This window comes from Acinonyx jubatus, chromosome C1 (genome assembly GCF_027475565.1).
Source record: "Acinonyx jubatus isolate Ajub_Pintada_27869175 chromosome C1, VMU_Ajub_asm_v1.0, whole genome shotgun sequence".
NCBI lineage: Eukaryota > Metazoa > Chordata > Mammalia > Carnivora > Felidae > Acinonyx > Acinonyx jubatus.
Window position 1 is genome coordinate 128,439,443 of NC_069381.1, and position 72,089 is coordinate 128,511,531.

The following is a 72,089-nucleotide window of genomic DNA, read 5'->3' on the forward strand; positions in this document are numbered from 1 at the left end:
GTCTGTAATAACAGTGTGCTCTCCCCTGCCCTAGAGGAAGTTACTGGGCACAAAACTGTTATCAATGGCCTTTCCTGTCTCCCGTCCATATTCATCCCTATTCTCTTACAAAAGAAAGGAGGAAAATGTTGGAAAAATCTTTTATTGTTTCAGATTGTCTTTAAAAAAATTGTGAAAGGATAAACTGAATAATAAATGAAAAAATAGTCTTTGAAATGCTGAAGAGAAGTGCTGTATTTATAGAAAGTACTGTGTCATGAATTTTTTCCCCACAAAACACTTCACGCTGCCACAAAACACCCCAAGACTTTAGTGAGAGTGTTTGTTATTTCTGTACACCTCCTCAGTAATATTTTTAGATGTTTCAAGCCTCTTCTTTTTCTCTTTTTCCTCTCTCTTCATTTTCTTTCTAGTTTGCCTATTTAATTCCTCCTTTACAATTCTCATTATGAGAAATTTCTTCCCCCATTTGCAGCTTAACAACTAGGTCAATCACATGCTCTCAGGATTAGAAAAAAAAATTAGAGGTCACCAAAAGTAGAAAAAAGAGAAACAGCAATAGATGAATTCTAGAAATCAAAATTTATTGTGCAGTTATTTATTATCACACTGGAAAAAAAATTACTAAAGGGGCTAGAATCACAGAAGCAAATGCTAAGGACCTCAGTATATGTGTGTGCATATATATACTCAGTGTTTATCGTCCCTCTCTCTCATATCTATCTATCTATCTATCTATCTATCTATCTATTTAAAAGTAAAAATGGCACAAACAGCCACATTGAAATAGCTAGCGAGTTTCTAAAGTGTATGATTTTTCTCCCCTAAAGAAATTGTCTAGAAAATTTCTCTGCCCATCTTGGATTTGCTCATTTTCTGGCTCTAAAGGAAGTTGATAGTCTGAGTAGGCATGAAGAAAACGACCTCTGGGACTGAGTTGCTCATCTAATTGATGTGAACGTTGAGCTTTAAGGGGTACCATGGTGCCAGTATAGGCACTGGAAGAGGTAATTTGTTAAATGGCTCCCGGTGCTGTGTTAATTTGTCTCACACCAGGAGATTTTGCTCTCAGAACATAGCATCTAATACTCTCCTGGCTCATGAGGGCTGGGCCTGAGAAAGGTAACAAAGCATGGTGAATCGGACCGCATAGGGCATGATATTCAATAGGAGGAGCAGAAAGCAAATCAATTGTGAGGAGGAGGTTCCTGTTTGGAGTTAATTATTCTTATTTGACATTGCCTGTGAGCCGGTACACACCGAATATATGTACAACCAATATATATATATGTATATATATATATATATATATATATATATAGATACATATATATATAGATACATATATGTATATATATACATATATATATATTAAAGATATAACAAATATATTCTTATATTTTGAACTTTTAGCAAAGATTTCTTTATGTTTATAAGCCTAAGAAACCCTGTTTGACTTAGACTGAAAAATAATTTAATCAATTTATCTAATTTGTATATAAACATTATATTAAATATATAACATTATATAAAATTAAAATAACAATTCCCTTATTAGTGACAAAAATTGTAATTTCCTTTCTAGGATTTTTGAGCATTCTAGTGCTCAAATAGTAGGACATCTAAGTGTCCTATGTGAAAAAAAGTTTTTAGAATGTTGCTAATTGTCATAATTGTTATCTTTATTTTGTAGATGGAGAAACTGGGGGACACATAGCTATTTAAGGGACAGCTCTGTAAAGCCACATTCTGACCCAAATCCAGTGCTATTTTCACCTCACATATATATATTTTTGAAGTGAAAACCTATGTATTCTGTGAACAGTGATACTTAGCAATAATTGTTGAGTTGCAAGAGGGTGATAGCCGTTACTCACACATGATATCGTGCCGTGGAAGTGGGCAGTGAATTAATACTGACGTGTTTCTTCTAATTCCTTCCTCTTTCCACAGACTCTGTGGCAATGGAGAAATTACTCTGCTCCTCAGAATCTCAATTTACTTTTTCATAAAACCAGTAAAAGTTTTGGCTTATACCACCAACCACCAGCACTTTTTAGTACCTCCTGTGAGTTGGGCACTATGCTAGTTGCTAAGATTAGTAAGAGAAAAAAGGCATCGCACCACCAAATGCTTAAAATCTTATTCAAAGAGTTAGATTAGATGAATTTTTTTAAATCTTTATTTATTTTTGAGAAAGAGAGCTCGCACAGCAGAGGAGTAGCAGAGAGAGAGAGGGAGGCAGAGAATCTGAAGCAGGCTCCTCACTGTCAGTGCAAGGCTTGAGCTCACAAACTATGAGATCAGGGTCTGAGCTGCAGTCGGCTGCTTAACTGACTGAGTCACCCAGGGGCCCCAAGATTAGATGAATTCTTAATTCCCTTCAAACTTTACATTTCTAGGATCTAATAGTGTGCAAGATTTCACAATACATGCTGTTCATCATTGGTAACGCAGACAAATTTTGGGGAATCTAGAGAAAGTTTGAGCACATATTGCCACCATTGCCATATACACGAAAACCCACCTTGCGTTGGAGTCATTTCTCCTTTCTAGCAAAGCAGTTGATATAAGGGAGAAAGCTCTACACTTATTGAAAATGAGCTGTAAAATAAAATTGGAATAAATGTAAAGAAAGGAGATACTTTGGTAGAAGCAGCGAAATGACTCAGATCCAAATCCTTTTAAGTTTGTTTTCATTATGAATTTCTCTGCCACTACTTTTGTCTTTCAGTGTGGTAGTGTTTGCAGTTGGGAACAACTTTCCCTCCAGTCTCAAAACTGGGCATTTACGGGTTGCTTGGTTTATGCCCCTCCAGCCAGTTTCTACCAGAATGTTTCACAGCGCCCCCACAGGAACACAGAATGCAACACTTCGCTGCAGGGAAGGCAAAGCAGGATGTGAAGTCTGTGGAGGCTTTGTTTCAAAAAGTTAAGGAGTTAAAAGCTTTATCTATATATCTGCTTATTGTGCATTTGTGTGTGTGTGTGTGTGTGTGTGTTGCTGCAATTAAAAAAGAAAACTTTTTTTTTGTTTTGTTTTGTTGTGGGGAGGGAGGTTAGAAACAAAGAACTGTGAGAATTTATAGCTGTTCTCTGCCAAGGGAAGCCCTCTTTTGCCAGATTTGAGCTAGCTAACTCCTTTTCCCCAGGGTAAAAAATGGACTTTATAGACCACAGGATGTCCAGCATTGAAATGCACACTCACATGCTTTGGCAAAACCAAGATTGCAAAACTTCAAATGTAGACGAGACCAGTGATTCCAAAAGTCAAGAGAGAAAGGCAGTGAGAGCGTAAGCATTTTTTTTTTTAAATAAAGGACCGCTGACTTACTGTTTTTAAATATTGGAGTCATAATTTAGGACATATATTTGATTGTATTTTTCTGCAATGAGTTTATAAGAGTGTAACAGTTACGTCTGAACTATGAGATAGACACGTCGTTCTCTCTAAATACAATAAAGCACATAAGCTTGCATGAGTTTGTCATTTTCCTGTAACATATACTTGGCAGAAGATTGCGTGCACTCACCTGTTGGTGTACAGCTTCCAAAATGGGAGGCTTTGTTCTTTGTATCAGGGTGGCTGACTTATATGCCACAGAGTGGGACCAGAATATTAGAGCCTAATCAATCTGAGTGTTCTCCTTAATATGCATGTTAGAGAACTAGAACCAATGTGTAGTTAGAAAACAAGACAGAACAATAATATTGACTAAATGGAGACACACTGCCTGATAAGTCCCAAATGACAGGACATTTTGGTTTTACATATCCTATTTCAATCTTTATCTTTCTACTTTCTTGACATCAGTCTGACAAAACTTTGAACCGCACAAACAAAAAGGTAAAGACTAAGAAAAAAAAGGGAGATTTTGAAATTTTCAACTTTTAAAATTAGATTGATCAGTTAATTTAATTTCTAAATATCCATGGTCTTGCTTTGATGGGATTAGAAGGCTGATATATATGGCGATTGACCTTGGAGAAGATTATTGAATATGCTAATGGCCTGCATGGCTAAACATTTGCTTAGCTTGGGGATTACTTCTAAAATAAGACATGTATGGTGACAAGGTCCTGGAAAACATCAACAAATTCTTTCAATAAACAAAATCTATATGGAAACAGTAGCATTGAGTTAAGACTTTAAAGGCTGTCTTCCCTTTCTCTCTTTCTCAAAAATAAAGAAACAGTGAAAAAAATTAAAAAAAGAAAAAAAGGGGTGCCTGGGTGGCTCCGTTGGTTAAGTGTCTGACTTCAGCTCAGGTCATGATCTCACAGTTCATGAATATGAGCCCCAGATTTGGCTCTGTGCAGACAGCTCAGAGCCTGGAGCCTGCATTGGATTCTGTGTCTCCCTCTCTCTCTGCTCCTCCCCTGCTTATGCTCTCTGTCTCAAAAATAAATAACCATTAAAAAATTTTTTTAATTAAAAAAAAGACTTTAAAAGATGTCTTTCTTTTCGGAGTTTAGGGAGCTTATTGTGTAAAAATAAGGGCCAAAATAAAATAAGCATTATTCATTTCTAAATTACTTTTTGCTGCTTTTGAGAGTTCTACTGTGATTATATAAGATAATGCCACAAACTAAAGTATTTAGGGTTAAAGAGGCATGATTTATGATTTATGCAACTTATTTTCAAGTGAGAAAATATACAAAGGAGAGAGGAAAAGAAGAGACAGCAAGACAGAGACAGAGATAATATTTAGAGGGAGATAGAAAGAAGAAGAAAAATAAACTGATCTCAGTGAAGTATATACAAGAGTTCTCTGTACTAGTCTTGCAAGTTTTCTGTATGTTTGAAATTGATTAAAATTTAAAGAATCTTTACAAAACATATTTAGTAGTGCAGGATCTTCTTATGTGAATTTATAACAAAGTAATTTTCTGAAAATATCTGAAAGTACAAAAAGCAGACAATTGCTAAAAATATCAATCATGAACCTTCTTTGTTTTCTTCTGCTCCCTATGGCTAATGCTGATCAACGGTACCTATTCCCACCAGAATGTTCTGGAAGAAAAGTTGTACTTTTACTGGCTCTATTGTTATGAAACTCACTGACTCACTGTCGTGAAACACACAGCCTGAAAATTCTCTCTATTATATAATCTGTAGTTTATATATAGGATGTGAACTTCATACTGCATGCAAACCAGAAAAGGAAGACTTGATGCTTTCAGATGTGTGTGTGTTTGTGTGTGTGTGTGTGTGTGTGTGTGTGTGTGTGTGTGTATGCATGCACGTGTGTGCGAATGTATGTGTAAACTGCTTTTAAGAATAATTCGGATCAGGGTACAGCAGAAATAACTTTGATTTAAGCTTCAGAAGATGTGAATTTATACCTGGCTCTCTGTCAATCTAGTTGAACAATTTCAGCAAATCATTGAAGTTGAGTTTTTGTTTCTTTAATCATAATATAAGTGGGTTCATCTATGAGGTGCCTAGGTGGCTCATTTGGTTAAGTGTCCAACTTCAGCTCAGGTCATGATCCCTCATGGGTTCGAGCCCCGCATCGGGCTTCATGCTGACAGCTTGGAGCCTGAAACCTGCTTTGAATTCTGTGTCCCCCTCTCTTCCTGCTCCTCCCCCCTACTTGTCCTCTGTCTCTCCTTCTCTCTCAAAAATAAATATTTAAAAATTAAAATAAAATAAAATGAGTGGATTCATCTAGATCAGAACTGAGCAAGAGAACTATCTATGATGATGCAAATGTTCTATAATCTGTCAAGTTCAAAATGATATCAACTAGCCATGAACTTATTGAACACTTGATTATGATAAATGTTGACTAGAGAAAATGATTTTTAATTTTATTGAATTTTTATTAACATTAAATAATAACACATTGCTAGTAGCTATTAAATTGGACAGAATAGGACTATATCATTTTGCAATTATGTGATATTATCTTTTAACAGAATATTGAAACTTGTGTGAAGGACTCAACTTTGTTTCTGAATTTTGTAAAGTCTTTTGAATGCCAAGAACACTCACGTTAACTAAGTAAGGTGAAGGATATTCCTGGAGAGTGAGAACTTAAAGGATCTTAGGAAATTTAAATCTTATAGAAATCCAAAATGACAAAAAAAGGGAAAACAACTTTGTGGTCACCTGTGCATATAGGATCTTAGCCATACAGAGAGGAAAGCTGTTCCGTCATTGTTACCTAGGTTATATTATCTGCTTCAATAAAGATGGAGTGTTTGTACTTGAACTGAATTTGGATCCCTGTTTCTTAAGATGACTTGAAAAAAGATTGTTCCCTAATATAATATTAAAAGACACAAAGAAAGTGCCTGGGTAGCTTAGTCAGTTGAGTGTCCAACTCTTGATTTTGCTCAGGTCATGATCCCAGGATCGTGGGATCGAGTCCTCAATTGGATTTTGTGCTGAGCATGCAACCTACTTAAGATTCTCTCTCTCTCTCTCTCTCTCTCTCTCTCTCTCTCTCTCTCTCCCTCTCTCTCTCTCTCTCATCCCCCCCTTCCTCTCTTCCTCTCCTGCTCGTGCGCTCTCTCTCTTTCTATATATATATACAAAATAAAAGACAAAGAGTTACTGTGTTTGCAGAAGGTATCCAATTCAAGGCAAATAATAATAATATAGGTGAAAATTTCACATCTCAAGTATAAATCAAAATAAAGCAACGAATCTGTGTGTCATGAAGTCCTGACCCTGGTTACTGTTATATATTTATTAATAGTTCTAAATGGTTGTTAAGAGAAGAATTTTGAGTTTCAGGAGAAAAACGAAGCTATAAATTTAATGAAACAGTGAATTCCTTAAATCTTTGCTGTCATCTTAAGAATGATAAAGAGATAATAAAACCCATGATCTTGTACTGTAATAATCAGTTTTGCTATGTCACTATCCACTAATGCATGTGACCAAGTGTGATTCAGAAGAAGCTGTGAACTCAGACTCTTAAGTGCACAGACTGTGACCACAATGTTAAAAAATGGAAGTTTCATGTCATTGTGAACCTAGATTTATGCTCTTCTCTGCATTTAATGTGCACATATAATTGGGGTTAAAATTCAATGTTTGTTGCTTACTGACTTTTCTCCACATTTTCTTGTTTAAATTCCCAAAAAAAGGATGTGCTGACTCATGCTGAACTTTGCACTGGGCCACGCTGTGTCCCTCACCAGACTGTGGATGAACTATCTGGGCTGAATTCCCCAGCTGGTTCTATACATGTGCACTGACCAGGCAGTTAACAAATAGCAAATGAATTAATGAGTAAGTCAATAAATAGTATTTGAGGTACAGTAGGCACTGTGATTGATTTGCACAATTCACATATGTATTTCATAACTTTTATGCAGAAACTGGAATACTGATTGTATACCAATTGTAAGCTGAGTTACAAAAGGAAATGATATATTAATAGTAAATATGCAAGTCTTAACCTTATCTAATGCTCAAATGTCATAGAAATGTTCTTGGGGCGTCTGGGTGGCGCAGTTGGTTAAGCGTCCAACTTCAGCCAGGGCACGATCTCACGGTCCGTGAGTTTGAGCCCCGCGTCAGGCTCTGGGCTGATGGCTCAGAGCCTGGAGCCTGTTTCCGATTCTGTGTCTCCCTCTCTCTCTGCCCCTCCCCTGTTCATGCTCTGTCTCTCTCTGTCCCAAAAATAAATAAACGTTGAAAAAAAAAAAGAAATGTTCTTGATTGAATGATTAAACTGATATTAAGGTAGGCACTGACTTGCCTAATTCAATAATATAATTTGTTAATAGAATTAAAAGGTTAAGTTTTATGATAATTTTTGAAATAAGCTGGCATTTTAATTCAACGTTAGAAGAAATTTGGCTACAACGTTGAGTAATTTTCTAAACCTTCTAATAACTCTAGATGGAGGAGCAGCTGAAGAGAAGGGAAATAAGAAATATTGTAATGTCCTATTCTATCATTTAGGGAGTAACTTGTCCAAGTAGGTACTAGAGTACGTTAATTGTGCTCCCATGCCTCATAGAATTATTTTTATAGTCATCTGACCAGTCTGCATCTATTTGTTGTTTTTTTTGTGTTTTCTGAGTCTACCTTTTCATTTATTCTCACAGTCTACCTTGTCTCTACCACCATTCCTTTAAAGATCCTGAGACTTTCAGACACTTGTTTTGGAAAGCACACCCATCCTTTCATATTTATTCCTAGCAACAGCAGTGTCTAAGTAATAAATTTTATAATCAGTTTCACCTTGACTATAACATTGGCCTCTTAATGTGTGACCATGCACCCTTGACTCAAATCCCAATGTATCTGTGATAAGTCTGTCAGGGAGACTGACTCCACTCAAGTGTGGCAGGTGACAGAAAGTAGAAAAAGCTTAAAAGGTAAAGAGGGGGCATCTAAGAAAGTACACCCACACCCACCCACCCACCCACACACACACACACACTGTAAATAATTATATTCTGTGAAACAAGTACCTTATAAGAAAGCAGTAACTAACTCATGACATTAGTTGGGGATCCACTTAGAGTTCAGTGTAGTTGTGTTTATTGGAGGAAGTTGCAGCTAGTAAGAGATGGCTTCTTGGGGCGCCTGGGTGGCTCAGTCAGTTAAGTGTCTGACTTAGGTCAGGTCATGATCTAACCGTTCGTGGGTTCCAACCCTGCTTGGGGCTCTGTGCTGACAGCTCGGAGCCTGGAACCTGCTTCTGATTCCATCTCTCCCTCTCTCTCTGCCACTCCCCCGCTTGCAGTCTTCTTCTCTCTCTCTCAAAAATAAATAAACATTAAAAAATTTTTAAAAAGAGATGACTTCTTAATGTACCAGCACCTCCATGACTGACCAAATATATGTATAAGGCATTATGGAAGTGGCTGATATGCGTCCCAGATAAATCAGAGATTGGTAAAATATTTGGGGAATGGAATAATTTGTCTATAATTTAGTACAGATCTCTGAATCTAAGAAGAGTTCTGGTTTTTGAAAGCAAGAAGACAATGCCATTGTGAAAATCAGCTAATTAAATTCATATTTTTAAAACTCATTTTGGAAAATGCATTTGTATCCTTAAAATTAGGCATTGATTGGTTTATGAGAATAATTCAGTTAACAGTAGCTTAAAATAAAGCTCCATTAGGTTATGAATGTCTGGAAAATAAGGTATGCATATTTTAAAAAATATTATGCCTATAAAGACATATGTATGAGGCAAGAAATTAGTGTTCAAAAGAATTTGCCTTACAATCATCAGTTGAAAATCTCCCTTCTCTAGAAGTTTCTTAATGCAGAGGAATATTATGAAACTAATTGTGAAAGTGTATTTTGTATTATTGAGGAGGAAAAAAAAACATTTTTAGTATAGTCCCCTATTATAGTAATTCACTGTCTTTTGATAAATTAATGAATAAATTATTCAATTTTTTAACAAATTAAACAAATACTTACTAAACACCTACTGTTTGGCCAGGAATGTGTTAGGGTCTACAAGGGAATATAAATGAATTATGTGGAAGTGTTTTTTCTAGATAAATTTTAAATATTTGGTGGTGCCTTCATGCACAGAACAAAAGCAATTTTGCATAAAAAGAGAATCATTGGAGTGATCCAATGTGTTAGATCCAAAGTGTTAAATTGGACATTTACCGACGTCAAAATATAGAGTACGGGAAGCAGTAACTGTAAAGTCATCACCAAATGCAAAGATCAACGTAAAACATAAATATCAACTTGAATATTTGTTTCTTAGAAAGAGCATCATTCTACTGTAACTTTGTCTTTGTTCCTAAGGTTGTGATTGTCATACTTCTGACTGCTATAAATTACAAAAGTAGAAGTGTAATACTTGGGATTCCTAACTGGAATATGAAAAGATTAGTGAATTTTTATTTTATTTTATTTTATTTTATTTATTTTATTTTATTATTTTATTTAAATTCAAGTTAGTTAACATACAGTGTAGTCTTGGCTTTAAGAGTAGAACCCAGTAATTCATCTCTTACATATGACACCCAGTGCTCATTCCAAAAAGTGCCCTCCTTACTGCCCATCACCCATTTAACCCATCTCTCTACCCACCTCCCCTCCAACACCTCTCAGTTTGTTCTCTGTATTTAAGAGAGCATGAGTGGGGCAGAGGGGCAGAGGGAGAGAGAGAGAAAGAGAAAATCTTAAGCAGGCTCTGAACTTAGCATGGAGCCCAATGCTGGGCTTAACATGGGGCTCAATCCCACGACCCTGGGATCATGACCTGAGCAGAAACCAAGAGTTGGATGCTCAATCGTCTGAGCCACCCAGGTGCTCCAAGGATATTAAATATTAAAAAGGGTTCTTACTCTATCAAGTTTTGACATCATTCCCTAGGAAAAATGCAAACTTTAAAATATTCAAACAGTTTACTTGCAGAGCTGAAGCGATACTTTTCTCCTGTCATGGCCAACCTGATATTTAAAGTAGAAGAAAGCATTGCAGTAATGAAACTATAATGTATGTTTTGGAAATCAACTAGTATAGAGCAGATAAAAGCTATATTTTTTCTGATGCTACATGTATTAAGATCACTTTACTTTGTATTCAAACATGAATCTTAATGGTCTGGCAGTGGGCTATGTTTGCATTCTCCGAATTAGCAATATTGCACTCACCCACACAACTTTGAATCTTACCAACATTATTGCAAATAACATTTTTCTACCATGGGTGCTTTTATGTTACAAATGTGGATATAGAATGTGCATATTTTTGCATAATACAAATATGCAGTAAAAGAAAAGTACCTTGAAAATAGATTAGCTGCTTTACAATCTTATGTATGTTAAGCTTTGGTTTCCCAATTTTCTTTAATTACAATATTTAGTAAATAATGAAGTAAAGAAGAAAACATGCATATGATTTTGGTTTCACTGTTATCATCTAGTGAAAGTGAAAATACTCATGGACAAAAACCAAATAAACATTCTATTTATTCATTTGTTCAAGAAACATTTACTAAGTACGTTTACAACTAAATCAAAAGCCTGTCTATGATTCTCTGAATGACTATTCTTAGGCAGATGATTTTGGCTACCACAGGTGATTGGTTAGGAATCTTGTTTAGAAAAAATGGCACTGCAGTGTCAAGGTTATTGTTCCAATGTCTTTATGGATCAGCTAACATCTGTCTCTCCGGTTCTTTAACCTAAGCAATATCTCCACAGACATAGGTTTTAAGTGAAAAGAATAAAAATATTATTAATGGCTCCACAAAATCCTACCATCCCTGAAGAAACTATGGAAGAGTGCATGCATTCTGAGATTCACAGTTATTACAAATACTTTTGAAAGGTTGAAGCTGAGGGCACTTGGCAGGCTTAGTTGGTAGGACATGTGACTCTTGATCTTTGAGTCCTGAGTTCAAGCCCCACGTCGGGTGTAGAGTTTACTTAAAAAAAAAACTTGCCAAATTATAAAAGATTGAAGCTGGTAGTTGAGAAGACAAATGAGCAGATTAAGAAAATGGTGTGGCTTATAATGCTGTATATTAATTACACTTCAATAAAAAATAAATATTGAATTAGTAATGAAAATAAAAAATGGCATAGATGAAGTAGCAATTTTGCAGTATAGCCTTGAATAAAAGAATTGAGGTTAAGCATAAAACACTGAGAAGTAAAAAAAAAATCCACGCTGTTAAGGGTAGTAGGTGGGGGAGGCTGCAGGGAGTAGATGGAGTTGATATCGTGTTAGTAGGGTCAGAACATTTTCATTTCAGGTTATGGTCTGAGTCATCATATATGAAACTCAGATATCTGACCCTGGATAAGGAAAAGAATAGCAGAGCTTGACTGTGTGAAATCAAGGGTGAGGGCACCTGGTTGGCTCAGTCAGTTAAGCATCCTACTTTGACTCAAGTCATGATCTCACAGTTTGTGGGTTCAATGCCTACATTGGGCTGTCTGCTGTCAGTGTGGAGCCCGCTTTGGATCCTCTGCCCCTCTCTCTCTCTGCCCCTCCCCTGCTCACACAATCTCTCTCTCTTTCTCAAAAATAAATAAACATGAAAGAAAGAAAGAAAGAAAGAAAGAAAGAAAGAAAGAAAGAAAGAAAGAAAGAAAGTGAGTGTGATCACAGGCAGAATAGAAAGGTAAAGATGCCTTGCATTTCTACCTAGACTATCTAAATTACCTTATATTTTATGATAGAACAACAAAACTGTCTCACATAAATTCCATTCTTTCTGTTTCACAGTTAGATCCATACAGTCATGAGAGAGAGAGAGAGAGAGTAAGTGGGGAAGAGGCAGAGAGAGAAGGAGAGAGAGAGAGAGAGAGAGAGAGAGAGAGAGTGAGAATCCGAATCAGGCTCTGTACTGCCAATGCAGAGCCCAACACGGGGCTTGAACCATGAGATCAGGACCTGAACTGAAATGAAGAGACAGAGGCTTAACTGACTGAGCCATCCAGGCGCTCTATAAAAATTTCTAATAAGATAAGCTCTCTCATGTTTAGGAAGGTAAGCATATGATGTAGAAAATATGCCTTGCAAGGAAAGTGAGTTTCTTCCATGTCACAGGGAGAAGGAATTAAAGATTTCTAAAAAGAATAGGCCAAAACATACAAGTAGTCAGGGGAAGAATGCTTATGGCAATAAAACCAACAAAGATTGTTTATTTGTGGTAAAACATCAAGATTATTTAATAAGCTAGTTGTTTTTCCATTTAACAACTAAATCAACTGGCCAGTGAGTTCAGGCAGGTAATATTATTTGATTCATCTTTCCACGGAGAAACACCTACCATAATGAATTATATAAAGTAAGTATGAAGTAATTATATGCTTGTTGAAGAAGAATCAATTCTTTGAACAAATCCATTAACTGATGGTACTGACCTTGCGAAAATAGATCCCAAGTATAATGTGTTTTAAAAAGTTATTTTGTGTCCTCATTTCTAAAAGTAAGTAAATTTGGGGTGCCTAAGTGGCTTAGTCTGGTAAGCGTCTCACTCTTGGTTTCAGTTTAGATCATGATCTCAGGGTTCGTGAGTTCGAGCCTCGCATAGGATTCTCTGCTTGGGATTCTCTTGTGTCCCTCTCTCTGCCCCTCCCCGCTCATGCAAACTAGCTCTTTTTCTCTCTCTCTCTCTCAGAACAAACAAGAGCTTCAAGAGCTTGTACCCTCAAAAAGAATTTCACATGCAGATTGCTCTAGGGGATCACAATGTCAGATACCATCTGTATGTAATTTTCACTGACCATGTTCATACTAGCTTGCCTGTTGGCAGTGTATATATATATATATATATGTGTGTGTGTGTGTGTGTGTGTGTGTGTGTGTGTGTGTGTGTATAGGGGAGGGGGCCCAACAGTTACTTATGAGGAGGTTTTGATGAGTTTAAAAAGAAAACAATGACAATCTTTACTTAAACCATGTGTCAGAGATTACAAAATGACAAATGAATCTGGCTAATAGAAGCAATTAGGCTTTCCCAATGTCTAAAACAAAACAAAGAAATGAACAATCAAAAGTATAGAATTCATTGCTGACATCTGAAATCAGATTTCATCTCCACAGTTGTCCAGAGCTTTGTCACCACTGTTACCTTTAAAAAGGCATACACTCCCCTGTCCTTCTGTTTCTGTCATCCTCTGGTCTCTAGACATTTCAGTTTGTAATTCTTGATATTAGTTTTGGGAAAGATCCTAACAAATATTATTAAAGGGGTGATTTATGTGCACTTAGAAATGAAGTCAGTGATCACTATTAAGTGTAAGTCATGCCAGGCTAAACTAATTTTATCTGATGATGGAGAAGCAAGTCTGAAGGATCAGAAATAATCATTCGGCAAGCAACACTGACTTATTTGATTCTATATTCCATCAGTATGTTTTGCTGGCATGCATTGATAATCACATTTTTAATAAGGATATGTTCTCTTACTTTTAGCTCAAGAAATGGATTTGTGGAATTTTATTATACTTTTATTATATTTGTTATTGTTTTTTCTTGCCAGTCACATAAAAAGTGGTTGCATTGCTCAGTATGAAAGATACTCATTGTGATGAATAGCTTATTGAATGGCGTTTCTCCATTTTATAAAGTTTCAGAGATTGAATTTTCACAGTTTCTCATCCTTTCCCATGTTATTTTGTGAAGGAAGATGGACTTATATAACTAACATTTATTTCTATATTCAGAGATTTTGTGTATTTGTCTTAATATCTGCATTTTCCTACCACTGATTTGCTTTTAGTGACATAGTACCAAAGATATTAAACTTTGAACTGAACCTTAAGTATTTTTCTTCATTAACGAAAGTAATAAGTATAATGTAGCTGTATCAGTGCTTGGTCTAATTACATATATAATGCATTCTTTTATAAGTGAAGCTTAGAACAATTTATAGCCTCGGCTGTTATGGGCAACTTCTATATCAGGTTTCTTACAAATATGATTTACCCAGTTTTTAAAATGTCATACTTCAAGTGACATCAATAAAATAATCATTAAACTGTGATGTTCTTGAGATTGTACTAGAAGTCATCAAAGCATTGTTACTTTCTTATAATTTAGAATCATAATTTTGGGGGTTCATAAAAGATACATAAATTATCAATAATTTGTATATTGAATTTTAGTAGCTTTTCATAACAAATTGAATTCAAGGAAATTCAGAGATATTTTTCTGCTGTACCTTTACATGTCAATTATTTTTATAATAAGCATGCATGATCTTACCATTTACATTAAAATATGTTTCCATTTTCTGCAGAAAAAGGGGAGACAGAAATATTATCTGATTGTATTTGGGAGAGAGCAAGAAAATCATGGATAAAGAGTAGTACTTCAATGAACTTAAAGAAACAGACCTGGGTGAGTTTTTAAATTTGAAATTGTGAAATATAAAAGTTATGAATGTGGAGAGAAAAATGAGAAGGGAATTGAAGATGAATCCTAGAACTTGAACCTAGGCAATCAGCAAAGAGTCTATACTATCAGCATGATTGGTTATACATGATGGATAGCAAATGCACAGAGTAAATAAAGGATCTTTGTGCCCAGGCTCCCAGTTACTGAGATATGCGAAATGAACTGACCTACAGTGACAGGGACACAGAGAGCCACAGTCAGATCCTAAGTTCCAGGTGGGCACTGTTCATGCACATACTATCCATCATTTATTTACCTTGATCCCAGGGTATAAGAGTGCTCAGTAAATATTTGTTTAATGAATGAAGAACACACACACACACATACACACACACGTACACACACACACACACATCATACTACATTTATATCATACTACAGTAGAACATAATAGATAATACATTAGAAGATAGTAGTAGACATATGCACATATATTTGTGAAATAGGCAGAAGAAGGTTGGTTTCCTAATAATTCAGGAAATTCAGGTTATTAATTACTAGAAGATGATTTGAGAAAATTGTTCAAGGACTGGTTTGGTCTAAGATTGACAAATGTTAATACAGTCGTCACTCTCCTTATGTGGCTACTGAATATTTGAAATCATACTAATCAGATCTGAGATGTGCTATTAGTAACACTAAAACACACTGGAAAATCTGGACACAGTAACAAAATATATACTCTCCCACTTACAATGTTTATATTTATTGTGTTAAATAAAAACACACTTTTAAATTAGTCACCTGTTTTTACTTTTATAATGTTGCTACTAGAAAATTTCAAATTTCCAATGTAGCTCATGTTGGTGGCTGGCATTATATTTCTAATGGAAAGCACAGGCTAAGAGGACCCATCTTGAAGCTTGTCTTCTGATATTAAAAACTTCCATAAATATGAGAGAAGTTAGAAAATGTCTTTAGATTAATAGATTTATAATCCCTAGTGAGTGTATTTTTGCCTGCAAAAAATGTTTTTATTTCTATTTTATAGACATAAAGTTAAAAGAACTTTAAAAAATTAAAGTTCTTAGTGTTAGTAACTTATTTTTTTAATTTTAGGAAGATATTTCTGCTATGGCATGAAAATCTGAAGTACATTGACAACAAAATATTTAAGATAACTTTTCATTAAAATTACTAACCTTAGGATAAAGTTAAGTCAATCATTTTTAAAAATGTTTATTTATTTATTTTATATATAGAGAGAGAGAGTGTAGAAACGTGCACGCACAAGCAGGGGAGGGGAAGAGAGAGAGAGGGAGAGAGAGACCCTCAAGCAGCCTCTGCAATGACAGTGCAAGGGCTCCATCTCACAAACCATGAGACCATGACCTGGGCCAAAACTGAAAGACTCTTAACTGACTGAGCCACCCATATGCCCCAAAAGTAATCTTAAAATAATAATAATTTGGGGTTGTCTGGGTAAGAAAAAAAACGTTTTAAGGGAAGTGATTTAATTTAAAACACTATTGCTAATTCAAATTGATTGAATATTGAAAATATTTAAGATCCTTTGACAGCTTTCACCTTGAAGGGTCCAATGAATCCATTTAAATTAATTCCCCCAGAATACCTGAGCACTTTCAAGCAATAAAATAATAAACATAAAATATTATTTCATTACCGTGAACATTAATAACTAAACTTGGGTTATGTAATCTAATCACTATTCATAGCTTAATTTGCTATGACTCACAATTTCATTCCACCACATATACATTTCTGTATCCAAGTAAACCCTCGCGCCCCCACCCCCCACCTCGCCCAACGTCCCCCCTGCTGATTCTTAAGTTGTATCCTTTGCACCATCCTTGGGGGTCTAAGTGGATACATTGAAATAGCACCTGTTTGTATGCTATGCACTAGTCACCCGACTGACCCTTTGCATATTCTCTGCATAGAATACTCTTCCTTCCCAGTGTCTTCCAGTTCACTGCAACACATGCTTCAGAACTCAGCAGAAGAGTCCCTTATACTACTCTTTTGTTAGATACTCCTATTCAAAATTTCATTTGTGCAACTTAATGTAATTGAAGTTTTTAAAATTTTATTTCTGTGTGGTCTTTTATTAATGTTTGCCTTTTCCACTAGAGTGGTCCTAAGGTCAGGGATGAGGTCTGAATGATGCTCAGTGTTGCATCCACAGCATTTTGTATGGTGTCTGCTACTTAGTGGAGACTCAACAAGTAATTAGCAAAAGAGTAGAGCAGCTGTATTCATGAGCTCTAAAATACAGTACCTGAATGTCTTTTCAGGTTTTTACCTAATGGCTCCTTTTTGGTAATCAATTTTGTTTAGGCAATTAAAAGTTTAATTAATATAATTTTCTGGCCTGTATTATACATTTTTTTCTTCAAATATTATTTTATCTCTGCATGCAGGCGTGTTTATTTTGAAAGGTAATGAAAATAATTTTCTCCCCCTCAATGGGTAACTACTATAAAAATAAGTGAATTAATTCTCCAAAAATATTATAGACATGCTAGGTGCTATGGAGGCTGCAAAGGTAATCCAGATAAGTGTCTGTTTGTCAAGGAGCTATAGAAGGAGGAAAATGAAGACAAGTAATATGAATGCTGGTTAGACAACGATATTGGTATAGAAGAGGTACAGAGTTTTTCAAGTCTAGATGGTGGACAGACTATATCCAACTAGGATAACAGTCAAGAAAGACCGCATGAATGAGGAGGCATTGCATATAAGCTTTAAAGAATAAGCAGGGTTGGAACCTGCATAAGTGACTCAACAAAGAAATGCACTATATCTGAAAGAAAAAAGATGTAAGCATTGGCATGGAAGCTGGGCATTGAGGGGCATAGATGAATGGTGAATATTAGTTCACTCTTTCTCTAGAGTAACAGATGGATGATTGCAGTATGGTAAGATTGACCAAATGTAGCCTTAGGAGGCCAGTAGCAACGATTTTAAGTCTTAGCTCTGTGATCTACTGGCTATGGGGATTTCATGCAAACAATACCTCCTTTCCAAGCCTCAGTCTCTCCAACTGAGAAAAATGAGAGGAGTATGACATAAGAGTTTTGGGGGTCATTTGGAAAAGTTAATAATGTTAATTAAAAGTTTAAGATAGTAAATCCTAAATCAATTACTTAAAATGGGAGTGAATTCTGAGATGTATTTTGGGACAAAGTTATATAAGATCTTAAGTACTGGCAGCTTTGCTTTGTTGTCATTGATTCCCTGTTGCTTCCATGAGTCGTTTCAGTGTACCGGTCAAGAGCACAGACTTTGAAACCAGGCTGTTTGAATTCTGATTTGTTTGCTCCGAAGTAGATCATTATAGGCAATTTACTTATACTTTCTGTGCCTCACTTCCTTATCTATAAAATGGGAATAATAATGATTATGAAGATCAAATAGGCTAATAAATACAAAGACTATAGAACAGTACCTAGGAGTGTTATGTACGTATTTAGGAAGTATTATATAAAGGTTAGCTATTCCCATTGGTTAGTCATCAAAAACATTCTAGAAAACTGTCTGAATCAGAGATGTGCCCAAGAAGAAAACAACACATTAGCCCTGTGTGAGATAAATTGGGGTGAGAGACACAGTAGAAACAACCTTCCTAATTGGAGGAAGTGAGTGCATGAACAGGAATAGACAAAAGGGGGAATGAGAGGTGAGGGAAGATTTAACAGAAATACACCTTAGAGGAGAGAGCAATGGGAAACTCACCGGATATGGGGTAAGGGGTCAGTGAGAAGAATGTCAATACTGAGACTTTCAGGCTGTGAATTGAGAGATGTTGCTTCAGACAGAAATAAGAAATCAGATAAATGAGCAGATCTGAGATGAACATGTTTTGGACGTGCTGTGCTTGTATTGCTTTTGGTATTTCTCACTGGAGATGTCTAGAAGGTGAAAATGAAGGACTAGAGGCCAGATCATTGAAATATAGATTAATAGGTGATAGTTGAAGTTTGAGAATAATAAGGAAGAGAGGTTAGAAACATAACATAATAAGGTTGAGGGAACTTATACATGAAAAATGTACCTAGCAGGTTGGAAGAAAAGTGAACTTACAGGAGAAAGGAATAAGAAGAACTGTAAAGCCACTCTTTTTAAATTTTATTTTTCCAGCTTTATTCAGATATAATTGACATACAAAAATTATGTACATTTAAGGTGCACAATTTGGTAATTTGATACATGTATATTGTAAAATGATTACCACAATCAAGTTAATTAACACACGTGTCACCTCACAGTTACCACTTTTACGTGCGTGCGGTGAGTGCACTGTTGATCGACCTTCTGAGCAATTTGCAAGTGTATAATATAATATTGTTAACTATAGTGAAAATGCTGTACATTAGCTCCCCAAAACTTATTCATGCTATAACTGAAGGTTTGTACTCTTTGACCAAATATCCCCATGTCCCTCACCCTCAAGCCTCTGGTAAACATAGCTCTACTCTCTGGTTCTATCAATTTGACTTTTTAAGATTTCACATGTAAGTGAGATTATACAGTATTTGTCTTTCTGTGTCTGGTTTATTTCACTTAGCATGATGTTCTCTAGGTTCATTCATATTACAAATGGCATGATTTTCTCCTTTTTTTTATGGCTGACTACTCCTTAGTGTGTGTGTGTGTGTGTGTGTGTGTGTGTGTGTGTGTGCATGTGCGCATGTCACATTTTCTTTATCCATTCACCTGAAGAAGAAGAATTGGTATCGGCCAAATCTTTAGCCCTTGACATCTATGGGTACAAAGATAATGACAAGAATTGTGTAGTTTCCTGGCTTCTGTTAACTACCCTAGTGTCTTGAAGAAAAATAAGGACAAATTCAGTTCAGCCAAATGCTTACTCAGGGCACACTGTAAAAGTCTCATGGTGATATTCAGAGGTAGCCGTGTCTTCTACAGCTGGATTGCAGACTGCTGGAATAAGGCCTAGAGTTTAGTCAGAAGGCTGGCAGAGCTTGCCAAGGAGATTGAACTGTCACCTTTGACAAGTCCCACTGTACCAGAGGTAGGACTTCTAGTAAAAAAGAAGTATGCCCTTATGACCTGGGATGGAGGCATATGAATTACTGCCCCTGAGAACCTTGAACTATTCAGATACCAATGAATTTTCTGGGCTTAAAGACACAGATCCCCCACCTCCCTCCACTCACTAGATGAGATCAGCCTCCCTTGGCCTAGAGATAATAAAAGACCTCATCTGAGATGGATGTCTCTCAAGATAGTGCTTATCCTTCTTATGATCTCTCCCACTTACCTTCATTGCCTTGGTTCTCAGTGTAGCCCAAGTAGGAAACTGCTGCCTCCTGTATGAGAGGAAATACCACACTACACTTCTCGACTAAACTGTACCCACAGAACCAGGGGAACACTTGTATAAATAGTGGTATATCAGGGGCAATAAAATATAAGGCTGGATAGGACATTTTCTGTTAATAGTGTTCTCCCATAAAACAGTATTTAACATCCTGGTAAGTTACCTGAAACTGGTCTTAATATAGGGCCAGGATGAATTCCTGAAGTGTGGACACAATGATAACCTACAGAGTGTTGGAGATACCAGAACTATCTTGGCTGAGTACTGAGGAAAGCGTAGAAAGACAAACAAGTGGTAATGTTAGAATGGATTTATTATGTGAGATCAAAGAACCTATCAAGGACTCTTTTCCCAGGAGGGCCCAACTTTCCATCATTGAGTCAATAAAGAATGAACTCCTGAAGGGGTACCAATATTACTGGAAGTACTAGCAGTGATTGCTCTGTACTGGCCAGAGTTAACTTTAGAGATGTTGCTATAGACCTGTACTTCCTAGTGTCAGTGAGGTTTAGAGTATAGGATTCCTAAATAGGTGGCGGCACTCAACCATTCTAGGCAAGACAGATGTAGTCACCATAATGAGCCCTATGCTTGAGTGGCAACCACACTACCTTCTCAAACAGCTATCAGTACAAAGGCCGGCAGATGATGCTATTCCTAGGTGTGGGATAGATGGACAATTATGACACTGCTAGCTCTGTATAACCAGAAAGCAAAATCTAGATTAATTAAGTTCAAAGCTGATGTTTGTCCACGGATACAAAATTAGGGTCCTTTGCCTAATTTCTTGATCTATTCTAGTTCTCAACAGAACTCGTCAACTGAAGGGGATCTAGGTCTCCCTAAGGAGGGACTCTGCTCTACCACATTAGTGCATACAAAAATAATAGTTACTCATTTCTCAAAGGGATCTGTAGTCATTTACCACAGTAATCATATACTGAAGATAGGGGAATATATAGATTTTTCTAGTACTCTTGAATGCAGGGTATCAGATGACACTAAAACCAGAAGATTCAAAGTTCCATCATAACTCATAGATCTTATGAAATCCAGAAAATATATAGAGTTTAGTACAAATACATTTGACAGTGATTCCAATGATTACACAGCCCCACTTCATGGTAATTCCCCCCAGACTTTCAAATGTATTATTGAGATGGATGAATGTAGCAGTTGGCAAAATACTCACTTTGATTTCTTTACCTGTGGATTAAGAGCTGATATACTAAGAAGAGAAAAATGGAAAATTCTAAAAATCTCCCACACTTCCAGTCAAGATAGTAAATCAGAATCAGTAATTCAGTCCTGGGTAGAAATGTAGAGATTAGTGCTATCCTTAAATACTAAAGGACTCAGGCTGATGATTCCCATCTATCTCCCATTTAATATATCTGTATATTTTTTGCAAAAGGCAGATAGATCATGGTAGATATCAACTGACTACCCTAAACTTACTCAGGTATTGTATTCAGTACCAGATATGGTATCTTTACCACATGAATGAGAACTATTCCTTCACCACCTTTCTATGCAAAGTCAACAAAAAGGATGAGTTGTGAGTTAAAGATGAATCTTTTAGGAGCAAGTTTGCAGGCAGAGATAAAGGCTATATCAGATAAGAACAAATTATTATAAAATAGTGAGAATGTACAATCAGCTTAACAATATTCTAAAATTAGAATCGAGACATCAATGTAAATGGATTATGTTAGAATTGGAACATAGTAGGAGTGTCCTTTCTCATACCCCTAGAACAAAGGATGATATACAGACCTTCTGAGGTAGAAAGGTAGAAATGAAGAAAGTATATACTTTCTACCTTCATAGTAAAGTATAAATCTGTTCATACTTAGATAGATGACCCATTATTATTTATCATCAGTCTTACATTCTTACTTTCATTATGTTGTGTTAAGTAAAAATACTGTATGTTACCTTCTCAGTCATGTAGGCACTTGAATATACAACTCCTGTTTTATGTCATAATTAAATTTTTTTTTAATTTTATTTTTTTAATTTACATCCAAGTTAGCATGTAGTGCAACGATGTTTTCAGGGGTAGATTCCTTAGTGCCCCTTACCCATTTAGCCCATGACCCCTCCCACAACCCCTCCAGTAACCCTCTGTTTATTCTCCATATTTAAGAGTTAAGATTCTCCTATGTTTTGTCCCCCTCCCTGTTTTTATATTATTTTTGCTTCCCTTCCCTTATGTTCATCTGTTCTGTGTCTTAAAGTCCTCATATGAGTGAAGTCATATGATATTTGTCTTTCTCTGACTAATTTCGCTTAGCATAATACCCTCTAGTTCCATCCACATAGTTGCAAATGACAAGATTTCATTCTTTTTGATTACTGAGTAATACTCCATTGTGTGTGTGTGTGTATGTATATATATATATATATATATATATATATATACATTTATACATACATATACATATACATATACATATACATATACATATATACATATATATGCATATATATATGTATATGCATATATACATAAAGAAGATATACCACATCTTCTTTATCCATTCATTTGGGCTCTTTCCATACTTTGACTAGTTGATAGTGCTGCTATAAACATTGGGGTGCATGTGTCCCTTCAAAATAGCATACCTGTATCCCTTGGATAAATACCTAGTAGTGCAATTGCTGGGTCGTAGGGTAGTTCTCTTTTTAATTTTTTGAGCAACCTCCATACTGCTTTCCAGAGTGGTTGCATCAGCTTGCATTTCCACCAGCAGTGCAAAAGAGATCCTCTTTCTCTATATCCTTGCCAACATCTTTGCCTGAGTTGTTAATGTTAGCCATTCTGACAGGTGTGAGGTGGTATCTCATTGTGGTTTTGATTTGTATTTCCCTGATGATGAATGATGAGCATTTTTTCATGTGTCGGTTGGCCATCTGGATGTCTTCCTTGGAGAAGTGTCTGTTCATGTCTTTTGCCCATTTATTCACTGGTTCACTGGATTATTTGTTTTTTGGGTGTTGAGTTTGATAAGTTATTTATAGATTTTGGGTACTAACCCTTTATCTGATGTGTCATTTGCAAATATCTTCTCCCATTCTGTTGGTTGCCTTTTAGTTTTACTGATTGTTTCCTTCACTGTGCAGAAGCTTTTTATTTTGATGAGGTCCCAGTAGTTCATTTTTGCTTTTGTTTCCTTGCTTCCGGAGACATGTTGAGTAAGAAGTTGCTGCATCCAAGATCAAAAAGGTTTTTGCTTGCTTTCTCCTCTAGGATTTTAATAGCTTCCTGTCTTACATTTAGGTTTTTCATCCATTTTGAATTTATTTTTGTGTATGGTATAAGAAAGTGGTCCAGGTTGATTCTTCTGCATGTCGCTGTCCAGTTTTCCCAGCACCACTTGCTGAAGAGACTGTCTTTATTCCATTGGATATTCTTTCCTGCTTTGTCAAAGATCAGTTGTCCATACGTTTGTGGGTCCATTTCTGGGTTCTCTATTCTGTTCCACTGATCTGAGTGTCTGTTTTTGTGCCTGATGTCATAATTTTTAATAGCAATAGTTTAACCACTTTGCCATTTTCTCCTGGTGCACTTCGCTGATCAAGAGCATAAATGAAGAAAGAAAATGGTGAGGTCTCAGAGTTTCAGACTGGCAAAATAATCATAGAGGAAAACTATGTGATGAGGGCATAGGTTCAAAGAAATATCACAAAACATTACTGAAATTGTTAAAGATGGAAAAATGGCCAAGTAAAGATGCAAGTAAGGTTGGAATAGGAATTTAATAATCAAGGGCATGAAGGTACTGAGGCAGAAGAGGATGTATTGAGGTATAAATGATAGAAGTGTGGTCAATGATGATCATTTCAAAACTGAAGATTTTAGCAATAGATCATTGCTAAGGGACAAGAAGATTCAAGGTATAAAGACAAGACTGGGCAACTGACTTGAAGGAAAAACAAAGAATTGAGGAGTGATAAAATAAAGAAGACACAAGACTGCCATGATAGAAAATCTCGTGATGACGATGCAGGACTATAACCAGAGAATGAAATTATTATAACAGGATGAATGGAAGGAAATGTGTATCCAATTGTTCATAACTGACTGTTGATTCATTGAGAAATGTTTAGAAGAGAAAAAAGAGAGGACTCCAAAAGTTTTTATACCCTGCTCCCCTAAACCCAACCCCAGCCTATCTTATGGGAATTGTAAGAAATAACAATATGTTGATTTGACACCATTTCTATCTCTGTTCAGGTTATGTAGTTAGTTGTATTAATTGAGAAAGTAGAATCTCATTATTCATAAGGCTTAGGTTCTAATATCAGCATTTTGCATCTATGCGGTTTTAATTACCATCATCATGATCATTATTGTTGCTGTTATTATTAGAGTGTGAAATACATTATAAAACAAACATGAATCTAATTTTTGTGAGATCCCTAATGCATTTATGCAGTACCCAAGAGGTGAGCAGAACCTAGTTTGAACACCAATGTTGTAAAGTCTTTCACTAATCCCGTCTAAACAAATTTTATGAATGAGGTATACTTTTTTTCCATAAAAGAGAAAATTAAATCTCAGTGAGTTAAGCAACTTGCTGAAAACAATACATTGTAAGGGTAGAAAAGTTGGGACTTAAATCCAAGACTATGCCATCAAAGTTTTATAGTAGAGGTTACTGTAGGCTACTGTTTGAGTAGTACTTATTTAAGCTAGTACTGGAGTCCTCTGGATAGGCAGAAAATCATTGATTTAGTCTCTTTAATCTTTTCCCCCCCTTAAATGAAAAATACAGTGCCTATTTTATTCTCTGATCATTTGTCTATTGTGTGCCCAGCCCACTCTTGTGTTGGCATGAAGTTGTGTTTGGTGTTTACTAATCAAACTTTTGTCAGTCAAGCTCTGACTTAAAATTCTCTTCTACATGCAAGTTCTCCCTCACAGGAGTTCTGTGCTTATCACTCTCCTTTTAGAGACACCCACACATCTTTCAAGATGGAGTCTCTAAAGAGTTGCTCAGTTGAATTAAGGTGAAGGATGACATAAGATGCTAGTAGGAAACAGGCCTGCATGAGCTGCCTTATTGTAAGTCTTAGGAGGTGCAATGGCTGTAAATTCTAACCAGGATCCCGTGCTACAAAGGGAAGAAAATGAGAGGTGTGAGGAAAACAACCTCTGCCTACTTTACATTTTTGTGCCAATGTGCTAATGAATTAAATTCTGGTGTTAAAATAAGACTTGTTTCCTGCTGCTGTTTTTATACGTATTTTGTGTTTGCTTTTTCTATCTGTATCTCTCTCACCACACACAGAGTATATGCAAGGATACACAGGATGATGAGGGAGGCTAGAGAAGTGGCTGGACAAAGGCATCTTTGCAAGTGAAAAAGCAAGCAGTGGGGAATGGAAACCCCTCCCCAGATAACTTAAGATCATAATTGGGAAAGTGGAGACACATGGCAACTTGAGGAAAATATCCACCCTGAAATCCTCGTAGAATTGACATGTGTGCATGGGCTTCACAGGGAAGACAAATGAGGGACTGGGGGTCTGCATGGTGGCCTGACCCAAGGTGCCTGGAGAAAGCAGCGACTGTGGCTGATTACAACTTGTATTCTTAAGACTAGTGGCAGGAGGTAGGGTGGCTTTTCTGCTTCCCCCCAGGCTTCAGTGACCTTAGTGTGTGAAGTAGAGAGTAAAATGATTTTTTTTTTAAATGTAGACACATCTAGTTTGGGCCTTGTAGAAAAATGAAGGTGGCTTTTCTGGTGTTCTACAATAGGAGGGGAAAAAAAAGACAAAAAATTGAAAAAGCAAATAACAGAAGAAAAACCTTCAGGTGGTAAGAGGAATGGATTTTGTGGAGTAAATTTTTCACAGGATTTCTCAATATCCAAACACTTAATTAGAATTTTATTTAATCTCCTCAACAAAGGGAAGGCGTTGAAGGGCTTGCGCTTTAAAAAGATGAATGTGATTGCTGTGTCAGGGCATGGAGAAAAGAGCCACCAGAGGTGGAGGGAGCATTAGGAGGTTTTTATAGTCTTCCAGAAGAGAGGTAATAAAGACCTGGACACTTAATACAGGATATATATGTTATGTAGTATTTTCTGTTAATTAAACTTCTTAGTATAACGGTGCAGGAGAGAACTTGTTCTATATTTTATGGATTTCTAGGAGTGCTAGGAAAAGGGGAAAATACTCCACCAAGCAATAGCCCATTAAAAATTAATTTCTGCGGAAATTCATTAAAACTTGAAGGGATGAAGAGGTTATATATGTACCTTACTGAACCACTCCCTAATAAATCCCTTTGAATATATGCATCTAGGAGTCACATGTTAAAGTGGGGTAAAATATAGGTAATATTTATATGGGAACAAGTGTGGTCAGATGGTAAAATAAAGGCATTTAATGTTTAGAAATTTCAAACAGCTTTCCTCTGTAAATAAGCTACACTATAAAGCATACATATGAATTCTCCTAATGCAGTTGAGTATTAACTTCCCATGCATGAATGCACAGATTATTAAACAATTAAATTAAGTGCAATTCAGAGAGTAGGAAAGTGGGGACATCTGAAATTAATCTGTTAATTATTAGCTGCATCAGAAGAGTCTTTAGAACAAAATAAACAAAGTGGTAAATTAAATTCCACCTTGTTGGAAAGTTGAATTTGGCTGACTTAATTTGCAAGTAAAAGTATGGAAGATGTAACTGAATAGTAAAATCACCCATTTTTCTTGAGATTTTCCTGTGTAACTTTGTCAAGAAAGGAAAGAGAGGCATGATGGGAAATGATTGTAAAATAACTGTTCAGGGATTTCTGTGAAAGTTGGTGCACCATAGCAGCAATGCTCAATTGGGAACAGTGCTTAAAATCAGGAAGTGAATGATTAAACAAAATAACAGTCCCCCACCCTTTACTTTTTGCTTGAAAACTAGTACAGGTTATATTTCCAAACTTGTGTTTAGAAAGGTGAATACGTTTTTAAATTTCATTGCTGCCATTTTAAATAGAATTTATTTATAAGAGCACAAATATGGGGTTTTCATGTAAAACTGTGCCAGGATCTTACAGGTCTTATACTGGGAGAAGAAGCTATGTCTGTGGCCCCTACACTAAAGGACGTGCATTTTTGCTTCTGTGGGGACCTGAGGCAATGAAGAATCAAGTGACTTCCTTGTTTCTAGGCTTCTATGTGTTAACTTTGACTCTAGAGTTTGGGGTAGGCATTTCTACTCTATAAACTAGATCTCAAATGATTGATGCTGGAGCGGACCCTAGCAGTAGCAATCACTTATTCCTGTAGCAGTTAAAGAATAGTTTCTTTTAAAAATACTTCCTGGCCCCTTGCTTCTTTTTGTAAAATGAAGCCATTTCCATAAATGCTTGACATAATGAAGGTTTGGGTTCAACAAGCACTTTTCAAAATTATCCTTTTTATGTGGAGGGTAGTTTTTGCTCCATGTTTTTTGCCTTTTCTAAAATGGGATAAAAATATGATCCAGACTTCTTAAAGTTATGTGATTCATAGCTCCATTTATTTATTTTTTTTTTGGTTTTTTGTTTTTGTTTTTTTAACTTTATTTTTTATTTTTTAAAATTTACATCCAAATTAGTTAGCATATAGTGAAGCCATGATTTCCTTAATGCCCCTTACCCAATTTAGTCCATCCCCCCTCCCACAACCCCTCCAGCAAGCCTCAGTTTGTTCTCCATATTTATGAGTCTCTTCTGTTTTTGTCCCCCTCCCTGTTTTTGTTTCCCTTCCCTTATGTTCATCTGTTTTGTCTCTGAAAGTCCTCATGTGAGTGAAGTCATATGATTTTTGTCTTTCTCTGACTGACTAATTTCACTTAGCATAATACTCTCCAGTTCCATCCACGTAGTTGCAAATGGCAAGATTTCATTATTTTTGATTGCCAAGTAATACTCCATTGTATACATATACCACATCTTCTTTATCCATTCATCCATCAGTGGACACTCGGGGTCTTTCCATACTTTGGCTCTTGTTGATAGTGCTGCTATAAACATGACGGTGCATGTGTCCCTTCAAAACAGCACACCTGTATCCCTTGGATAAATGCCTAGTAGTGCAATTGCTGGGTCGTAGGGTAGTTCTATTTTTAGTTTTTGAGGAACCTCCGTACTGGAGAAAGAGGATCTCTTTTGCATTGTTGGTGGGAATGCAAGCTGGTGCAGCCACCATAGCTCCATTTATAACTGAATTTTAACAAATTGAAGGGTAATTAAATTAGTAGGTATTATTTTTTCAAATGTACCACAAGTCTATACTCAGTGAACCAAATTTGATAGTTTAAAGAGCAAAAATAATGGATTGTATATAATATTTACATATTGAATATCATATATTTAAAATTAATTTTTGACAGACACAAATCATATGGGATTAGGGCCCTCATTTTAACTTGGTTACCTCTGCAAAGACCCTATTTCCAAATAATATCACATTCACAGGTACCAGAGATTTGGATCTCAAAGTATTTTGAGGGAGGGAGTGATTAACAATTCCACACATGACAGGGTCTTATAGTTAATTTTTACCAGATTTTTTTTCTTTCCTGTCCTGGTTTTAAACTTCAATTCCCATGTAGGATGTGACTCTATAGGACATCAGTATAAATATATCATAAATAGTTTACAGAAAAGTGTTTTTATCTTATATTAAATTTGTTTTCCAATAAGAAACATTGACTCTTATGATCTGAGAATTGATTATACATTTCCCTAAATATCCAGCTCTAATCAGAGTCCCAGAGAAGATACTAGGGCAATAACCACTTTACTCTTCACATGTTCTTTGGTTTTTACTCTCCTATTAATATTTTCTCTCCCTACATCTGAGCTGACAGGAGAAGCAGCAAAGATTTAGGGCTACCTCAACCACAGTCAAGTTTAATTTGAGTATGTAATCATGTAGAATGTAAAGTTAAGCCAAATTAGTGTCAATTATCTTCAAAAGAAATAGCTTTCCTGAATTTAACTAGTTCCCCCTTTTTGTTCAAGGCAGCTTTAAATTTAGTAAATCTTGGCAAGACAGGGCAACATCTCACTGACTTACATGAAAATAAGCTGTAAGCAGGTCCACTTTTATTCTATAAAGGAAGAATTAGTTAAGAACTAACTCTGGAGTCAAATCGCCTAGGTATAAATCCTAGTTCTGTTACTTACTAAGATGTCAATTTCCCATCTGTAAGATAAGCATAATAATGATACAAACATCATAAGGTATTAAATAAAATCATTTAAGAAAAAAAATTTTAATTTTTTGTTTTGTTTATAACTGTTTCATAATTTTAAAAATACATATTTAATTAGCATAATTAAAAATCTTATTATAAGTGAATTGAGTGAGATGGTTGATAGTCACAATCTGAAACTATGGATTCATTCAGTAGAACAATTGGGTTTTGTTGATTAAAAATTTTTTTTCATTATAAAAGAGAGCATAGATTTTATTGTAAAAACTTTAAACTTTTTTTGCTAAAATCAAACATGGATATACAAAATTACACAAATGAAATATATATCTTAGCAAATTTTTCTGGGCAAATAACTTTGTATGCACTACCAGGGTAAAAACTAGAATGTTCGTCATTCCAGAAGCCCCTCCACATGTCCATCCCATGGTCAGTCAATCCCTGTTCTCTCTCCAAGAAGTAACCATTATCGTGATTTACAACAATTTCTTCCTTATGTTTTTTTTACCCAAATATGCATTTCTAAACACAATTGTTTAGTTTTGTCGATTTAGATTTTTGTTCCAGATGCTGCTGATTCCCTGATACTGTTTGCCATGTTTCTCAGTGTCTTGTGTATCCGGAGATTTAACAGCTGGATCAAGAGATCACATGAGACTCAGGTTTGATACCACCAGTGGTCTGTTTTTCATCAGGGGCACATAATGTCTTGGTGTCTCTCTTTTTGTATAGTTAGAAGCTGTGATAGTCAATAATCTATTTATTGGGAGTTACAACTGGTGATCATTTCTTGTTTATGTGTTAGTAAAATTAATTTTATATAGAGATACTTACCTTCCTTTACAATTTTGGTAACCCAGTAGCAAATTTCACATAAGAAAGGAAAGATAAATGCCCAACCCTTTAACTTTATTTGTTTGTTTGTTATCATCTCTGAAGGGTGCTAGTTAGTTTTCCATTTTTTAATCATTATCATGCCATTGATTTAAATATATTTGATGGGTATCAGTGAATTGTACTTACTATCTATTTTGAGGCTCAAATTATTCCCGTAACAGCCTCTTTCACTTTGCTCTCAAGTCCCTTGCACATGATACTAGTAGTCTTTGACAGTTTCCTCTTCAGCAGTTATGAGAAATTTCAAGCTCATGTTGTACATTTCTTGCTTTGGATATGGGACTAGCCATTTGCTAAAGAAGAAAATAGTATTGTTTTAAGACCATAGGATATCTGGACACTAGGGATCCTTATTGCTATTGCATTTGGTCATTGTTTGTATGCTTTTGCAATGGCTACAGCTAGAAAATCTATCCATTTATACATGCATATATACATGCATACATACATGTGCATATTTGTAGGTGTATGCATTAAACCCTCATGAGTTTATATGACTACTTCTCTATCAAAATTAAAACTATCAAGTATTTTTGTTAAATCTCTTCTGTGTTACTCTTATATCTGTTTTCTTACACGCTAAGAAAACTGCTTTTCAAGGAGACAGGATATGGGAGAATTAAACTATCCCATTAATTATTCCTTTACTTTATTCCACACATTAGCCTTACAATAACTGTTCTAATATCATTCCCATCAATATAACATTCTTACATATGCATTCTCCATTCTTTCCTTATTTTTCATACTTTTACCAGAGTCACTCTGTCTGAGCATATAGCCATTTCTTTTATACTCTTTTCTTTTTAAGCCTCATGTAGTCTTACTAATAATTATATCACCATCTATTTTCTTGCCATTTTGGTGGTATGGGATTTGATCTCTGTAAGAATCCTTAAGAAAGACTCATGGAAACATTATTCCTTGATGATGAAACATGAGTCCTTGAATGTTGATATAAGCTAGTGTTCATTATATTGAAAGTCAGTTTTGTTGAATATAAAATCAATGACTCATTTTCTTTCTTTCTTTCTTTCTTTCTTTCTTTCTTTCTTTCTTTCTTCTTTCTTTCATCTTTCTTTTTGAGTGTTTTAGTCTTGTAACTCTTTTATTCTAACAAAGTATTGCGGTTGAATAGTCTAAAGATAACTTAATTTTCTTTCCATTGTAAGTCATTCACTGTTTTTGCCAGAGAAAAGAATTTTTCTTTCCTTTTAAAAAAATCTCAAACTTTTATAGGAAATTGCCTCAGGTATGTAATGTGCTTTTCTAATATGGAGTTTCAATTTTTTTTTAATTTCAGGAATGCTTTCATAATTTTAGCTTTTGTTCTGTTCCTTTGCTTCAGTTTTCTTTAGAGACTCCTGTTTTCATGTGTTAGATTTGGTCCATTGTGTTTGTCACTTTGTCAGATCTTTTATATCTTTTTTTTAAATTTTCTGGATTAAAAAATCCTTGCATCTTGTCTTAAGGCATTATATTGTTTGCTGATTCTTCTTTTGTGCCCATAATTTAGTACTTATTTTAAAAATAATTTTTTCTTGGGGCGCTTGGGTGGCTCAGTTGGTTAAGCGACTGGCTTTGGCTCAGGTCATGATCTCATGGCTTGTGGGTTCAAGCCCCGCATCAGGCTCTGTGCTGGCAGCTCACAGCCTGGAGCCTGCTTTGGATTCTGTGTCTCCCTCTCTCTCTGCCCCTCCTCCGTATGCTCTCTCTCTCTCTCTCTCTCAAAAATAAATGAAACATTAAAAAATTAAGAACAATTTTTTCCTTGAAAAATATCATCTGACTTCACTCATATGAGGACTCTAAGATACAAAACAGATGAACAGAAGGGAAGGAAAGCAAAAATAATATAAAAACAGGGACAGGAACAAAACATAAGAGACTCTTAAATATGGAGAAGAAACAGAAGGTTGTTGGAGGGGTTGTGGGAGGGAGGATGGGCTAAATGGGTAAGGGGCATTAAGGAATCTACTCCTGAAATCATTGTTGCACTATATGCTAACTAACTTGGGTGTAAATTAAAAAATAAATTAAATTCTGATAACTCCTTTTTAACATAAAAAATAATTTTTTTCTTTTAGTTTAAATTATATTGTTTCTAGATTTTTCTAGTTTTGATTTATATTGCTCATTAATGTATTCTCTTATTAATTTCAAAAGTATTCATCTATTTATATTTTTAGTTCATTTCAACATAGGTTATAAAGATTTTAGTTTTGTTCTGCTCCTTGGGCATGTCTTTCTGGTATGGTATATGCTGGTATGGTCTGTAGGAATTTTATCATGCTCCTTGTTCTCTTTGCAATGGCAATGCTGTTCAGATTTTATTTTGATACTTTTATCTTGCTCATTTTTATGTGAAATCAGTTTTCCCACAATTTTAGAGGAAAATACGATTCAGGATAGCTTTGATCACCTCACAGAATTCTCTGTTTTGTGCAGTGTTCAAAATTACGATGGCTTGCTTTCTCAGACTTCTGGTTCTCTTCCCTGTCCCTTCTCTCTGCCTAGCCTCTTGTCTGCACATTTGTCCCATCTTCCGTCACTGTCTTTTTCCTGCTCTAATTTGATTTCACGCAGCCAGTTTCTCCTCAGGGTAGATCCTTGCTCTGGAAGAGAGCTTTGCTTGAGCAGTGTCAGGGGTCACAGGATCTAGACTTCTCACTGTCTTTAAGCCTTTAGGACCTTTGAACTCACTGGATGGAGGACTGGCTAAAACCTCTCCTAGTTTCAACTGTTATTTTCAAATTGGCCCAGTCCCTGTACCTCCCCGTTTGCTGTTTGCAGGTGCTTCTGGTCCCAGGTGTGCCACTTCCCCATTGCTGCTCCCTGCTCCTTCCTCACAGATACCACTGCAAGTCTTGTGGCTGTTACTGACACTTAACTGCCTGTGCCACCCAGGCATCCCTTCCTTCTTCTTTTTTTTTTTTTTTTTAACTCCAAAGATGTCATGTAGATATAGCCTCAATTAATTGGTTCCTTTGGTCATTATTATCTGGTTAGTCATATCTATTTCCTGCAGCCTGGCAATGGAAGTCAAGTAAAGATTTGTCTTTCAGATTATCATGAAAATATGGAATTATAGTTCGAAATACAAGAGAAAGAAAAACCTTTGATTTTCAATATGTAAGAAAATTTCAGGACCAATTTAGATCTTAGCCTAGGCGCTAATTTTATCTAAGCTGTCTTACTCTTGCACCTGCTTGAAAGTACACTTACTCTATGAAGTATCGTAGTGGAGACTGTTCTAAATTGCTGGTTAATTGTAGCTGACTGTAAGCTCAGTTCTTTCAGCTCACTTACGTCAATGCCGTGGTCTGCTGCACTTTGGTTTGTTCTGCATGTAAACTCCATCTCAAACCTGCAATAAGGATGACTGCAATAATTTCTCCCACTATCCTACAGTATAGTACACACGCAATACAAACAATAATTGATAATCAAGTACGTAGGTTTAGTTTTAAGAAATTATTCTGCACTATGAAATACATCAGGTCTGAGATGGCTCACCCATTCTCTCACCCAACCTTGTCTTCCAGAATTTGATGGAACTGATGAGGCCAGTCTTCCAAATGCCATGAGCAAAGTTTTAGAGTCATACCAGGCCACTTGGTCTTTCTCATAAAGCAACTGAGACTACATTTGAGTTTTGGGAGTCCTGTTGCTTTCTGTAGCTTCACAGGATATATTGCCTGAAGGATTCCTTATTGGGCTCCTGTTGTAGGTAGTCTACTGTGTTATCATCTTTGAAGCAGGCAATAGCCAAAAGGCACTAATATTTTTCCTATATTTTATTGCTTTTTGGGGGCTGAGTTTGGGTTTTAGTTTTTTGATCTGCATATCTTAATTAAACAAATTGTAATGTTTAATTTAATAATGTGTTGAATTAACTAGGTAATAGTACCTAGATATTTGGTCAAACACTGTTCTGGATGTTGGTGTTTCTGTGAAGCTTTTTTCTTTTTTTAATGGGATTTCCATTTAAATCAGTAGACTTTGAGTAAAGCAGATTGCTTGCCATCATATGGTGGGCCTCATCCAATCAGTTGAATGTCTTAAGAAAGATACTGACCTCCTCTAATAGAGGGGATTCTGCCAGTAGACTGCCTTTAGAGTTGAGCTGCAACTATTCCCTGTCTTCCCCACTTGTGACTTATTTGTAAGTTTGAACTTCCAGCCTCTACAACTGTGTGAGCCCATTCCTTAAAATAAATTTCTTTCCATTCCCTCCTCTCTCTCTCTCTCCCTCTCAATCTCTCTCAACACACACACATACACACACACACACACTGTATTGATTCTGTTTCTATGGAGAGCTCTCATACACAAATTATCTATACATGGTAAAAAATATTGCAGAATTCTAGCACTGATATGCACATATTCTTTTTCTATTATTCTTACCCGTATATATTTTGTTAGCTCTTCTGACAATCTGTGCTTGTAAATGATTTTGCAGATAAGACTGAAAGTTATTCTATAGTACTAATCTATACTCAGATAAGAAAGCCAAATTAGGGCAGTTCTGCTCTAGGTCTTAAGAAAGGAAATTCTACTTTTCCTTTCTGATTTACTCCCCTTGCAGATAGAATACAAAATGTGAAAGACCTACAAGGTGAGGTATAGGGAAAAAATGAGGAAGCAAAATTTTTGGCCCTTTTCCATCCTAGGCTGTAAAGAGATGACAAAAGGAGTCATTATCTTTTTGTCATTATAGGACACTTATAGCCTTGCTATGCTTATCAGGATAGGACATCAGAAAAGGATTCCCATCCAAGTTTCCTTAAAGCAAAATAGAGGATATATTTGGGAATTTATATCAATCTATATTTGTATCTATATATGAATATACAAATAAACACATATACATATATGTGCATAACATATAAGTGCATATTTACATCAGTAACTAAACTTAGGTAAGTAATTAGTCAGTAATAGACTATTTCAGAATTCTGGCTATTTTCTCCTAGAAGACAAAGTGACAGTGATAGGTTCTGGCAAAATCATTTGTGGAGTTGTAACCATTTGGTTCTTAATTGTTATTAATGATAAAAATGAAAGTATCTGTTTAGAGGCAGTCGGTGAGCTGTTCTACCTATGTGAATTAGTTTGTTTAATTGTTACAGGAATTGTTCTGGTGGAAGCATTATTGCCAGCATTTTAGAAATGAAGCAACAGACTTTCAAAGAAGTTACATAACCTGCCCAAGGTTTTGTGTGATGACATTTGTAGAATCATCTTGACATTTCTCAAAACTCCATCATTAGTTTCAACTTCTGTCTGTCTTTTTTTCTTTTCTTTTCTTTCTTCTTTCTTTTTTTTTTAAGGGCAAGGGCAAGGACAGATCTTTAAAAAAAATAAGTTTCTAATTATGCTGCCCTGATTCACCTTGGTCTATTAAGCTTGATCTCTGGTACGTATTTCTCCAAAACACGTACATGTGTTGTCATGGTTCCTGATGCTGGCCCTGATTAGGCAATTCGCCCAAGATTGCACAGGGATTTTAATGGTAGGGCCACACATTCAAATTTTCTGTTCCCCGTATCTCTTAATTTTTTGAGCTATGTTGCCTTCCAAAGACATATTATGGATAACAACGCACCTTTTGAAGTAAAAAAAACTCATGTTTCCAGTTTGGCCAGTCTACATAAGAAATGCACAGACCTCACAGGCATACCAAAGTTCTTAGGGTAATATTTTCATGATTATATTTCTTTTAAGAAATTATGTCCATTTTCACATTCTCCTTCTCCAAGTAATCAGAGGATATTAATGTTAAAGAGTGAAGAGAAGTATATTATTATGCTCTTATTCTATATTGCCTAGGGACTGTCACTTATTGCTTTGAAATTCATTTGAATTTTTGTTGAATAGAAATTGTAGCTAAAAGAAAAAAATCCCTCAGGCAAAATTAAGCAGGATATATTTTACATACACAGAAAGAAAAGGGTTAATTAAACCATCACCTTTAGAGCCACTTTTCTAGGACATTTCCTTTTACAGGATCTATTTGGGAAAATGTATGCAAATTTACATGGATTTGGTGAGCAGTAAAAGGGTATTGTAAAACTCCATTAATTATAAATTCTAGAGAAGAGATAAAATGGACTTTGAATGAAATGAGTCCATTTGTTCCATTATGTACACTTATCTGCATGTATGTGGAATTTACAGAATTGAAACTCCATTTACTGGACACCTGCTATATGTTACACAGGCTAAGTGACTTACATTTGCTATCTCACTTAACCTTTATATTTAATCTATGAGATCGTTACTGGTATCCCCTATTTTATGTGTTAGAACAGTAAGGCTCAGAATATCTTGCATAATAATGCATAAAGTAGCAAATCATGCAGCCTAACCAATTCTGACTTAATATAGTCTTTTCAACTGCTATCCTTCCCTATGCATATCCCTTCCATATACTCCTCTGTGTGTGTGTGGGGGGGGTGTGTACATACACTTAACTGTACCCATATCCAAAGTATTCATATTTTTCTGTTTGATATTCATAGAAATACCTGTTTTCATATCTTGAATAAAATGTTATTGGTCCCCATTTGCTCACTCAGTCAATATTTGTTCAAAAGAAACATGTTTTGTATCTTATAGATTCCTTTCTAAACCATCAAGATTTTTAAGAGGAATATATGATACAATTTCTTAAATATCACTGTGGCATATCTATTAAGATGAAAGTGTTTTCCTTTATTCTTAAATTTTTATGCAGTGATAAAATCAAAGGACTTCATAATGTTGAACCATTGCTGGTTATGGCATTGTATTCTTTTAATGCATTTAATAACTACAATGTCAGATTTAGTTTGCAAATATTTTACTTATGAGCTTTTGCACTTGTGCAGCTGTCACAAAAAGGACAGTGATTGACAGAATAATGCAAATGTAGGTAATTGATATAAAACAATAAGCACATCAAGATGGCTCTTAAGGTTTGAGACTTTGCCATCCTTGCCCTTTGGACAGACCAACTTCCTTTATCTTCAAATCCCATGAAAGTGACCTGCCACCTCACTGAGTGATAATCTGCTGGAGAATCACATATTCTTGGAGGAGTGTTTGTGTTCACGTGAGTGTGTGTGTGTAGGGGTAGTTATATGTATCCCTGTGGCATATTCCCAAAGGTGATCATTCTGAGGATGAGTTTTCCTGCTCATCTGGGAAGTCAAACATAAAATATCTATCAACTGAATCAGGAAATATTCATTCTTCTTCACACTTTTGAAGTTGTGATTAGTCAAGTCTGACATATGAATTCACAAATACTGGCTGGGTTCAATCAGGAATCAATGCTATAGGTTCCCCTGGTCTGACAGAATAGTCTTGAAGACTATCAATCTCATAGCATTTGTGTTCAATAGTTTATTCATTTTGGTGTGGAATTGTGAGTCTTTTTAATCAATTTTATTCTTTCTTCATGGATTTAGATATTATAACTGTTTCAAATGTGATAACTAGTGCAAAGAATAATGTAATGAACACCTGTTGTAGGAAACAAATTGTTACTGAATAATTTGAAACTTTCTTTGTATTCTGTTTCCTTATTCCCTCTTTAGAAGTAATACAAAATTCAAGGTGGTTTGCACCCTTCCCACTGAGTTTCTGTATTGTGGTAATAGCCATTTACAATATGAGTTTACTATTTTCCATTAATGAAAGGATATTATTTGTAACACTTTGCAATTTGATTTTCTTGTTTAATATGGTGTTTATAAATTCATCCCTGTTGATATATGTAGACCTAGTTTGTGTTCTTTAACTGCTGTATGAATTATGTAGAACACACAACAAGGTTTTATACATTTCACTACAGATGGACATTCCGTTGCTTCTATTTTTCTATATTTACAGCAAATGTTACAAAGACATATTTGTATATGGCTTCCTTTCTCTTATCTGAGAGTTTTGTAAACACCCAAATAGAACTGTTGATGGAAGAGTAAGCTCATAGTCAGGTTTACTATATCTTGCCAAATTGTTGTCCTATAATGAAGGTGGTCTCACTGTGTGTCAGCTGGTGTTGGGAGTCCTGTTTTATACCAAGTGAAAAATAGCAGGTTGAGCAATCGTAAGTAGCCTCTGGGGACTGGGAAAATGGTTTGAGGGCAATAAACAGGTAGGCAAATGTCACTGAAGAAAAATCTTTTTAATTTTGCAACACTGCAAGGGAAGATACACAGGCCATGATGACTATGACAAAATGGAACGGTGCACTTTCCCTCATTCTGATGGGTGCTTCTGTAACAATCTCAGTCATGAAGAAGTTTCAATTCAAAATTGTACCATCATTTCAAGAACAAAAGAATAAATTAGAACATGCCTTATTGGAAAGTGTTCCATGCAATTATTGTAAATTATTTTTCTACTGACCCTCTCTCACTTCACCCAGAGCTTCAGCTCCTAGAACAGATCCATCAAATGAGAGCCAAGAGGCTCATTGGCCCAGGCCAAATCTCTATCCAGAGGTCCTGGTAAAGTGGGCAAAACAACTTTATCTAAAGAACTCCAGAATTAAGTATGCAACCACCCATCTGTACAATACACCTCTGAGAATACAAATATGATTGTAATATATTCCAATAATAATAATAATAATAATAATAAAAGACAGAAAGTATTGACATTCAGCTGACATTCAAATTTAAGCAAATTAATTTAAAATATTTACTATTTACCACAGCATTTATTGAAATTTTGGGCTTTATATGTAAAAGGTGTGTGTGTGTGTGTGTGTGTGTGTGTGTGTGTGTAGCTGGAAAACTTGGAAAGATGAAGGAAGAATATAGACATGGGAATATTGAGTACTGTCAAAGTTAACATATAGTTATTTCACTAATCAATCAGTGGGGTTTGAGGAGAGAGATTAATATTTGCAAAGATCAAAACCAAGCAAATCATACCTATGAAGATTGTGGGCTTATCAAGTTTCTCTTCAGTCATTCTACTTATTCTACAGAGTTGTGAATGTACTTTTTAAAATTTTTTTTTTATTTTTGTCTGACTTAACCTCAGAATATTAAAAACATTTGTGGACCAATTTTTCTGTGCTGTGGGATTGTAGTTTCACTGGGTGCTTGGGAAGTTTTATATCAATAGCTGTAACCAGCTGAGCACTTATTCTGTGTCAGATATTTACATATGTTTTTTTAAAATAATCCTAAAATAACACTGTAAGATAGGAATTATTAACATTTTTCAAAATTAGATGAGGAAGTTAAAAACTGTTCAACGCCATACTATAGTAAGTAGCAGATCTGTTATTCAAAATTGAGATTGCTGATTTCAAAGTTTGTGTCTATGAATAATGAATAAATGAGTGAGTGAATGAACAAATGAACATGGTAATATAATGAAGGTATGTGCAAATACCTAAGGGCTCTCCAAGTCTTGCTGTGAAATCTTGAGAAGGCTCGACGGCAAAGGCACTTCAAACAGTGATCTGAAGGATGAGTTGTGGTTATCCTGATGAACAAGGAAGGAGAGAGATCTCCGGGCAGAATGAAAAACATAAGCAAATGGATAGAGTGACTTAAAAAAAAAGAAACACGTGATTTGTTTGTTGAGGCACAATTTAGAATTGAATAGACATAGCACTTGAAAGAAGCATGCTAGAAGGGAACCAGATTACGAGGCACCTTGGATACCATGTGTACCAATCAAGGTCTTAGCAGGGAACAGATGAGCACTTACATGGTGTACTTGAAAGTACATTAATGCAGACGCTCTCTATAGAAGTGCGAGCAAGGTTAAGAGAAACTAACAAGATAATGATGAAGCATTCCTCAGCTATCAGCATCTGTGAGCTGTTGTCACTCATAGACCTAAAGGGAAAAGGGGAGAAAGTTATTACAATACCACAGAGAGTTAATTGCAGCACTAGGAGAAGATTCCTTTTCAGTAGAGAATACAACCAACCTGCCACTTGGGAACACTAATACCCTAAACTCCTTCTTTCACTTCCAATATCCTGCCATTACCTCTTATTACCAAATCCAACCAGAAGCCAGGTGGCAAGGTGGCCAGTTGATGACGCCAGTACAGATCAGGCTCCTAGGACACACAGAGCAGGGAGAGGAAGGGTGGAGAGTAGATCTAGATGTAAACAGGGAATATCTAGTACAGGGGAATATCTAGTACACAGATGTTGGGGAACCATGGCAGAGTTTTAGGTGGAAGAGTTGGCGGATCAGATTGGAGAAAAAGAGAAGGCGGCTCTGGCAAAAGAAAAAGAATAAATGTAGAAAATTAGTGAGATAGTAGAGAAGGAATGGAATTAAGAAGGATTGAAAGGATTATAGGTCTGCTTAAAGAAATGAGTGTGGACCAGGCGAGGAAAGACCTTACATTAGAGACATTATAGTAATTTATATCACAGCTAAAGCCCTGTCAGGAATGTCTGCAGGAAGAACAATCATCAGTTTCCTGAGTTGTATATTAGCATACCATGTCTAATATGAGGAGTAATTGCTTTTTAGCTTTAAGCTAAAGACGTCGTACCTTTCATAGACAGGATACTTGCTCTAAAATTGAAGTAGTCTTGTACACTCGTGGCCAGTAATGATTTTTAGTCAAGAGAAAAGGTACCCTCTCCATCCAAAGAGTTGATTTGATTATTGAATCAAATGGGGAAAAGAATCCAAGTTTATTTAACTGCTAGCATTTTCCCTAAGGATCAAAAAAAAAATAAGAATATTAATTATTATTGTACTTTTAGCTATCTTGCTAGCTAGGTATATTAATAGATTGTGTGAATATGTGCAAAGTAATGTTATATGCCTACATCCCTTATAAAACCAAAAAAACAAGTTTTCTAAAAATTTATAGGTCAAAGACTTCTTGGAAAAAGAATTGGAAAAAAATTTAAAAATTTTTTATGCTTGGAAAAAAATTTAAAAAATAAAAATTCTAATTCATGGTTAAATTTTTTTTTTCTTAAGTTAGGCCAGACCACAAAGCCTGATTTGTGAACTGTTTGAGAGTGATGAGTTGATCTCAGTGGAGATTACTTTCATTTCCTGTGGATTGAGCACACAAATAATGTGAAAGGACACATGAAATCTCAGATACATGGTGAGACAGGAGCAAGGGATCCCCAGTGAATCTCGTATTCCTTATGGCAGGGTGTCCCAGAGTGAGAAGGTTTGGACCCCCATTTAGATAGAGAAACCTGTCAGGTGAGTGGGGTCTAAAACCACAGGGTCACCATTCTAAATACTCTATAACAAGGCATTAAAACAGGGAGGAACATTTTGGCACTCACGAGTCTGACTCATATAAGGTAAAATTCTTGCTTAATCACAGTTACACATTTCCACATTTTCGAATCCTGACTCTGCCACTAACTGCATAAACTTGGGTAAGTTATATAGAGTCACTGTGCTTCATGTGCCTCATCTATAAAATGAGATAATAATATTACCTCCTTTATAGATTTATTGGGAAGATTAGATGAGTTAATTCATGAAACATACTATATGGGCACCTTACATACAATAAACATTTAAACATGTTAACTATAGATGATATATATTTTTTTGTACTTCTAAACCCTCTAGTGATTTCAGGGGAACAGGTTTTTTTTTTAACCTTAAGTCATTTCTTTTTTTTAACCTTAACTCATTTTTTTAATATGAAATTTATTATCAAATTGGTTTCCATACAACACCCAGTGCTCATCCCAGCAGGTGCCCTCCTCATTGCCCATCACCCACCCTCCCCTCCCTCCCATCCCCCATCAACCCTCAGTTTATTCTCAGGTTTTAAGAGTCTCTTATGGTTTGTGTCCTTCCCTCTCTGTAACTTTTTTTTCCCCTTCCCCTCCCCAATGGTCTTCTGTTAAGTTTCTCAGGATCCACATAAGAGTGAAAACATATGGTATCTATCTTTCTCTGTATGACTTATTTCAGGGGAGCAGGATTTTTAATGAACCAGATAAAAAGGGTGTTCACAGTGCCTGGAGGATATTGATATTATATCTACCATCTATCTTTCTATGTATCTCTCTATCTCTCTAGCCATCTGCCATTTATCATCTATCTATCTCATAAGAAATTATTGGAAATAGGAAAAAAATTGAGGACAAATAAAAATGAATAAGAAACAAATCAGAAGAGAAGACAAAGAGCAGATTAGGCCCAAAGGAGCTGAGAAAAAGTGTTATTGAAGTAACCAGAGTCAGACATAGATAAAGGAGGAAGTTAAAGCAGAGGCATCCATGATGGAAGAGAGAAAATACTGATTCACACTCAATGTTGATGCAGCGGTATTATTATATTACAGCATATTACAGTAATTGTTTTCTCTTTATTCTACTAAACTTTATGGGGAATTTACTGTTTGTAAAGCCTTTGAGGATTTACAGACATAAGGGATTTCTGCCAGTAAGAAGTCTCATCATGGAAGAAGCTTTTATGTCCAGTGTGTTCTTCCTACAAGAATGGGAAAGTGAATACCCTACTTTGTAAACTGCTTTGTTAATTATAAAAAAAATGATTATAAAGAGATGAGGTCTGTAAATATAGCCATTTATTCTCTGTAAGCCCAGTTCTTCCTTGGGACTAAAAAATTGTCTCAGGTAAGTGCTACACTGCAGCCAGGGATGCTGAGGATAATCCCTCAGTTCTCAGTGTGGTGAACTCGGGCTAAGGGCCTCTGGTCTCAAGCACTCTCTTCTTTGTTGTGGCATGACACATATATATCACATTCTGTGCACACCAAGAGTGAGTTATTGGGAAACAAGGTTTTATTTGGGCTATTGATGGATGTATTTACCTTTTTCCTTCATTACAAAAGTTGATGATACCTATTAATTAATGAAAATATGATCCTGAATGGTCATTGTTTACAGGAATATATTCATATTTGGATTTTTTTTCAAAGTAAGGTTTTGTTGGGTAGCATCGTTAGAAGTTTGTGCCTAATGCAATTTATTAGGCACAGTTAAATCAATTCTGGGACTAATTTTTCTTGCCATCAGGGTAAGACCATTGGGGTGTCTTACAATTGTTGGAGATAGCATATGGCTTTTCCCCCATCTTCGAGGGGGAAGATCATACAAAGTTCACCAAAGAGTCATTAATTCCTCTTCCTCAGGGCTGTCAGCTCAGCAGTACATTTTCATAATTAATAATTTCCAGCAGGTTTCTTGGCAGGATCCCTGTTTCTAGCATTTGTGTTAGGAAAAGTAGAGGATTTCCCATCTACAGTTAAATGTTATTTAACCCCTGGATGACTTCATGTAGTCTTTGATCATCAGTGGCAACTATATTAGAATTTCTAAAGCTTTTGTTTTGATATTTGGGACTTTACATTATGGATAGTTTTGAAATAGGTGGAAGTCTGCAAATTAAATCCCTAAAAAGTTTGAATTTGCTAATGAGAGCTTGATAAGATACATATGCATGTAAAACTAGCCAGACTCCTTTACAAATACAGAATATTCAAAAACAAATTCAAAAATTCAAGGTGAGGAAGGGCTGAGAGGAGTGATTTAAAAAAAAAAAAAGTTCAGGGCATCCTTGATGTCCCAGTTCTGGAAAGGTAAAATTTTTAGACATGAGCCCTGTTGGTTTATATTCTCAACTCTTCCAGGGAGGTTGTTGCAACTTCCTGGGGAGAAAGACCTTATTTTACATTTTCCACCTTAATATATATTATCTTTCCTTTTTTCCACCATGTTACAGCTATTTCAATCCCTTTGAAGTTAACTCATCTGCAGACATGGACGTACTCTAAAGGTTATGAGTGACCTTACCTTAGCGGAACTGAGGACTATAATAGAGAAAATCGACTCAAAGGTATCTTAGAATCAGAGTGGCTTTACAAACTTGTCTTCCAGTTTCTAATCATTCTACAGAAGATTGTCATGTAGAAAGACTCTTGTCTTTCTCATGTAGAAAGATTTTATTAAAATATTCAAAGAGTGCTTCAGTGACTGTGTGCAGCATATTTCAGGATTCTATTTTAAACTCAAAATTCTTGAAAGTAAATATGAATTATGTATTATTATTTGACAAGGCAGTGGTCACCTTTTTATCTCTCCTGAGGTCCTTTGAATTACCTTGTATTTTTAAGATGATGGAAAGGGTATATGTGTACTGTAGAGCATCTCCCATGTAAGTGTCCTTCCAGGGGTCTGGGTGGGATTATTAGAAACTGCTTAATGTGAGCATGAGGTCTTCTTGGATAGCTGGAGCTTTGGGGGGTCGTTGTTGCTCAGTGGGCATCAGGATGTCACCAAGAAGGACAGAGGCTGTCATTTCTGTGAAAGGATAAGTACTACCCAAGGCAAACAACTACTTTGTTCTACTCACATCATTTATAAAGTTTCATTTGACCTTAACAAAGTAGAAGTGAGCATGGGTAAGGAAATTAGACTCAAAGATACTTTATTGTCAGAGCTGTTTTTCAGGATTGTTATTCCAGTTCATAATCATTTTACAGAATATCATCATCCTGAAAGACTCTAGAGATGCTATTAAAATATTCCAAGAAAGATTTTAGTGACTGTGCATGGCATATTTCAAGATTCTCTCCACTGTATAATGATGTAGAGGATATCTAGTAAATGTCTTAAAATAGGCCTTTTTTTTTCCGTTGGAAATCTAATGAATAATTTTCTTTATAATTTAAAGAGAAATTAGAAAAGGGAAATAATTTAAAGCCTGCTTAATTCACCCTCATCTCTGATAATAAGCCCTTCTCTACTGGGCCCTGCCTCTGCCCTTCCTTTTTAAAGGATATTTAGCACATGTTACTTCTTATTGGGTAGCATAATTGGAGTTGTTAGTTAAGTTATGAGAAAAAAAAATGAGGTCAAGATCCTCACATATCATTTACTTACTGATCCAGGAGATTAGAGTTGAAGGGGCTTTAAAAGACATGAAGAGATCCTGGTAATTGCCAAGATAGTTTTGATCTAGTGTCCACTTCCTCCCTCATATTATGTGAATATATCTCAAGAATGGGAAAACAAAACAAAACAAAAACCATTCCAGAGATAAAGGGCTTATGGGCATAGGCAAGGACAGGATGATCCAGGGCACTCTGTCAGAACTCTGGGACATGGCTGATATGTTCCAAAGTCTTTTGCTTTAATCTGAACACAAAGATTGCTCACCAACACTAGAAAACATAGTGGGAAGTTTCTCCTGAAGAGCTATATAGGCTGTTGAAGAAGTGACAGCTTTGAAACCCGGATGCTATGGTCTAGTCATAGAGTAAGGAGGTTTTCAGGAAGTCATACTACTATCTTTACTAAAAATCCACATACATGTGTAAGGCCAAATTTGTCCAAAACATGATATCTCCAAAAAGTATCCCAAGCAAACAAAAAAGAATCATAAATATATGTGCACTGAATGCAGATCATTATGTCAGCCTTGTGGAATTGGTGAGTCATTGGGCTGAAGTCAGGGTAGTTGGAAAAGAATTCAAAGATTTTTCATATGCATAGTATATTCCACAGAGGAGAAATCTAAGAAAAATTCTGCTACAACATGCTTCTCAAAAGTGAGTGAAGTTTGTTCAGGGCAAGCAATGCATAAGGTGAAATATGTTTGCCTTGGCAATACATAAGTCTGGAAAGACTTGAGTTCGCATGTTGATTCTAGTACCTTGTAAGTGAGAACACCTCAAACATGCTAATTAACTACTCCCAACTGTGAAATTCTTCATCTGTGAAATGAGATCAGTTAAAATTATTTCTCTGCTTGACACTAAGATTTCTCTTAAAGAATGAATGTCTTTATTTAGCAACAATCTCTAATTGGGGTAGAGATAGTGAACCTTTAAGTACATGAGTTTGTGGGAGGCAAGGGAGGAAAATGACAGTCCATCCACTCTGGTAAGTTGGCGAAAATTGCCAGGGAAGTTTACTTATACAACAGGGAAGTATAATGTTTTAGTTTTAAATCATCTTCTATATAGTCTTGCAGTGAGATGCTTGTCTTCATCACTTTCAATCTCTTCTGCATAAAAGTCTATAGCAAACTCATGATCTCCTATAAATGTCAGTTTGTAGGAGAGGAGGACATGGAATCAAGTGACAACTGGATTCTAAGGGGAATTCAATTCTGCAAGAGTTAGCAGAAATGTTGGAGAAGGCACTGGACTTCCTGTGTGAATAGGAACGGGTTTGAAGTAATTATGTGGTGATCTTGAAGGATGGTGCACTCTGCTGATATCTTCATAAAGCAGCTGATATGGTTGTGAGAATATACAATTAGATGAACTTAGATAATGTAAGCATGTTATTTCAGCAACTCAGTCACCCATACCTTTCTCGTAAATCTGTTGCTCCTTCTCTTTTCTTCACCTCCCCTGGATTTCTATGCCCTTATGTTTGATATAGCCACACAAGGCTTCACTCTACAATCCTACTTGGGTCTGAGCTTACTCAAAATGCTCTATTATGAAACTCTCTGAGCATTTAAAATGCAAATAATAATGTGTTTTTCAGAAAGTTTTGAAGATTCACTAAAATAATACAAAGGAAGGGGACAGTTTATAGAATTTAAAATGCTATAAAAATAGTTAAACAACAACTTACAATTGCTTTAATAAGAAAATAATAAAGTAAAAGAGAGAATAGAAGCTCTTCTCTAAACAAACACATCCTGCTCTGGACAAGAAAGCTGGGAGGAACCTTAAGCTCTTCTTGAAGGGTCCCTGTGTTTAACTGTATATCAGAACCAGAACTCAGTCCTCTTGACTTCCAGGCCAGGGCCCCTTGTCTTTTCTGGGAGCCTCTGTGCAGAACTTCTTGGTGACTCCAGACTCATTGTATGATAATAGACTTAGAAAGTCCTGGTATCTCAACCCCTTCATATGAAGTGTCTTTTAAACCCAACTTTTGACTGAGTAGTTAACTGTACCTAGAAATGGACGCCAGGCATTTAGAACAAGTTCTTAGATTGGCTAATCTATTTTCATTTGGTTGTCATGGTCGGACTTGAACTATTTCAGAACTTACTGAATGTGAATAATGGCTAGATTCTTATTTCTTTAAATTAAAAAATATATATATTTATTTATTTTTGAGAGTCAGAGTGAGACAGAGCATGAGCAAAGGAGGGGCAGAGAGAGAAGGAGACACAGAATCTGAAGCAGTCTCCAGGCTCTGAGCAACCGTTCAGCACAGAACCCTATGTGGGTTTCAAACCCACAAACCGTGAGAACGTGACCTGAGCCAAAGTTGTACACTTAACCGACTGAGACACCCAGGTGCCCCATAGATTCTTATTTTTTTTACATGATAATTTGGCAGCATTGATTTAGGATGGGTTGAGGTTGGGGTAGGAGGAAGGCTTGCCTTTTTCCAGATTTTTCCCCACTGCCACATTTTACTCAATTCCTCCTGATTGTGGTCAGTGGCAGCAACATGTAGTTCTGATAACCTTTTATATACATGTCGACAGGCTCTGATGTTTCCCCTCTGTATCCTGCACCCTCCAGACAGAGCACACAACAGTTCTTTAAACCTTCCCACATAGATATTTTGTGAATTCTCTACCATCCTGTGACTTCCTTCAAAGCTTCCCATCTGTCTTCCTTTGAAGAAAGCCCATATACAAAATCAAAAGGGCCGGTAGAAAAAAAGTGCAAATATATTATAAATGCTTTTCCTATCTACTTCATTTTCCTTGTTTGTTCATTAGCAGGAAGAGTTTACAAAAAGGCAATAAGCCTTCTAAATGAGTAATTGGCTCTGGTTCACATAACACTACAGTTAAGTCAAGTGCTTCTTTCTGAAAACATTACAAGTTAGATTTGGTGCCCAAGTGAAATCAATGCCTGAATACAAAAGGCAAAAAATAAAACAAAACAAAAAGTTTGCTTTAAATCCCATTAGTGAAGAATTTATTAGATTTCATATGAGATCTAATCTGGATGATTAGACATGACCAGGAATGTGAGTGACATTTCTTTAAAGACTTTCTCTTGGAAGCATACAAGATAACCCTAAACAATGCTTTGTCAAGGTTTCCCTAAGAGGCCGGATAGATTTTGAAGCCACTCAATATTTTACCTCATATTGAATCTTGTCTGCAATCTTACTTTGAGACTGAATTATGCACAATGGAAAGATTTTATTTATAAAATACACACACACACACACACACACTCATCCACATACATATACAGTAAAACCTTGGTTTGTGAGCATAATTTGATCTGGAAACGTGCTTGTCATCCAAAGTACTTGTATATCAAAGTGAATTTCAAGAACATTGGCTCAGTTGTGATCATGTGACATTCAGCATCAGGTACTACTGGTATTGCAAGACATTGCTTGCTTATCAAGTTAAAATTTATTAGAAATGTTGGCTTGTCTTGCAGAACACTCGCAGAACAAGTTACTGGCAGTTCAAGGTTTTACTGTATATCCAGTTTTATGATGTTGTTTTCTTTTTTGATTTTTATTTATTTTTAATTTTTTAATGTTTATTTTTGAGAGAGAGAGAGAAAGAGAGAGAGAGAGACAGCAGGGTAGGGGCAGTGAGAGACACACACAGGATCTGAAGCAGGCTTCATGCTCTGATCTGCCAGCACATAGCCCTATGTGGAGCTTGAACCCATGAACCATGAGATCATGACTTCAGCCGATGCTCAATTGAATGAGCCACCCAGATGCCCCTGATGTTGCTTTTTGAGGTTGATGTTGAGGTGTTGGTTATTTCTCCCATCTCTCTTCTCCTTCTTCTCCTTCTTTCTTTTCTTTTTCTGACTGGGAATACTAAATATATCTCCTATGTTCAGATATTATGTTGGTGGGATTTGTCCAATGTCAGCTTTACTAACAAAAGCAGGTAAAATATAAAATACTGGGCTTTTGACGAAGCCAGTATTTTTAATGTTTTGGTTTATCTGGATTTGGTATTTCTGTTGTTGACATTCTTCACCAGAGATTTTAGAAGCTCTTAGAATAGGAAATTTTTTTTTATCACTTATTTTTTCCAAGAGTGCATAAGGTGGCAAACAAAATCAAAGCTTTTGATTATAATTATATTTGCTAGGGTACTGTCAAGAGATGGGTTCACGTAGGGGCTCCTGGGTGGCTCAGTCGGTTGAGTGTCTGACTTTGGCTCAGGTCATGATCTCATGGCTCGGCTCGGCTCGTGAGTTGGAACCCCACATCAGACTGTGCTGACAGTCCAGAGCCTGGAGCCGGCTTTGGGTTCTGTGTCTTCCTCTCCCTCTGCTTCTCCCTTGCTTGTTCTCTGTCTCTCGAAAATAAACATTAAAAAAATAAAAAAAATAAATATGGTTTCAAGTAATTTCTAATTTAGTTTCAATCAGTATAATTTATAAGTATCTTACTTATTATATAGTATCTTATGGATTCAAAGGAAAATTAAAAATCAATTGAAAATTGATTTATAGATACAGAACTCTTTCCCTTACTCCACACCCCCTGAAAAACACAGGGAAGTAAAAACTTACTAATACACATGGTGTGCCAGGTAGCTAAGTATAAATCTAGAAAGTCCCCCTGCCCTGAATTTGGTACCAGTGAAGTTTTTAAATAATCTTTGTTAAAGTGATGTTTAATTTTATGTATCAATTTGACTGGGCCACAGGGTGCCCAGATATTTGGCTAAACATTATTTCTGGTTTGTCTGTGAGAGTGGTTCTGGATGAAGTTAACATTCAAGTTAATGAATGAGTAAAGCAGAATGCAGTCCCCAGTGTGAGTGGGCCTCATCCAATCCACGGAGGGACTGGACAGACTAAAAAGACTGATTAAGAAAGAATTCTTTCTTTCTTTGTATCTTTGTGCTAGGAGATTGGTCTTCTGCCTTTAGACTCAGATTCATATTGAAATTTACACTATAAATTCACCTGGTTCTCAGGTCAGACTTCATTTAGCACTATATCATCAGCTCTAATAGGTCTGGAATTTTCAGTGTCCATAACTGCATGATCCAGTTCCTAATAATAATTACATGTGTGTGTGTGTGTGTGTGTGTGTGTGTGTAGTATAATATATATTTAAATACATTTTATATATAAATATACATTTACATAAATATATATACTAAATTTATATATATATATATACTATGTATACACACACACACAAAAGTTGAATGTATTAGGATTCTCCAGAAAGAGAACCAAAATTCTCTGTGTGTGTATATATGTAAAATCTGAATTATATAATTATTAAAATATATTATAATATAATATAATATAATATAATATAATATAATATAACATAATATAATCTGAAGAACCCCATGTTGAGGAATGTCATCAAAAAGACATGACCACTGGTTGACCCTGAGAGCTCTACCTGGGAACCTGGAGTCTTCTCATTCCCTCCCCTGTTTTGGGAATGTGAGTTCTGGTTGCCTTTCCCACTCTCAGAAGCTGCTTTAAGGACAAGACCTAGATCTACTCATGTGGTGTTGAGAACATCTGCATACTATAGGTGACTAAACCCAGTTAACACTTCTTTACACATTTTCAAGATTTGGCGGGATTTGTGAGTGCATAGATCATTTGTCTTGCTGTAGCCCATGAGAAGCCTTCTAAGTAAGTTCCCGTTGCTTATTGAAACTGCCACCATCAGTCTCGAAGCCCTACCTCTTTCTTCAATCTCTCTCTGCTGTTGGAGTACAGGGACCAGTTTCAGATGACATCAGGATAGCCCCCTAGAGGGTTACAAACCAACTCCCTGACTAATGCATTTAACTTATTTAAGTGCTATGTGATGACAAAAATATGAGAAAGCCAATCTTGTGCTATTTTTCAATGCAATACATCATTTTTGTTACCTTTATATTTCCAAATTCTAAATGTGTAAAATGAGTCCAGCTAAAGTGAGTAATGTAGTAAGTGTAACTTTTTATATGACCTCTCCACAGCAGTTTCTGTACACCAGTGCCTGAAATTCCATTAATACAAAGGAATTACCTACTTCTTTACCATAGATGAAGTTTGAAAGATAAGTATTTTGGAAGAGGGTATATAATGGCTTCAATTTATGTGAAACCAACCCTTTGAGTGTTTCCAAAGAAAGGATGGATTGGAGAGGGAAAAATAGCTGAAAAGAGAGGTGTGTCAGAGAAGGAGAAAGAGGTGATTGTATGCTCTCAAGTCTCTTCTTGCCGATTTTACATTTGTGTAAAGGATGCCGTAGTGAGGACCATTCTCCCAAAGCAGACTGGGCACCTCTCCACTCTGCTCTGACCCACAGGAATAATGCTGGTGATATGAAGTTGCCTTCTTTTAAGATTTAATTTATTCTCTAAGTAAAACTGTGTGAAAATATAAACTACCAAACAGATGCCAGCTTGCTATCTAGGGCAGCTTGACCCACTATATAAATTCTAGGGAGAGTGAAGAGAGAAAGGATTCTTTTTTTATTTGGGCTTATTGTCAGCCTAAATACTGGAATATTCTTCCAATAACGGATAGAGTCATGTCTCAATTGTTTACTCGTCAGGATCAACTTGACTGCTTTCTGAAGATCACTGCGACACAGTAAATGTTAGAAAAGATAAGGCAAATTTTCAAAAAGAAATGGATTAAGGCCTAAGCTTTTGTCAGTCACTGAGAAGGAAAAATAAAATCCATATATCTATTTTTTATTTGTACAAAATGCCAACTTCAGTTTCATACCATATTGAGTGTCATAGGATTAAATAGTTTGGCTACTAATTTTTGACATCATAGACATAATATTTTAAAATTTAACTTTTTGGTTATCTCCAAACATTAGGCTATCACATATTAAGGTTGAACTTAACACGCTGGCTTGTCCTTATATTACCTAATCATTTCTGAAGAGTATAACTTACTTCCTTAGTCATATACCTTCTAGCGTGTATTGATAGGAATGCATTAATGATTCAATTTTCCAGTTTAAGCTTTTAGAGAAATCTTCTGATTACCCCCAAATTGGAACTCTTTGTGTTTTTTTTCTCATAATCTTTGACCTCATGTTTGCTTTATTTTACATATTTGCTCACTTATAACTGAAACATGTGTTCTAGTTATTGTGTTAGGAGCTACAGAGGCAAGGGTGAACAATACATATGTTCAACCCTCATTGGTCTTACAGTCTTTGGAAAGGAGATATTTAAGAGGCTCATGAAGCCCTCCTACCATTCTAAGTGCTACGAAAAAGCATGCATGGGTTCTTGCTAGGAGAAAGTGTAGAAGTTCAGAGAGAGAGGCATGAAGTTTAGCCTTAGGTATAGTGAAGTGGTCTGAAAAAGCATGGTAAGGTGAAGTGATGTGAATGAAGTCTTTTATTTTTTATTTTTTATTTTAGGAGTAGAATTTAGTGATTCGGCACTTACATATAACACCCAATGCTCATTCCAGCAAGTGCTCTCCTTAATGCCCGTGGTGCATTTAGCCCATCCGCCCACCCAACACCCCTCCAGCAACCCTCAGATTTTTCTCTGTATTTAAATACAGGAGTACTGATGCATGGGGCACTTGCACCCCAATGTTTATAATAGCACTTTCAACAATAGCCAAATTATGGAAAGAGCCTAAATGTCCGTCAACTGATGAATGGATAAAGAAATTGTGGTTTATATACACAATGGAATACTATGTGACAATGACAAAGAATGAAATATGGCCTTTTGTAACAATGTGGACGGAACTGGAGGGTGTTATGCTAAGTGAAATAAGTCATACAGAGAAAGACAGATACCATATGTTTTCACTCCTATGTGGATCCTGATACACTTAACAGAAGACAATGGGGTAGGGGAAGGAAAAATAAAAGCTATAGAGGGAGGGAGCCAAAACATAAGAGACTCTTAAAAACTGAGAACAAATTGAGGGTTGATGGGGGGTGGGAGGGAAGGGAAGGTGGGTGATGGGTATTGAGGAGGGCACCTTTTGGGATGAGCACTGGCTGTTGTATGGAAACCAATTTGACAATAAATTTCATATTAAAAAAAGAGTCTCTTATGGTTTGCCTCCTTCTCTGTTTTTATCGTATTTATGAATGAAGTCTTCATCTTAAAGTATCACTGGGAATAATGGCTACAGACTGGTTGGGAGGATAGTGCAATGGCACAATTAACCAGCAATAGCACGGTTCATACCACAGTGATACATATGCTAGAGAAAATTAAACTTAGAAGGTTTAAGTAACATAGTCACTGAATTTCAATTAACTGGTCCAATTAACTGGTTCAACATATTCTTAATTAACTCAAAATCAAAAACAAGTTAAATTCAGGCTCTGGGTTTCTAGTATTTATTAGGGAAAAAGTATGTTATATTAGTCAAAGAAATTTTCCTAATAAAATGGGGATATAATATGGATACTCAGCCAGAAGTCTAATAATAACTGATAATCAGAAGTAAGTTCAAAAACTATAAATCTGCTATGTTTTCCCCAATCTGTCTGGGCTTTCTGAGGCAGGAAGTCTAATGACCAGCAGATGCATTCTAATTCTCCTTTCTCTGTCCTGTCGGGCCACTTATATTGGAATACTTCTGTTAAATACATTTTTGATCTTTTTAAAACAGTTAAAACCCTAAAAAAAGTTTATCTGTGGGGAAAATGGTTTAGTTTATTTTAAAAATATCACTATGTTGTTCAAACAAAAATATACTAATTATAAATTGTTTAAGTCATGTACCAAAATTCAAAGAAAATGTTAAGAAAATAACCCACCTAACAAAGATTATTTCACATACATATGTATGTATATATAGATGAAGAGAGCAAATGAGAGTAACAGAGTTTCAGGACATACTCTTATTTCCAAATCATGTTATCTTAGTTAAAATATACTAATTTAAAATTTTTTCCAAAGTTGCTAAGAGACAAAACAAATTATAAGTGACTACAGAAACATTACTAAATGTTTATTAATCCTTTAGCCTAGGAAAAAACAACCCAGATGTCCTTCAGCAGGTGAAGAGTTAAACAAATATAACACGTCCTTATCATAGAATATCCAACAGTAAAAATTAATGAACTATTGACACACAGAACCACCTGGAGAAATTTCCAGATCATTCTGAGTGAGAAAAAAAAAACCTTCTCAAATGATCTCATGCTGCACTATTGCATTTATATAACATTTTGAAATGGGAAAATTCTAGAAATGGAAAACAGATTAGTGGTTAACAGGGGTTAAATAAGTGGTGAATTGGGTGGGATGTAGGTTTGGCTCTAAAATGGTTAAACTGAATCATGGTGGTGAACATATTCTGTATCTCAACTTTATCAATGTCATTATATTGCTTGTGATATCATGGCATGGTCTTCCAAGAGGTTACCATTGGGGAAACAGGGTGACGCAACACTAGATCTGTCTGTATTATTTCTTAACTGCAATCTATAATTCTTTCAAAATTGGAAGCTTCATTTAAAAAAAAACAAAAAAAGCAGAGTTTATGAGAAAAATAGGTTGAGACACAGGATTGAAAAATACAGTAACTCTAAAAAGATAGGAATCTAATTAAAATATAAACTTTTGTACATGTTAAGTGGTCAAAAATACATAAAGACTATAATGAATAAGGCATTTTATCTTTGAAAAGAAAATCCCTCAAAGCCTAAAGAATTTTGGGAAAGCCTTTATTATGTTGGTTCCTACGGTTTTTATATTTTCAAAAAACATCACAAAGTTCTGATAAGCTTTTATGAGAAGAAAAATAAAAATCAGGTTTTCTTCAGAGAGTCTTAGCAACCATGGTTATTTTTTGATAGGTTATAGGAATAATCAACAACATAATAGAAAGCTACTAGGAAGAAATTTCAGAGCTTAGATAATCTAGTCATTTATTCAAGGGACTTGGTCAGTCATAATGTAAAGAAAAATAACTACCTTTTTTTAGTACTAGGCTGTCATGAATTAAGAATGAAAATAATTTGGGTTTGAAGGTATTTTTTTTCCTACAAACTAGCTCTGTAAAGGCTTCGAAAAAAAAAGGGAAATATCAGTATCTTAGCTTCATTTTAAGCTGATCTTTGTAAAATGGACTCCTTCCAAAGTAAGCATTTATAGTACCATTTTGAAGGAAATGTAATATTGAGATCTGTATGAATGTGCGTTAATTTAATCCATGTGTGCCTATGTTTAGCAACCAACTAGAGAATTAATATCTTTCCCTTCCATAGTGATAAAGACTCAAATTCTTCACATTGTAAACCCTTCTTAACTAAATCATGGTTATGATAATAAATTCACATCTTGAAGGGCTTAAACACAAGAGAATAAAGAACTTAATAATGAAAGTTAATGGATTACAATCCATTTAAACTGTATATTCAGAAGACTATGTTTCATTGGGGAGCTTTTGCCAGCTTAATAAATGAGAATCTTCTGTCCTGTATGTAAGAAATAAGCCTGGTTAACCACACAAGCAAGGTCAGTTCACTGATCAAAACACTGCTGGGGAAGACAGAAGGTGTTTGAAGGGCACTCTATCTCCAAACCTGGACAATGACCTTGACACAGGCACATTTTTTTTTCCTTTATTAGAAAATAGCCATTTACAGTGATTTTGTTTTTGAATTCATCACTTGAGAGGAAAAAAAGTAACTTTTCACACTGTAAGATGAAAAATATCTATAAGGGTAAAACCTCAACTTATTCCCTCATCTATTTCTCATTTGTGGGGCTCAAAGACAGAAGCTGTCTTAATGAACGAATTAAAATGTTTCACGAAACAGAGGATTTGGTGTTTTGCTATGAGAGTCAGTCAGGCTGGTTTTTGGAATTATGCCATATAACCCCCAAGAGATCTTCTTTGTTCCATAGGCAGATCTATTACCATATTGCTCTGAATATTTATTAACTAACCTGAACTAACTGACCAGCCACTCTGAAACAGGTGCCTGGCTCTGCCCCTGGTGTGTGTCTAAGGATGCACATGGGAAAGAAATAGAAATTAACACTGTGAATTAGAAATATATAAACTGGGCAAGTGGACAAGGTTTTGCTCAAGGGGTGGAACTGGAGGGAGAGAACATGACTCCCTGAAAGAAAATAGCCATAAATGAAGTGGAAGTTCGGGAGACGGAGCCAAATCGCACATCAGGCTCTACGAGCAGAGAGAGCAGTGGGGCATGGTAAGGTGTGAGGCTGAGTCTGGCCATCTGGCCACTAAGGACACACCACACACACACACACACACACACACACACACTCACCCTTCCCTATCTCAGGCTTCTTCCTGAGTGCGTGCACTTGAGAAAGACAGAGTGGTGATACACAGGAAAGAACTACATCCGTATGATCCAGTTTTGAAATGGGATATGCTTTAGAAAAAAATGGTTGTAAATGTGAGGAGGAGAAAAGCCAACATTTAGAAAGTTTGCCATGGCCAGGGTGCCTGGGTGACTCAATACTTTGAATGACTGACTCTCGGTTTTGCGTCAGGTCATGATCTTGGGATTCATGAGATCAAACTCTGCACCAGGCTCTGCGCTGAACCCGCTTGGGATTCTCTCTTGCCCTCTCTCTGCCCCTCCCCTGCTCTCTCTGTCTCTCTCTCTGTCAAAATAAATAAATAAACTTAAAAAAAATTCTCTCATGGCAAAGGCAGTGGGGATAGCAAAGAGGATAGCAAAGATCTCTGATTGTATGTGTAAGTGGTACAAATCACAAAATTCACGTACATTAAGAAGTATAACTTTCTTTTCCTTTTTTTTCCAAATTTTTATTTAAATTCTAGTTAATTAACATACAGTGCTATATTGGTTTCAGGAATAGAATTCAGTGATTCATCACTTACATACAACACCCAGTGCACCACAAGTGCCCTCTTTAATACCCATCACTCACCTGGCCCATCCCTCACCCCCGCCCCCTCCATCAACCCTCTGTTTGTTCTCTATCTTTAAGAGTCTCTCATGGTTTGTTTCCCTATCCCTACCTCTCTCCCATATGTTTTGTTTCTTAAATTCCACATATAAGTGAAATCATATGGTATAACTTTATTTTTTTATTGCTCAATTTGATTTTTTTTTTCATTCTCATTCTGATGAGAGAAGAAGAAATTGAATAAGAATTTTTCAGGACCTTCTCAATCCACAAATCAGTACCAAATTTGAAGGACCTTCTCAATCCACAAGTCAGTACCTTCTCAATCCATAAATCAGTACTCTTACAGAAGACCAAAGGTTGAGGGGATCCTCTTGTTATTACTTCAGTCAGGTGAGATGTTCATCATCCTGTCTGGCCATTTGTCAACAGACCTTGTAGGTAAACACCAAGTAATTCCCTATCGTTCTTCATCCAGGTCTTTTGTTCTAAGTGATGTATTTGCGACATACGTGGGCTGGTAATTACCTTGCCATGCTCTGTTTCCCTGTGGGGCAGAAATCTCACTGAGGCTATCTCAGCCTCATTTGTCTAGATCCACTTCTTGGGCAGTAAGTGGATCCTGAAATTCTCCTGGAGGACTTCCTCATTCCCAAGTATTTTTCAAGAATTCTCAGCAGGACCCACTAGAACCTTAAAGTTTCTCATTTGTCTTCTTCCTCTCCTTTCTCTTCCAACATGGTGCTGGCTTTTCTACTTGGACCACTTCAGCAAATAGAAACTGATTGAACTGGGTCTTTTGAGCCCATTATAGTACCAGAGATGGAAGCCCGGCCAATAATAAATTTCCCAATTTACAATTACAACCATTTATAATTTATAATTTACTAATAAGTTTCCTAATAGATAAGTAGAGAAGAAGCACAAGAAGAGGTTATAAGAGAAAGATAGAGACAGATAAAAGAAAGATACATGATAGGTAGATAGAGAGATAGTAGATAAATAAATAGATAATTATTCTGCTACGTAAGTGAGATCTCCAGCTGATCCTGTTGATGGACACTCAGAGAACTGAATTATGAATTACTGTGAACGCAAAATGGTATGTTTTTGGATAAAGCTAAGATAGATAAGATTACATTTTTTTTGAGATTACATCCTGTTTTATACATTATTTAGGATCTTGCAGTGGTAGTCTTGGCATCTTTACAACTCAATAAATGCTAATCTTTAAGAATTTTCTGTAGGGAAACAAAAATAATATAAAAACATGGAGGGGGACAAAACATAAGAGACTCTTAAATATGGAGAACAAACAGAGGGTTACTGGAGGGGTTGTGGGAGGGGAGATGGGCTAAATGGGTAAGGAGCATTAAAGAATCTACTCCTGAAATCATTGTTGCACTATATGCTAACTTGGGTGTAAATTAAAAAAAAAATAAAATTAAAGAAAAAGAATTTTCTGTAGTAGCAACAACTGAAATATTATTTAGCACTTTACCAGGGGTCAGAAATTCTAAAATGTGAGAGACATGTGACTTTCATATTATTAACAATGTTAAATAAAGTTAGTCCATACTTGGCAAGATACTAGAGAATATGAAAAAGTGTGGGTCAAAGGCATGAGAGATTTCATGCATGTCTAATTTTCCTTTTTAGAGAAACTCTCAAACAAACATAAGATGACCAATATTAAAGATAGTTATTTACTGAAATTAAAAGTAAATAGCTGTATATTATCTCAGTAAGTGTTTTTACTTTAGATTGATAAAAAAAAAACCCCTGTGCTTAGAACATTAAAAGTTAGATACTGAATAGTGGTTGGGTGCAAGGAGTTGGGTTTTATTTGTTTAGTCACTTGTTTAGGTGTATCAGGTAATGGTAGAAAAACATTTCAATCCCTATTTGAAAATCAGTGTTTCCCACTGCATCCATCTGAGAGCAAAATTGGTAGGACACAAGGTAAAAGTACTATAACATCACAGTTACAATAGCATTAAATAGTCATGATGTATCGAGTTTTATTCATTACATAACTCATTTAATCTTTGTGACAACTGTACAAGGGTGCACTCTTATTATCTTCATTCACTGGTAGGGAAGCTGAGACACTGAGAAGGTTGTGTAGCATGCCCAAGTACGTGGGTGAGTACAGATTTACACCAAGCAGCCTGGCAATAGAATGCATGAACTTACCTTCCTCTCTCTACATCTCAGAAGTTTCATTTTCCTTAGACCTCATAGAACAGGGGGTAATTAGCCTGCTCATGGAGGCAGTAAGGCTGCAAAATGAGGTTGTTTTGGCAAATGTTGTTTTCATCCAAATTATTGGAGATTTGTAATAAGTTCATGTATGTTTATTTGGACTGATAAAAATGTGAATTTGTTCAATTGATTAAAGTATACACATGTGAGGATATGTTATTTAGATATATATAGTTAGCTTAACTTTCTCTGAAGGCCCTATCTAAAGGTTTTCTTTCTTCTTAGTGACTAGCTGTGGTCAATCAGTATCTGAATATCTGAGACCATATGGAAATATGAAATATGAGGTACTAATGAGGGTCTTTAGGGGGGAAAAGTGTACATTTAAGTTAATTTCCTAAAGAAACCCACAGATCATATCATCTGATCACACAAAATTTTCAGAAAAGGTGGTATGGGGTAGAGAGGAAAATTGCAGTTGGGCAGACGAGAACGTGTTCTTGTTTGTACTGTGACCTTGGGAAAGTTACCTGACTTCACTGATCCTTCATTTCATAATTGTAAAGTACAAATAAACTGCCTATGCAGGTTGCTGTAGAGATTAAATGATGTAACATGTAAATCCACCTTAAACCATGGTGCTAGTTGCTTTATAGCAGCAACTATCCCTGTTTGAGCAAGATCATTGTAATGGTAACTAGGAAATTGAATTTTTGTCACCAAACCTCTAAAGTCAGCCAACAATACATCTGTTGAGCATGAAAAGTTCTGTCTAGACTCCAGTGGGTTGCAGGATAGAAAGTCCTCTATGGTGAAACTGTCTGAGTTTGAATTCTGCATCTGTCACTTACTAGGAGACTGTTTACTAAGCAAGTCACTTAATGCTTTTATGTTTTAGTTTACTCATCTGTAAGCTGTGCGTAATAATACTATCCTCATTGGTTTTTATGAGGATGAGGTAAGTTACTATTTATAAGTATCTCAGAGCGGTGACTTATACATAATTAGCACTATAGAGATGTTTTTTCAATAAATACCATTACAATGTGTTTCTGGTTTAAATTCTAATAACGGAGTAGACTGGATGATTTTTTCAGTCACATGCATTTCTGATATTCTTTGATTTGTGATTCAAATAGACAGTTGTAGAGGTGATTGGAGGTATAAGCTTTTGGATATTTAGTAATAATACTATTTTAGAAGGCTGATTAGCTCAGCTTCACAATATTGGTCTGAAGCTTTTTTACAGGTCGACAATATCTGTATTTTTTTTTAACTGAAATTGTGGTGTCTTTTGTATATTTAAAGTTAAGTAAAGGGACGCCTGGGTGGCTCAGTCAGTTAAGTGACAGACTCTTGATTTTTGACTCAGGTCATGATCTTACAACTCATGGATTGAAACCCTCATTGGGCTCCGTGTTAACAGCTTGGAGTCTATTGGGATTCTCTCTCCCCTTCTCTCTTTTTCTGCCCCTCTCCTGCTCGCTTGTGCTCTTTCTCTCTCAATCAATCAATCAATCAATCAATCAAGTTTAAAGTGAAGTAAAGTAAATGAAATTTGAATCCATTATACATTCCCCAAGATGTTTAGACTTCATATGCCCCTTCAGAAGAATTTGTGTTCATGTGGGAAGAAAGGAAGAAGCCTGAGCAAAAGTGCAGTTACTTTGGTGTCAAGAATTGTCATTATTTACAGCAAAATCACAGATTATCCTTAAAGAAATAGGTGATCAGGACTCCCAGTCAGCAATTTCTTCCAGTCCTCAAGAGTTCTGTCTTATTAATCTGTGGTCTGCTTCCAACCAATCAAATCACTCCCAAATATGAATTCTATTCTCCATGCTGGATTCAAAGTGTTCCAGACCTATTTCTGATCCCAGTGTATGATTAGATACTGCCTCAGTGAGTGTCTCAGACAAGTGATGAGACACCTTGTCAAGGTTATAGTCAGTAACTCAGACACTCTATCTCATACAATTTAGAGTTGGAAGGTGGTGGCTGCATTTATTTCTGTTAAGTGAGCATTGGAGATAAATGGCAGGCTTCATTTTCCAGCTTAACACTTTTGTGAGGGTGAATAATGGATAGCTAAAAGCAATGGCGATATCTTAACAAAAGAAGAATGGTAACTGGGATTTCGTTTCCTCCATCTGTCTAAAATAATATCCCTTATCTTTTATTTATTATTGCCATCTCAATGATACCCTATTCGTTAAACTTTATTTTTGGCAAAATCTAAACGTATGAGAATCAACTGAGGTATTATTAAATAGGATTTCTGTGGAGTGCGAACCATGCCATATAAACTCCTAATGTATTTTGGCAGAAGATAACATCGAGCTGGAAAGTAAAATTTAAATTGAATTTTTAAAGAATATAGTTATGAATGAAAGCTTAGAAGGAGTGCTTTCCAGATGAAACTGGAAGTTGGAGTCCAAAAAAAAATGGGATGGAAATATAGTTAAGCTTCAGAAAGCATAGACTATGTCTAGCTTCTGTGTAAGAAGCCAGAAACAAGCATCACAATAAGCACTTCATACACATATGCCATCAAGAGAGGGTAAGGCTCTTTCTAGTTTCCTACAAGATGTCAGGTATTGACTTTCAAAACTTTGCTAGAAATAAATATAAAATCTTTTATCTCTGCCTGTTCTTCAGTGGTGATTCTGTTGATTTGTGCTGATGGAGGGGGTGGGGGGTTAAATGTGACTCACCCATTGACTTATTGCCCAACAAAATATGAGTTTTTAAACTACTTGCTCCCCTTGGCCATCCTGCTTCTTGGTTTAGCTATTAATCTAATTATCACAGTCAGGCTAAATTCCCTAGCTGCTGAAGTTTGTTAGAAGCCACAGCAAGGGAAAGGTTAGTGGTACCCATCCCTTGATTGCTGAATGCCTGGGGTCCTTCTATATGGCAAAATGATGCATTGTTCCTGTGCTTGCATTGCCATAATCCCACTGTTCTACAAGCCAGTATATAATTTTACAATCCTTCTCATTATTAGCACATTTCAATAAAGTTCAAATTTGTATAGCCTCAAAGCCATTAACATTTTGTAGCACATTCTGGGTGGCACATTCTTCATTCAGAAAAATGTCTGTAGAGAAACGCTCTTCTGATATATTACACTCCTTGGTTCATCATTTAAAACTTGAGACATCCACCAGCATATATGTCTTATTTAAAGTGTCAAAAGAGGGCAAAAAAATTGCACTGACTTAAAAAGCCTTGTTACTTAAACTTCAGGGATCACTGCATCCATTTTCTTTCTTCAGTGTTAACCATTCTTTCCCCTATTTTTCTCTCTTCATTCACTTTTAAATGAGAGCCATAGGAAGGAGAGAATGGGTAAAGCGCTTTTTAAAGAACAGTATTTAAACCCAAATTTTTAGGAAAAAAATAAAATTATTATTTGTCCAAATATAAACTAGGCAACATAGAACTACCTATATTGTTAGGGTCATTTTCTTTGTGGTGAATATTTTTTTGCAAAATAACAGTGTAGCCCTCAGGTAGGTGAGGTTTAAAAAACAATTGGGGAGCCTGGGTGGCTTGGTCCGTTAAGCGTCCGACTTCGGCTCAGGTCATGATGTCACGGTCTGTGAGTTCGAGCCCCGCGTCGGGCTCTGTGTTGACAGCTCAGAGCCTAGAGCCTGTTTCAGATTCTGTGTCTCCCTCTCTCTCTGTTCCTCCCCTGTTCATGCTCTGTCTCTCTCTGTCTCAAAAATAAATAAACATTAAAAAAATTTTTTTAAAAACAATTGAAATTTCTCACTTTTGTGGAGAGACTCAATAAAATTATTACAGTCTGTAAGGAGGTTCTTGGAGTTTCAAAATTACAGCATTGCTTTCTTTTGGTCACTCTTTAGGAATTTGTCATGGGATAAATCAGTGAAGAACATCAATATCATTGGGCTGAGTAGATGCTCAGTATCATTGTTTACTTTTTATGCTCCTATGTGTGGTTGAAACAGAATGGATGGTCATATTTGAATTGTGATGAAGAGAGGTCTTCTGAATGACTCTCCTTTTACTTATTTTGAGAGTGTGATTGTCACCAGTTGAGATTTATTCTTTCCGTGGTTCTCAAATTCTGCTGGACTCTGATTTCCCAGGGGAGATTTTTAAGAAAAAAGCTTTTTGGATGCCCAAAACCCACATGCAAAAGAGTCTGTTTGCAAGTAGTTGGGATAGAGCATTGATTTCTGCAGTTTTGCCCACTTCTTATGTGATTCTGATAGACACTTAGTTTGGGAAACACTAAGTTCAAGTAATTCTTCAGTGGACTCATGTAAAATACAAATACCCCTAGGAAATAAGATATTATCATACATTTATGTGCTAGATTGAAGTTTTGCTTTGTTTTTCTGATTTGTTGCTGCCTTATAGAATGACCCTCTTGGAACAAGACCAGTGGTGTGCTGACAAAGTGGGTAAAGTAGGGGTGGGCAGTGGGTTTGGGGATTGAATGGAAAAAAACTTTATAGCATTTGCCAATTTTGATGGTGTAAATTCTTTATAAGACCCATTTCAAGAGACTAACGGATTAAGTGCTATCTCTTTAAGTTTCTGAATATTTAACAATTACCTCTTGTGAGTCTATGACATGAGGCTCCTGCACATTCTTGAGACTGTGACTATTTTTGAGACAGAAGGAAGGTAGGTTCTGAATATATGGCCAGCAGCAATGAGGTAAAGCATGGTGCGCTGCTCTGGTAAGCACATCCAGGAAAGGTTTATTATGGTCAAAAGACAACAAATAAAAGACATAAGAAAGGAGATTCTGGTTGGAAGTTCATCAGGATTTTATTTGGGTAGTTTTGTGGCTCTAGTAAAGAAACTGTGTGGATGAGAAAAATCCAGGAGGGTGGCTGAGGTCAGTTTTCAGGTTAATAAAAACAAGAGGCATCTCAAAGAGGAGGAGATGAGCCACTAATCAGAAATCTAACAGGTCCACACCAAATCAAGGAGGAGATCAGTCAAGATGCCAAAGCCAGATCAAGTAGATAACATGCGTTAGGCAGAGAACGGCTGGCAGAGAGAAGAAAATTGGGTGGTAAGGTTGAATACCAATGCAGGACAAATATCAGGAGTCCTGCCACTGATTGCCTTGCTACGTTTATGCAGCATCAGGAGCAAAGGAGACCCTTAACAGAATACAGCTGTATGGTACTTTACGCCACGGAAATACAGAGATTAAAAAGGGAAACTCAAATTATTCTAACTAGAGTAAAGACTTCCTAAACTATCTGTGTGATGTCAACTTGTGCCATGGACGTTAACTTCCTGACATATCCTATGGGAAATGCTTCATTGCTAGTGTCCTTACTTAGAAGCCACATTCCAATTTAAGGTTTTCTTTGGTGTTCAATATTTGAAGTTTCTTTTTCAAATACAACAATATAAAAAATGACTATCAGCTTTCTGAAACAATAGTAACTTATGATTTCTCTGGCAATAGGCAGGGATCTTCAAATCATATAGTTTCCTTATGCTCACAGTGGCAAACAATTGGAGTACTAGTGAGCTTTTGTTCTACCATGCAAACGTCACTTGTAGAACAGGAAGAATTACTTTTACTACTTCCCAACCCCCTCCAGATGGAGAAGTAATCTTTCTTATCCCACGTAAAAACAAAAAACAAAAACAAAAACAAAAAAGAAAAGAATGGCCAGTGATGCAGTGACATCTTAAGAGTACTATAGGGGTTCATTAAGATATTGGAAGGACAACCAGTTTGCCTTTTCTAAAAATATAGTTGATGTAACTATACGCAAAAACTAATGCAATAGTTAAGGTAATGATAATGCTTCAAGAAATAATTTGTCTCTCTATTATAATGACAAGAACATTACAAAATGAATTATAAAAAAAGGAAATAGAGCTGATATGTACCCACAGAAACAAATGCTAAATGAATTACCTTACTATAAATATGTATTCATTTTCTTACTTGGTTTTGTCCAAGTGATTTCTCACCCTGACACTCTTCTTGCAATACAATCAAGCGTAAATTTAGAGAAAGATAGTACTCTCTTTTGTTGGTTTTTCATGTGAGCTGCATCCCCAAACAAAATTAACACATGAAAGGTGATAAAAAGAACTGATATCACAGAATGAAGATAAATATGCTATTTACAAGTGCCAGCCTTGAGGGGCTCAGATCAAAAGCCAATTAAAAAAACTACCTTGAGATATTAAGGCAGATTATTTGACTTCATATATTTCAAGAACATAATTTCTTTTCCATGGCACTCCTTTACTCTTTAATTTGGATCCTACATTAGTTAAATTTTATAGTTTAATGCAAGGGTATTAAATTACATAATTTAATTTATAATTAAGTATACATTTAATTAATGTAAATGTAGTAAAGGGGTGGAGTATAATGCCAACCTTCAGTGCATAATTTAGGAATAATAAGGAACAGCATGGTACAAACGTGCCTTTAATAATAAAATAATAATATGAAAGGTAAAAACTGTGACTGAAGAAAAGAAGAATTCAATTATACCTATCATGAAGATCAAGATAATTTGACTTTGAGCTTTTTAATAACCAGAGAAAATAGAAAACATTATTGATTTTATGATTATCATCAGACATGAGAAAACAAGCCAAAGTTTTCAGGAAATAAAATATTTTCTCCTTGGACTCTATGTTAATGTGTATATAGAGATACAAAGTAATGCCACACTCAAGATCCTCAACAAGATATGGTAAATGTAGTATGCATCTATCTTGGTGATTCCATCTGACATGCATCAAATGTAATTCATGAAAGTGACTTTATATTTGGTCAACAGAACTCTGACTCTGCACAAGTCAAATTTCCTGGTACCAAAATTCTGTTGGAATAGAATATTCTAATTTCTTCATCCTTAATAAGTTGTCCAGTTACAAAAAAAGCTGTTTGTTGATGATCTTCATATATGAGAATCCATGTGTGTAAGAATAGCATCTTTTGATAATGTTGTATGGTAAGAGTGATAAGAGAGCTTCACCTTCTCCCCAAGTTGTCCTATGAAAATCCAGCTACTTTTCCAGAAAAGTTGTGAAAAAGTTTTCCACAACCATTAGAAATGACATTGAGACATACAGGGAATTTTTATTTAGGTTAAAGTAAATGATGTTTCAGTCATGTTATTTTACAACGAAAGCCTTGGATTAAATGTAGGTAAGAGAACTGTATGTCCTTGCAAATGTTCTTTGTATCTCTTTACAAAAATTATTTGTTTTTTCTCAGAAATATATTAAAGAGGTAATCATTTACATTCAGAACAGCATAATTGTCACTTAAATTAATTTTCTCAAAAACAAAATAAATAAAAAGTACAAAGAATGAAACAAATTCAGCTGTTTTGCAAACATTTGCAGTTGTTTAAGGTATAGGATTTCTCTGAAAATTACATAAGGAAAAAACAACTCTAGATAATGGTTCAACTGTTTCTATAGTTTCTAAATACTGTCTTTCAAAGTTATTGCTCAATGGTAGATATTTAATCCTTTGAAAGATAAAGACAGAATTCCCAACTCTAAAACAGGAAAAAACAAACAATTTTTAGAAAATTTGGAACTTCGTTAGACACAAATCTCTGAATCTCTGAGAGAGAAAAGGTGAGTTTCCGTCAATGTGGAAGGCATTTTATAAAAATTTCTTCTGGCCTGTGCTGAATAGAAGAAACAGTAAGTGTAGCTCAACCATAGAAGAACAAGTAACAGTTGAGTTTTTTATAGAATTGAACAGTTTAAATTCCAGTTATTAATAAGTGAAGGTCACTGCCAAATAGTAACAATAAATGTGAATACAATAGCAATACCCCATCAATGGGTTCTTCTAGGAAGAAACAATTCTGTGAGCAAACACGAAATCAGCAATGATTACTGTCTTGCAAGAGTGTATCAACACCTCTTTTCAAGTTACTCTAATATTCTGAGCAATGGCATTATATATTGAAAAGTAAAAGAGTAAGGCAAAAATGTATTTTAAAACAAAGAACAAAAAGTCCCGAATTCTGAATTCCAACTCTCTTAATGAAAAATAAATTTAACTGGGGCACCTAGGTGGCTCAGTTGGTGAAGTGTCCAACTCTTGATGTCAGCTCAGGCCATGATCTCATGGTTTGTGAGGTCAAGCCCCACGTTGAGATCTGTGCAAGCAGCATGGAGCCTGCTTGAGATTCTCTCTCTCCCTCTCTTTCTGCACCTCCCCTACTTGCACTCTCTTTTTATAAATAAATAAATAAATAAATAAATAAATAAACTTAAATTTTTTTTAAAGAAAAATAAATGCAAGTGAGAAAAACTGATCCAAACTTTACTATTATTCTACTAGTGTTATGTATGAGATCAAACATATAGATTCCTATATGAATGGAAACTTGACCCACTGGCAGCCAATCAGCAGTCTTGTGATTGGAATTTTGTCTTCAAAATGGCCAATAAAATTGTTATGGACTTACAGTTGCAAATATCACAATCCAAGGGACTGTACACCTTTTTGTGATGAACAATGGTCTTGGTTTTTCTGAAGGACCCAGTTTGAGGTTTCTGGAGTCTGAGACAGGGGGATTAGGAAAAAAATGAGGAGTGAGGAGGTGGGGACTGGTGAGTTCCTCCCCTTGTGCATTGGCATTCTGTCCTTGCTTCTGAAAAGGTATTTCTGGCAAAGAGACAATAGGCTTAGAGTGTTCTTGCTTAATTTTGACCCAATGTACTCAAAATTGTTGGGCTGAGTTCAGTGAAAATCAGAACAATAATAGCAGTAAAGCATTTGACATTAAACAGTTATTTTGTTTTAGTATGAGCATTTGACTTCCAAAACTATATTAAACATTTCAGCTGTTAACCATTTTTAAGAGATATACAATTTAAAACATTGTGCTTTGCTGAAGGTTGGGCACAGTAAGGTGCTTGTGAAGTTTAAGACTGTAGATCTTACAATTTTGGGTTAAATCCTAGATAGAATAACCATTTGTCCTCAAAACTAAGTGTATGTATTTAAATTCAGAACATTGACTTTCCTCAGGTTTTGCTTTTTAGTCTTACCTATTATAGAATATTATGTCAATGTAACTATGTATTATCAACTTCAGTTGAATGAGAAGAAATATATAATAGAAGATGAAAAACAATGTTAAAATTAACAATGTATCTCCTATGACTTTTCCTGAGATTATACTTTTACTGTTTAAATGCCACTGGGCCTCCTTGCCATCTTTTGTTTGTTTGTCCCCCTGTTTCTGGTACTTTTTTGGACCTCCCACTAATGAAACTCATTTCCTGTGTTCAAATATATATATAAACACATGCATTAGATAATATAGGAAGTTGAGAACAATGAGAGTAATGGAGAGTACTTGAGCATTATTTCAATGATCTATTCTGTAACAAACTATCCCAAAATTTAGTTGTTTAAAACTGTCATTCATTTTGCTATAAATCTTCACTTTGGCCAGGTCTCTGGAAATGTTTGTCTTAGCTCTATGAGGCATGAGCTGAGATTCCTTATTTATTTGTTTATTTATTTATCTATTTATTTATTTATTGAATTTATTTAAATTCAAGTTAGTTAACATACAGTGTAGTGTTGGTTTCAGGAGTTAGAACCCAGTGATTCATCACTTAGATATAACACCCAGTGTTCATCCCAACAAGTGCCCTCCTTAATGCCCATCACTCACTTAGCTCATCCCCCACCCACCTCCCCTCCAGCAACCCTCAATTTATTCTCTGTATTTAAGAGTCTCTTATGGTTTGCCTTCTCTGTTTTATCTTATTTTTCCTTCCCTTCCCCTATGTTCATCTGTTGTGTTTCATAAATTCCACATATGAATGAAAGCGCATGGTATTTGTCTTTCTCTGACTTGACTTATTTTGGTTAGCATAATACCCTCTAGTTACATCCATGTTGTTGAAAATGGCAAGATTTATTTTTTTTTCTTTGATCACTAAGTAATATTGCACATATATACCACATGTTCTTTATCCATTCATTAGTCAATGGACATTTGGGCTCTTTCCATAATTTGGCTATCGTTGATAGCGCTGCTAAAAACATTGAGATGCATATGCCCTTATGAATCAGCATTTTTGTTTCCTTTGGATAAATACCTACAAATGTAATTGCTGGGTTTTAGAGTAGTTCTATTTTTAATTTTTTGAGGAACCTCTATACTGTTTTCCAGAATAGCTACACCAGTTTGCATTCCCACCAACAGTGCAAAAGTGTTCCCTTTTCTCTGTATCCTCACCAATGTCTGTTGTGTCCTGAGTCGTTAATTTTTCAACTGGGATTTCTTAACCATGATGAAAGGATCCATTTCCAAGATGGCTCATTCACTAGACTGGCAAGTTGGTGCTGATTGTCAGTTGGGAGGTTTGTCAGGCCCATTGGCCAGGGGCTATTTTCTGTCCACCTGGACTTCTACAGAGTGCTGCCTTTACTTTTTCAACACATAGATTCAGAAAGCGAGTGTTCCAATGGTTAGGAAGTGGAAGCTGCCAGTCTCTCATAGATCTGGAAATTAGCATAAGCCAACTTTCACTATAGTCTTATTGTTCAGCACTCAGAATTTACCCACATCCAAGGAAAAGGAACATTGACTCTACCTCTTTGGAAAAAATGTAAAATCATTGTGGCCTCCTTAAATCACCACAGATGTATTCTGCCAAATTTGGAATCTCAGAATATAAATATACTTCTGCCCATATGCAAAGCTACAGCAGGTGGCCATCAACACAGTGTGATGTTTCTTATATTCAGATTAATTTTCACAACAGCCTCCCAGAGTACCTAATGTTCAGTCACTGAATTTTAGAGGAAAAACTTCTCTTTGCCTGATTCTCTCATTCTAACAATGAGAAGGAAGAAAAAAAAAAGGAAATTCACATGTTAAATGCACAGTCAATAGCAAATTTCAGTTGGAACTCAGACATCTAAAAGGGTTCTCTTATCTCATCTTTGGATTATGCATTGTCTTCAGAAAGTTCCCGTTACCACATACACAGGAAACCTAGGATGTCTTAACGTCACATCACGACGTAAATTTACTAGTTTGACTAGCTGTTCCCAGTGAGTGAAGGACTCTGCAGGAATGAAGTGCATAAATTTGGAAGGTGGAAGAAATCTTACAAAGGTTGAAGACACATGTAAATACTTTGTATATAGGGAGTGCGCGTAGACGGGGAAATAGAATTAATGAGGTAGAAGTAGAAGGAAACATATAGACAGCGGCTGATTTAAATGTGCAAGAAAAGAGAAGTAGAAAATGAATTTTGTGGAAAATGCTTAGGTTTCACCCTAAGGACAAAAAGAAAGGATTTAACACGCTTTAGTTTAGTTCAAGCACTAACTAGAATAAAAGTATAATTATGATATTTTGATCTGTAAATATATAAAAATGACAGTTCTGCATATGAAAGCATAAAAATGATCTGCATTATGCTTTGTTGAAGAATAATGAGGGATATCTTAAATATCACATAAGCCCATCTAAATGGCTTTTACACAGCATCTTCCTTTATTAAATTCTAGAAGATTTTAAAAACTGCTTGAAATTGATTAGGCCATCTTTGGTTCCCTAACATAATAAAGCTTAGAAAATAGCTTTCACTGTGTTGCAGTATATTGTAATTTAAATTGAGTGATTTCCCAGCAGAGTCAGGTAAACGATGAGCCAAACCACAGTATGGCCTTAGGTGAACCTATTCTAAGAACGAGCAAGTTATGTGTTAACTTGTTTTAGCAGATAAAAACACAGGGGATGCCATTTATTAACCTTGTTCTCTGCAGGCAGAGGCTTTGTATGTGGTGGTGCATCTGTGTGGTTGGGTTGAATTTACCAATTTAGCCAAATTAGCCAATCATCTTAGAGCTAGGGACACACAACCAAACTTAACTAGGTGTAGATATCAGGGTTTGGGTTTTTTTTTTCATTCTTTCTTATCTTCTCTCTCTCCTATTATTATTTATTTTTTTCAGAAAACTAGAAGTGGTTTGCCACTATGTATTACAAAAGGATGGAGTGAGTCAACCAATGCCTTCAACTATTTTTCTCTGGATAGTATAAAAATAGCCTACATTATACACACTATCTATAATAGTTACATGATCATGACAACTATATTTAAAAATAGCTACTGAAATATGCCAGGACAGTTAGCTGAAAATAATACATACTGACTCTCGCTGACTTAAGCAAAAATGGGTTTATTCAAAGGAAGTTCTGAAAAATGCCAGAACTCCAGGCTCAGAGCATTTATTGCCAGTGATGAAGCCTCAAAATCCTGCCATACAGCTGGTCCAGTGGTGATACAGTGTGCTACCTCTGGGTTCATCCTCCACAGCTTGGATCACTGATACACTAGCATGGAACCCTGCAGCTAGAAGGACTGATGCAGCTTGCCACATAATGCCCAAGTTCTTGTGGTTCCTAGCTTTTGTCTGAACAGGTGCAACTCATGGGTGGAGCCCAAACATCTTAGTTCAGGCTGCCATAATAAAATGTCATAGATGAGGTGGCTTAACTGACAGACATTTAATTTCTTACAATTCTGGAGGCTGAAGAGTTCAATATTAAGGTTCAACACTGCTTAGTTTCTGGTAAGAGGTTACTTCCTGTCTTACGGAATGCTGCCTTCTTGCTGTGTCCTTACATGGCACAGAAAGGGAGGGCTCTGTTCTCTTATTATTATCAGGTCACTAATCCCATCATGGAGACTTCACCCTATGATCCCATCTAAATATAATTTGTTCCCCAGAGGCCCCACCTCCACATATCATCACATTGAGTTTAGGGCTTTAACATATGGATTT